Here is a 72,089-nt window from a genome sequence, read left to right as displayed (position 1 = left end):
TGTAAGCCTTGGTTTGTGAGGTACTCATGTCAGCGTGACACATGTTGTTGTCGCTACCATGTTGAGTTCAAACTTTTTTATGATGTGTTCCGTTCTCTTAGTGGGTTCCATAGGATGCCTTGTGTGGAGAGTAATTGCACATCATGTGGTTCACTTGCACATCTACAGATGGTAGATCTTGATGCAAGTGACCAAGAGATAGTGGCATGGCAACGTTATGAGTATGTGACACACCAGCTCCAGAGTGGTGGACAGTCCAGGAAGTTGCAGCTCGTGGACAAACATACACCACGTTGTCACTTCACAGCCACATTTAGGGAGCAGATCTACCCCTACATACGGCACAGTCATTGTGCCAAGTGGTAGAATCGTCAGTTCCGAGCATGCCTAGTAGAGTTTCCTATTGGTGTGGTCGTCTCTGTGATTGATTTTGCAGAGAACTACACTTTCACACCTTTTTAGGAGATACAATCTGAGTATTACTTCTCAGAGCAGGTAATGGTTATATTTTGTAATATTTGTCTTATGTTTGAGCTACATTACTTATTTGATTTTTTGTGTCCTAAACGTATGTATTGCTTACCTCACCAGGTTGCTATTATGGTCCACATTAGCTATCGACATGCAGAGGCTCATGTAGATGGGATAGCGAGTACCCCCGAGACCCGTGTCATTATTCGAGAGTATCGTTTCTATATCAGTGATGATCGTTCACATGATGCACATTTTGTGCAACACTGTTTTCGTCTCTATGACGATTTTTTAGGAGATTGTGGGATCAGACATGTCCAGCGATGGGTTTGGTCGGATGGTTGTGGTGCACAGTTCAAGTCATCACGTCAATTCTATTGGCTCTACAGGTAGTACTTATGGCTTTCTTACATTTGCAATTAAACTAAATTCACTAGAACATCTTAAAGAAAACAATAACTAAGACTATCTTTTATGGATTTATAGGTGGCATGTGCAGTCTAGTATCCCAGTGATTTGGTCATTCTTTGAGACTGGTCATGGGAAGGAAGAGCATGATGGTGCGGGCGCGTGTGTGAAACGTGCCTTGAGGCGTCATCAGCTGCGAGACAGGATGCTCAGCGGTTCAGAGATGCGGGCCACGTAGTCGAGTGGTGCTCCCAACATTTGTGTGGGAGTGCAGCATCATCGTACCCCAAACGTGATGCTCGGATTGTCAGGAGATTTTTTTGGCATGTGGATGGTGGCATGATTGACCGTAGAGCCTCCCATGATTGTGACACACTACCTGGCACCTTGGGCTTACATTCCATCAGGAGCATGTGCATGGCGGCCCCCACGATTTACACACGACGGTTTGCATGCTTCTGTGGAGCATGTATGGATGGCGATTGGTCACATTGTGCCTCGAGAGGATGGGCAGATGCATGGATACAGACATTCCTCTCCCCCGAGCATCCTTCACATCCAGTGGTGTCTGATGAGCACACAGGTCCTGCGTTCATGGTCAGTTATGATGACCTGACAGATTTGCTACAGGAGGGTGATGTATTTGCTGTTATTGCCAGTGAGGGAAATAGCGAGGAAGTAGACTACTATCTGATGAGTTGCACTAGGCCAAAGTGCATGCTTGACCAGGATACAGTGGATGATCATGGGTTTTCTTATGACGCCCATAGCATGATTGTGGCAAGCCGGTTCTACCAGCAGATTCGACTTCATCGGGGGAGTCTTGAGTTCCAGCAGTGGAAGTGGGAGTTAGAGGCATTTCAGTTCTCTCATCTAGTGGTTGCTACCAGGCTCACTCTTGTTCGAGTAGTACAGAGCCGAAAACACAGTTCTCACCCTCGTTTTCGGCTTCGAGTGGATGACCATGAGAGCATTCTAGAGCAGTTGAGAGCTAGAGAGGGTGCTGCTGCTGACTAGATCTCTATCTTGATAGTGACTAAACTCAGACTAGCTGGGTTAGCTCACTTACATTGTACTTAGATTTTTGGGCAGTGACTAACCTCAGACTAGCTGGGGTAGCTCATTTTCATTCTGATGTACTTATTTGAAGTTTATATCATTATGAGTTTTCTCATTATTGAGGATCATTACATTTTAGTTGATGTTCTTGATTTTATTATATTTTTTAACACTTTGGCTATCATATTGTTTGTTGAAAATCTCCATGCCATCGTACCCAAACATGCTCCGATAGGGACCAAACGCGGGTTTTTGAAGTCTCTTGGTGCTTAAGAGGCCATGGAAAATCCGGGCCTTCCCCATACCATCGTACCCAAACATGCTCTGATTGTGACCAAACTTTGCAAGCATGTGGGGGGGACCGACCCCCACATGCTTGCAAAGTTTGGTCCCCATCGGAGCATGTTTGGGTATGATGGTATGGGGAAGGCCCGGATTTTCCATGGCCTCTTAAGCACCAAGAGACTTCAAAAACCCGCACTGGGCGCTAATTACCAATCCAAACATGCTCTGATTGTGACAAAACTTTGCAAGCATGTGGAGGGGACCCACCCCCACATGCTTGCAAAGTTTGGTCCCCATCGGAGCATGTTTGGGTACGATGGTATGGGGAAGGCCCGGATTTTCCATGGCCTCTTAAGCACCAAGAGACTTCAAAAACCTGCACTGGACGTTAATTACCAATCCAAACATGCTCTGATTTTGTGACCAAACTTTGCAAGCATGTGGGGGGGACCCACCCCCACATGCTTGCAAAGTTTGGTCCCCATCGGAGCATGTTTGGGTACGATGGTACGGGGAAGGCCCGGATTTTCCATGGCCTCTTAAGCACCAAGAGACTTCAAAAACCCGCACTGGGTGCTAATTACCAATCCAAACATGCTCTGATTGTGACCAAACTTTGCAAGCATGTGGGGGGGACCCACCCCACATGCTTGCAAAGTTTGGTCCCCATCGGAGCATGTTTGGGTACGATGGTATGGGGAAGGCACGGATTTTCCATGGCCTCTTAAGCACCAAGAGACTTCAAAAACCCGCACTGGACGCTAATTACCAATCCAAACATGCTCTGATTGTGACCAAACTTTGCAAGCATGTGGGGGGAACCCATCCCCACATGTTTGCAAAGTTTGGTCCCCATCGGAGCATGTTTGGGTACGATGGTATGGGGAAGGCCCGGATTTTCCATGGCCTCTTAAGCACCAAGAGACTTCAAAAACCCGCACTGGGCGCTAATTACCAATCCAAACATGCTCTGATTATGACCAAACTTTGCAAGCATGTGGGGGTGGGTCCCCTCCCATGCTTGCAAAGTTTGGTCCCCATCAGAGCATGTTTGGGTACGATGGTATGGGGAAGGCCCGGATTTTCCATGGCCTCTTAAGCACCAAGAGACTTGAAAAACCCGCACTGGGCGCTAATTACCAATCCAAACATGCTCTAATTGTGATGAAACTTTGCAAGCATGTGGGGGGGACCCACCTCCACATGCTTGCAAAGTTTGGTCCCCATCGGAGCATGTTTGGGTACGATGGTATGGGGAAGGCCCAGATTTTCCATGGCCACCAAGAGACTTCAAAAACCCGCACTGGGCGCTAATTACCAATCCAAACATGCTCTGATTGTGACCAAACTTTGCAAGTATGTGGGGGGGCCCCACATGCTTGCAAAGTTTGGTCCATATCGGAGCATGTTTGGGTACGATGGTATGGGGAAGGCCCGGATTTTCCATGGCCTCTTAACCACCAAGAGACTTGAAAAATCCAGACTGGGCACTAATTACCAATCCAAACATGCTCTGATTGTGACCAAACTTTGCAAGCATGTGGGGGGGACCCACCCCCACATGCTTGCAAAGTTTGGTCCCCATGGGAGCATGTTTGGGTACGATGGTATGGGGAAGGCCCGGATTTTGCATGGCCTCTTAAGCACCAAGAGACTTGAAAAATCCAGACTGGGCGCTAATTACCAATCCAAACATGCTCTGATTGTGACCAAACTTTGCAAGCATGTGGGGGGGATCCACCCCCACATGCTTGCAAAGTTTGGTCCCCATCGGAGCATGTTTGGGTACGATGGTATGGGGAAGTCCATGGCCTCTTAAGCACCAAGAGACTTTAAAAACCCGCACTGGGCGCTAATTACCAATCCAAACATGCTCTGATTGTGACCAAACTTTGCAAGCATGTGGGGGGGACCCACCCCCACATGCTTGCAAAGTTTGGTCTCCATCGGAGCATGTTTGGGTACGATGGTATGGGGAAGGCCCGGATTTTCCATGGCCTCTTAAGCACCAAGAGACTTCAAAAACCCGCACTGGGCGCTAATTACCAATCCAAACATACTCTGATTGTGACCAAACTTCGCAAGCATGTGGAGGGGACCCACCCCCACATGCTTGCAAAGTTTGGTTCCCATCGGAGCATGTTTGGGTACAATGGTATGGGGAAGGCCCGGATTTTCCATGGCCTCTTAAGCACCAAGAGACTTCAAAAACCCGCACTGGACGCTAATTACCAATCCAAACATGCTCTGATTAAGACCAAACTTTGCAAGCATGTGGGGGGGACCCACCCCCACATGCTTGCAAAGTTTGGTCCCCATCGGAGCATGGTTGGGTACGATGGTATGGGGAAGGCCCGGATTTTCCATGGCCTCTTAAGCACCAAGAGACTTCAAAAACCTGCACTGGGCGCTAATTACCAATCCAAACATGCTCTGATTGTGACTAAACTTTGCAAGCATGTGGGGGGGACCCACCCCCACATGCTTGTAAAGTTTGGTACCCATCGGAGTATGTTTGGGTACGATGGTATGGGGAAGGCCCAGATTTTCCATGGCCTCTTAAGCACCAAGAGACTTCAAAAACCCGCACTGGACGCTAATTACCAATCCAAACATGCTCTGATTGTGACCAAACTTTGCAAGCATGTGGGGGGGACCCACCCCCACATGTTTGCAAAGTCTGGTCCCCATCGGAGCATGTTTGGGTACGATGGTATGGGGAAGGCCCGGATTTTCCATGCCCTCTTAAGCACCAAGAGACTTCAAAAACCCGCACTGGGCGCTAATTACCAATCCAAACATGCTCTGATTATGACCAAACTTTGCAAGCATGTGGGGGTGGTCCCCCCCATGGTTGCAAAGTTTGGTCCCCATCAGAGCATGTTTGGGTACGATGGTATGGGGAAGGCCCGGATTTTCCATGGCCTCTTAAGCACCAAGAGACTTGAAAAACCCGCACTGGGCGCTAATTACCAATCCAAACATGCTCTGATTGTGACCAAACTTTGGAAGCATGTGGGGGGGACCCACCTCCACATGCTTGCAAAGTTTGGTCCCCATCAGAGCATGTTTGGGTACGATGGTATGGGGAAGGCCCGGATTTTCCATGGCCTCTTAAGCACCAAGAGACTTCAAAAACCCGCACTCGGCACTAATTACCAATCCAAACATGCTTTGATTGTGACCAAACTTTGCAAGCATGTGGGGGGGACCCACCCCCACATGCTTGCAAAGTTTGGTCCATATCGGAGCATGTTTGGGTACGATGGTATGGGGAAGGCCCGGATTTTCCATGGCCTCTTAAGCACCAAGAGACTTGAAAAATCCGAACTGGGCACTAATTACCAATCCAAACATGCTCTGATTGTGACCAAACTTTGCAAGCATGTGGGGGGGACCCACCCCCACATGCTTGCAAAGTTTGGTCCCCATGGGAGCATGTTTGGGTACGATGGTATGGGGAAGGCCCGGATTTTGCATGGCCTCTTAAGCACCAAGAGACTTGAAAAATCCGGACTGGGCGCTAATTACCAATCCAAACATGCTCTGATTGTGACCAAACTTTGCAAGCATGTGGGGGGGACCCACCCCCACATGCTTGCAAAGTTTGGTCCCCATCGGAGCATGTTTGGGTACGATGGTATGGGGAAGGCCCGGATTTTCCATGGCCTCTTAAGCACCAAGAGACTTCAAAAACCCGCACTGGGCGCTAATTACCAATCCAAACATGCTCTGATTGTGACCAAACTTTGCAAGCATGTGGGGGGGACCCACCCCCACATGCTTGCAAAGTTTGGTCCCCATCGGAGCATGTTTGGGTACGATGGTATGGGGAAGGCCCGGATTTTCCATGGCCTCTTAAGCACCAAGAGACTTCAAAAACCCGCACTGGGCGCTAATTACCAATCCAAACATGCTCTGATTGTGACCAAACTTTGTAAGCATGTGGGGGTTGGTCCCCCCCCCCATGCTTGCAAAGTTTGGTCCCCATCAGAGCATGTTTGGGTACGATGGCATGGAGATTTTCAACAAACAATATGATAGCCAAAGTGTTAAAAAATATAATAAAATCAAGAACATCAACTAAAATGTAATGATACTCAATAATGAAAAAACTCATAATGATATAAACATCAAATAAGTACATCAGAATGAAAATGAGCTACCCCAGCTAGTCTGAGGTTAGTCACTGTCCAAAAATCTAAGTACAATGTAAGTGAGCTAACCCAGCTAGTCTGAGTTTAGTCACTATCAACGGCAACCCAATCAAAATCGTCATCTCTAACTGCCGGTCGACGTGCGCGTCGAGGAAGCTGTGCACGTCGAGGAGGCTGTGCCGGCTGCGGGGGTCGTCGAATGTCTGCGGGGAGGTCTGCCTCAAAGGCAGGATCGTGAGCTGGTGCCGGTGTACTCGGGATCTCACGAGTCCCAAAAGCTGCTATGGCCCTCTCTCTCTCTCTCTACGTCGTGCTAATGCAAGACGCCTCTGTCTGTAAACCCAAAATCTATAATCTGCAATGGTACGTTTCTGCCACTCTGCTCGTGTAAGCTCGTCTGCTGTAAGGACACGCTGCTCATGAGAAGCAGCACTGCTGCTAGCACCATCACCCGAGGTGCCACTAGGACCAGCACCACCCACGCGCTCATATGCTGTGATCTGGCTCTCATGTAGGACTCTCTGGTAAGCATCAAACTCATGTGAGCTCCACTCTATCTCAGGAGGCACCTCAGGCTCCTGGGCTCTATCGTCGAAGGCGTCGAGTCCCAAGTCAATAGCTGATGTAAAATCAATAGGCCTGCCAGTCCTAGCATCTACTCGAACGAGGCCTGGGTGAAGATCATCGATGCCCAAAACCCTGTACGTCGCTAGGTCGACACGTGCACGGCAGGAGGGGCATGCTGAGAACCGTACTAGCTCTTAGGTGATGCAAGACAAGTGGAAAATATGTCCACATCCTAGGGCATATCCACCTGTACTATCAATGTCCTCGATACATAAAGCGCAGCACGCATCACGTAGGAAGGGTGGTGCATATCCTGCGGGAGAGGTCGTCGAAAAACCTCTGTGAGACAGGTCGTGGATATAAAGGTAGGTAAGGCACTGTCACGTCCGAGGATCTACGAAACTCTCGAACATGCAGCATCAACTGCTCTGCCCTATGCTGGGCAATCTGCTCCATAATCTGATGATGCTGTGCCTCAGCTCTAGAGCTCTCTACCTCGGTCCGAGCCTACGCAAAAAAGTAAAGCATTAAAATAATTGATTAGTCTCTCATTAGGTATTACTTAAAGAAATTTATAACTTAGGACCTTAATTATAACTCTTTTACGTGCAAGAGAAACCTACCTGCTGGATGTCGGACTCTCTCAGATGCTGTGCCTCTGCAGTAGCTGCCTCTGCCATCTGTAATGCAGCTCTGAGGCGGTCAATCTCCGCTCTCGCCTCTACCAACTCCTGAGTGAGTCTCTCAGTGGTAGGTGTGGGAACCTACGTGACACAATCAACCATGCTGCTCATGTAAAAATATAGAAAAGTATATATAAACATGTAGATAAATGACCAAAAAAACTTAAGACATAATATATATGTAAATACCTCGACATCTGTCATCGGTATAGATCGTGAGAACAGGCGCACCACGTGCTGGATGCTCTCCGTGGTACTCCGTACGTCAATGCCGACCTGGGTGCCAAGAGCCTCTGCTGTCGACAATGGCACAAATGAAGGATCTGTGGTAGGTGCTACACGAAGGGCTGGTGGAGGCCGCCTACCCTGGTCCTGGAGATGGCCTCGGCCACAGCACCACCACCCGGACGATGGCTGGTGTAATCCACCTCCTCCCCTAAGACAAACTCCGCATATAACTGCTTTGCGAAGTATATGGGAATCTGGCGGTTGTTCGGCATCCTCCCATATGCGGCAACATATCGACTATAGATATGTGCCGCCATACGAGGATGCGAACACCGCGAAATAGCGCCCCCAGGCCTCATCCCACGACTATCGAGGAAAAGATCTAGGTAGGCTCCATCCCTAATAGGAGCAAGATCACAGACCTGACGATATGTCAGGCCATGTGACACAGGAGCAGTGCGATGGTGGGCTATCCACTCATCTACATAAACAATATCACGAAGGGACGAAAGCATCGCCTCTAAGTCTGCCACGATATGTAATGTAGACGGTGTGTCTCTAGCACTCCTACGGATAGCCGCTAACTCGCGGTCTATCTCCGCGATGAGGTCCGCAGCAATAGATGAGCGGCCCTCCTCGTGGCCCTCCTCGTGTGACTCCATGCTAAAACCTAAGCCAAACACAAAGGTCCAATGTGAAGGGTCTAATGTGAAGGGTCTAATGTGAAGGGTCTAATGCTTAGTGCTAAGTAGCACTAATGAAGCTATAAAACAATGCTAATGGGCTCACTAATGCTAATCCAAATCAAGAGAGCAAGGAGAGTGAAAACGACTTGTGACAATGAGGCAAAAAAAAAAGTTTTCCGGTTTTATAACCTCGATCGAGGTTCGGTAACATCATGCAATTTAGGGTTTGCAAGATTAACGCTCTGGATATTAGGGTTAGTGCAACATACGGCCAAGATACACACTTAATTTTAGGGTTGGGGAAGGATCGACGGCGGCTGAGATTTGATATTACTATCTCGTTCGAGGTACATGGACGGCCACGATTTAAAGTCATTACCACGACAAGGTATGTCGACGGTCAAGATTCATTATATACCTCGATCGAGATATTTAAACGGTCGAGATCGCATGTTCCAACGTACGTGAATGGACGGTATAGATTGCGTTTACGTATCTCGATCGAGATAATTGGACGGTGGATATTGCATCTACGTATCTCGATCGAGATAATTGGACGATGCAGATTGTATCTCTGTATCTCGATTGAGATATTTGGACGGTTGAGATTTGATCTCAGTATCTCGATCGAGATATGGGGACGGTGGAGATTGTATCCCATTACCTCGAACAATGAATGGTCGCGATTTGATGTTAATTTCTCGTTCGAGATACGTGGACGATGGAGATGTGCTAGTCAAATATGCCTAGGGGGATACAGCGTGGCCCTGATGTGGATCCGAGTGGCATAGATATCTCTATCGAGATAATGTGGTGGCGGTGACATGTATTGGTGACATGGATGACGCGTGGCATTAGTTGGCATCTCGATCGAGATATGTCGATTTAGGCTTGGGAGGCACGTGTCGTGTTTTAATTCGCGGCACCATCACGATCGAGGTACTCCGCCCGAGATGCATGGATGTCCCAATTTTAGAGAGAGTGAACGAAAGTGAGTATCCTCATCTTGCAACCACCCGCATTCATCTCACTAAATGGGGTGTTATGATGGTTGGCTTAAAAAATGCACATGCTACTTTCTAGAGAATGGTGCAAGAAGTTTTCTATGACTAATTTTGATAGACTTCATGAAAGCTTTTGTAGGTGATTTCAGCGTTTCCGGAGATGCACAGATACAAGGCTGAAGTAAATCCGGCCAAGTGTGCTTTCATAATAAAATCTAGAACATTGTCAGGACACATTGTGTATAGATCTAGCTAAGGTGGAGGCCATATCCAAAATGTCTACTCCCCATAACATTAAACAACTTGAAAGGTTCCTTGGCAAGGTAAAGTGGCATGCAAGATTTTTGAAGTATCTAGCACACGTAAGTTGCCCATTATATGCACTTACTAAGAAGGATGCAAAGTATGAATGGAGTCTGGAGTGTCAGAAGGCATTCCATTGGCTGAAGAGCATGGTGTCATTTGCACCAAATAGAATTTAATGTTCTATGTTTATGTAGATGCTTCTTGGGCAATGCACTGATGCGAGAAAAGAAAAACAGGTTATATGCAGTCCATCCATTATGCCAGCAAAGCCCTCACAAGGGCGAAAAAAAACTATAATAGAACAGAACGTGAAGCTCTTTCAATGATCTACGCTATGATCAAGTTTTGGCACACTCTCTTGGGAAGCAAATTTTTTTTCCATGTGGACCATCAAGCCCTCATTTACCTAGTGAACAAAACTTTTCTGGTGGGAAAAATGGCAAGGTGGATGCTCCTACAAGAATTTGAGTTCACCATTCAGCACACACCCGGAAAAGAAAATGCAGTAGGGCGGACTTTTTGTCCAGACTAGATTCCGGAGAACTTGCCTTGGAGGGTGAAGATCAACTTCCAGATATCAACTTATTCACAATAGCAGCCAAAGGAGAAGAAAATTGGTATTATGACATGATGCAGTTTCTAGAAGATGGGACTTTTTTGGAAGGGTACACTGTTGAGAGGAAAAAGATAATTCCCCTAAGAAGCAAAAATTTCACTATGATTACTGGGCAGCTCTACAAAAGAGGCATAGACCAGATCCTACACAGATGTGTCCCAGAACATGAGTAGCATGCAATGTTAAGAGAAGCACATTGTGGTATCATCGGAGGACACGGGCATAGAAATAACAGCCCGAAAAATTTTGCACAAGCAGGCCCGCCGGTGGCTAACTGTCATGAGGGATGCCAACAGTGAAGCAAAGAACTGTGACTTCTGTTAGCAGCAGTGAATGGGTCAACCCAGGGATTTTGATGGATTGCCCATCTCATCAATACTGCCACTATCTCCATTCATGAAGTGGGGATTGGATTTAGTTGGACCAATCAAGCCATCCACAAATCATAGCAAATGTGAGTACATCATGGTGGCTACTACTGACTATTTCACCAAGTGGCCGGAAGCTAAAGCTGTAAAGAGTAACTCCATAGAATAGGTGGTGAGGTTCCTCTTCAAGGACATCATTGTGCTAGGCATGGGTTGTCGGTGGAAATAGTCAGTGGGCCAAGGCACACATTTCATGAACAAAGTAATGAAAGGGTTGATGGAGAGATACCTGATCAATCACAAGAAGTCCTTACCTTACTAGCCATAGTGCAATGGCCAAGCAGAATCGACCAACAAGGTTCTAACCAAAATTCTAAAGAAAATTGTGAATGCTAACAAAAATAATTGGGACCAGAAGCTAAATGCTGCCCTATGGGCATTCCACAAGTCCTACAAAGTCTCAACTGGGCAAACACCATTCAAGATGGTTTATGGGTTGGAAGTAGTTATGCTTATGGAATTTGTGGTGCCCAATCCGAGAGTGGACATTCAAGAGAAGTTGCCAATGGAAGAATCATGAGAGCATAGAGAATACATGAACTCCTAGCCTTAGAGGAAGGAAGGCAAATTAGATTTCTAAAAGCGAAGATACTGTAGCAACAGAGAAGAAAGGCTTGGACTGATAGGCATCTCAAGCACATAATTTTTAAGAAAGGAGATCTCGTATTGGTTTACAATTCCAAGTTGGTATCTCACCTCGAAAAATTCAAAACCCACCAGTGGTGGATAGGACCATTGATAGTGAAAGACTCGGTCAGCTATAGAATCCCTTTATCTTAGAAAACTTGCATGGCACATCTTTTCCAAAGATAGTAAATGGCTTCAAGATGAGAAAATACAAGGGCCAACTGGTGGTAACTACACCAGAAGAAGCAGAAGTGGAAGGCCAGGAGCCGGTCCATAACATATGCTCTAGCATGATCTCACGGAGGTAGATGCAAAAAATTCAAAAAACCACAAAGCAGTGGAAGGGTGGCCAGCAGACCACAAAAGCTCAGATCTAAGCAACCAATTAAATCCAGGATAGTAAGAAAGCAAGTGACCAAGTGTGTGCCAGCCCGATCCACGTCAACATCTCAAAAGGCCATGATGTCAGCATAAGCAACTGCATGGAGGACATGTGTCACAACATCATTAAAACCCCACTCGCAATGGTAAGACAAGAACACAACAAGAATGCTTTAATACTATTATGCCGAGACGGCGGCCATGATATAAATCAAGGGTCACGTCACATCGAAAATCGAGAAGCTGAAAATGACAACACCCTAAAAAAGGATGCAAAAAGAAAAAAACATCGCAAAAAAGAACACAAGGAGACTAAACACGCACATTCACAATTTGCCCTCTTGCTTACAACTCTCTCACCTATTTGTAGCACTTTCTCAGAAGACATCGCCATGCCAAAAATTAACAAGTCTCAAAGGCCAGACAAAAGGCCTGAGAAAAGCCTCTGCATGCCCATGATCATCCTTAATATGAGGAAGAAAGAACATCAAAAGTGGGAAAAGAAGTGTGGGTTTGAAAAACTGTTGGAGCACTAATGGGAGAGAAGCTGCAGGACCCTGAGGATGGGGGGAAACTGATAAATCAATTTCTGGAGACCAACACAGTGTATGTAGAGGGGAAGGAGCCTATAAAAGTTTCAGACCTCATTGTGCATCATGCACTAGGATTGTCAATGGATACTGGGATGGAAACAAACTTGAAGCCGAGGGTGGAAGAAGAAATTCCAAAGATTGGAAACATGCATCAAGTGAAGGATGTGGCAGATGAAACCCGACGGGAACAGTTCATCTTTTTCTTGTAGAACATCATGTTCGTGGGGCAAGACGGAAGACATGTCCAAAAAAAACTACAAATTGCTTAGAGCAACATAAGCAAGAGAAAAAATAATATGGATCGCCATTTACAAGGAAAATGTGGCGAAAAGGGCTGCCATATGGGCTAAGGAGAAACAACCCACTGTAGTACATGCGCACCTAAGGGCGATCGCTCAGGCTGCCAGGTCAGTGGATTGTCGAACATTAGATGTCTATGTCAGACAACATCATAAGGGACCCGGAGGATCCTTGAAAGCTGCAAAGGTAACTTTCAGATCGTTTAAGGAGATGACATAGATGATGATGAGGAATGGTAGAAGATTGCCTAGAAAGCCGACAAGAAGAATCACAGAATAGATGAAGAGATGCTTCCTGACCCGAAAGAGGTCAAGAAACCAAAGGTAGAAGAAGAAAGAAAAATGGAGCTGGAGGAGAGACAAAAGTAGGAAGCCTGTGAAAGCTGAAAGGAAGAAGAAGCTTGAAGAAGAGGAAAAGAAAAAGGAGGAAGAAGAAAAGCGAAGGAAGGAGGAAGAAGAGAAGAAGAGGAAAGGAGAACAATATAAAAAGAGAGAAGAAGTTCAAAAGGGGAAGCTGACCACAAGAACAAAAGTAGTCATACCAGCGGAACTACGGCCTTGGGTGGCGACCCTGGCACAGAAGGTGCACGAAGGCCCAAGCCACATCTTCAAGCTACCCGGAGAGTTGGAGGCAGAACTCCCCAGCTAGCAGCTGCATACAAACAAAGGGTTGATGTATGTAGCCTAGAACATCCTCTCATAGGCTCTCTCTTCGATGGAGGAGTATGAGAAGAAGGCTCACATCACAATCAATAACATGTGTGCCTTGAATCATAAACAGCATGGAATGGTAGTGAATGCTAGAGCCAAAGCCAAAGATTTAGAGAGAAAATCATAGATGATGGCACATCAAAATGAGGAGATGCAAAAAAATATTGCCATGGCGGAGAGGGCCCTAGTACAAAAAGGAGCTGAGTGAGGAGAATATCAGAGCCCTCATCAATGAAAGGCACCTACTCCAAGCTTAGGTGGAAGGGCTCCATGCAGAATTAGTAGAAGCTAAAAAGCCAGCAAAGGCTGGGTTGACATCATCCAAGGACTGAAGGATGAAGTGCTGGATTGCACACAACAGTGTTGGGAGTTGCCCAGTCTGAAGCCCAAGCCCTGAAAAAACAAGAAGAGAAAGAAGTTATGTGCCTACCACTCGATGCCAAAGTAGTAGTGAGATAAAAACAACAAAGGCCAGAGTCAAAAAGGTCTTGGATCAGGCGCTACAAGCCCTGATAGAAATTCATGAACAAATGTCTTACAAATCGTAAACAGGTCATTGATGACCTAGAGGAAGACGATGATGCAGATAGGGAGCCGCAACAACAAAAACAACCAATAGGTCATGAGTCCCCCAAAACAAGTACTTCCGGAAAGGGAAAGCAAGTGAAAAATGAAGACCATAATCTGGCATAGAAGCACTAAATAAAGACTACTACTTGGAAAGCAGAACATTGGGAAAAGGAGGCGAAAAAGTTAGCTGAAAGAAATAAGGCATTGCACCAAGAGTTGTAAGACGCCACAACCTTCAAAGAATATGTAGATATATTAAGAGAAGATCTCCAACACAGAGACAATGCGGCCAAAGATCAGGCAGAGGATTACAAACAAAATCTTGAAAAGAACACTAAATTTAAAAAAGACACCATCTATAGATACCCTCTTTCATATTATCATTTTAAGTCATCATGTACACACCCTTGTTTGAGCGCCTCCTACATAGAACATTTGCTATCCTCCATGTAGCTCCACAAGGACAACAAGATGGACAAATTGGATTACCGTGATTGAGTTGGTTACCTACACATGCATTGTATTTAGAGAAACTAGAGTGGTTTTGTTCCCATTGCGTACAGATAGACCATCTTCCTCCCCACCTCAACATCGCATCTCATGAGATCAACTAGATAATCTAGTTAGATCTACTTGCACTACACAGACATCGAACATGGGTGTCCTTATTAGACATCGAGAAGAATATATAAGTTTTACAAAGATCACAACTTGAGACATCGTGAGGATGGATTCAATAAGATCATAGGATACATACATGTTGCATGTTGTGCATATCATGATTGGTCAGCTTAGAGTATCCTTCCATCGACTACAAAGAGAGATTGAAGGTATTCCACAAGAGGCGAGGATATGTGTATCCTACAAAGTCAATCTTTGTGTGAATCTTGTATGGATCATGATGGCAAAGTCACGGTCCTCTTCCTCATATCCTCATAGCACGCAATGCAAAGATACACTCCAGTGTAGAGAAGAGGCGAGGATGTGTATCCTACAAAGTACATCTTTGTGTGAATCCTGTATGGATCATGATGGCAAAGTCACGGTCCTCTTCCTCATAGCACGCAATGCAAAGATACACTCCAGTGTAGAGAAGTTCCTTCTTAAGCTTACTAGGCCTGAGGCCTTGTGTCCTATCCTTTTTGCTATAGAGCCTATTATGCCCTCTAATACTGATCCATAAATCTTGTTCATTGTGTGGCCAATCATGATAGTATTGTAATCACATGGATCCATGGGATATTTTGCATTGTGGATGGGACGATGGTGTTGGTAATCCAAGAGGGCTAGGGATCCTTCACATGGTGCTTGTGCTTTGGAGCTTAAGGTAGCATTTAGGAAAATATCTACCCAAGGCATTTCTCTGATACCCATGATGTAAGAAATTTCCTCATGTAGGCAAAATAACCAATGGCATCATCAAGTCTTAGTTCCACTGATGAGTAGTGTGGCTTGGAAAATTTGACCAGTTGAAGTGCAGTTGTCACAAGGGCTAAGAATGGGGTAAAACCTGTGTGAGAGTTGGACTATATATTAGCAAGCATGATATTCCCTTAATCTACTAATCTCATATCCAATTATATAACATCACCATCACAAAGTTGTATATATATATATATATATATATATATATATATATATCCTTACGAGAAATTTCCATCATCAACACATCTTCTGAACTTACTATCCTCTCAGAAAATTTTTCAAAAATAACATCAGTTAAGATATTGACCCATATAATGCATCACATAATCTGGCAATGCACTATGTCACAAGCGGGCACGTGTAATACATAAAACTAGTGGCCCGAATCATGACATACATTCAACATAAGGCATGAATCAACACATCTATCACATAGATCTTGTACATATACATTTTGAAACCACATGATAATCTTGCACATGACATAGCACTAGGGGTTGAAGTTGTGGGCCAGCCCCCCCTGAGGTATCTTTATTACCAATAGAGTAATAAAGATGTGGGTGCCTAGGAGCTCCACTCCTCTAATGACACTAGATTTATCCAAATCTGTGTAAAACAAAGCAATACAAGCTCTCGGTCACCAACCAGAGTAAGGTAGTCACCAACTTCCCAATAGATAAAACAAATCCTCGATCACCAAAAACCAAGGCCAAAGCAGTCACCAACTGCTATCCAAATAATGCCAACCCTCGATCACCAACCAAGGCCAAAGCAATCACCAACTACTATCCAAATAAAGCCAACCCTTGGTCACAAACTATTGTCCAAATAAAGCCAACCCTTGGTCACCAACTATTGTCCAAATAAAGCCAACCCTCGGCCAAAGCAGTCACCAACTGCTATCCAATGAAACCAAGCCCTTGGTCACTAACCCAACCTGGGTTTAATAGTCACCAATTGTTCCTTAGTTTCACGGCTGTCCTCATGATTGTGCAATTCAGCAGCTCCAAATAGGCCAAAACAGCACTTAGACCAATCGTTTTGCATCGGATTCCCATGAAGCGATGTTGAAGCTTGGCACAACCTGTTTGCTCAATCTCAAGGAAACCCATGAAGTATGGTTGAGATTTCTTGTAATTCAGTACAGCCAGCCACCAAAAGAGAAGCAGTAGAGGAACTCGACCAGCTTTAGGGATCAATTATGCAACTCGACTGGCCCCTGTAGCCTGTATACATCCCACCAACACTAGAGAAAAGAGGAGTTGTCGGCTAACCCTGTAGTTGATGTTTCAATAGTCGACCAACCACATATTCACCGTTACATGAGTCCGCCAATTGTTAGCAATAGTAGATGGAGTCAGCCAGCCACACAGGTCTCTTCCTTGTTGTTCAACAGTCCTATTTTCCCTAGAGAAGCAATAGACCAGCTCTCTTGGCTCCCCTTTCCTTGCTCCACACCCTAAGCACCCATAAAAGCAATCCGTTTCTGGCAAAAATAGCCCCCAGGGTCACTTTTAGCAACTCGTGGATTTGTGGTCCATGCTTGAGCACCCACACCTAAAAATTGGTCCCGGTTCATTAAAATACTCCAGCCAAATGTGAACTCTCTTATAAGTTATAAGTTTGTCCGCCCAAACTTTAATGAATGTGAACCTGCAACCATAGCCTTTAGTAAACAAAGAAATAATAATTAAATAAGGTTGAGTGTGTGCACTTACACCTGCAGAACACATAAAATTCATCGCCTTAGTCCCAAATAGGTGTGCGCATGTGCGTCCACAGGGTGTCCTGGCGTCGCCGATGCCCATGGAAATTCACATGCAAAATACCATGCAATGTCTAGGTAAACAATACAAGTCACACATGCAAGTGCACTTCACAGGCAAATGCTTGTGCACGATGATTTGGATTAAATCTCCCAACAACTTGCCATCTTGTACACAAAACTGTCGTGACTATGGGAACCACCCATGCTAGATCCAAATGCTATACTCGCACTAGAGCCATTATTCTTGCATGAGCCTAGCTAACTCAACCAACCCTTCCATGAGTTAACATACTCACTGAACAAAGTCACACTCTTTCATGAGTTTATGTAGGCACTAGGGTTACCAACCCTTATATGAATGCATAACTACAGTAGTCAGAGTCACCAACTCTTCTAATTGACTTAAAGTCACCAACTCTAATCACTCATTAAAGTCACCAACTCTTACATAAGTGAATCCATCATGCTCCAAGAAATCCTTCTGCATGGCACAGATCTCTGGAGGATTGTGACACACTACTCTCACATAAAAGTTTAGGTCTACAACTCAGCAAGAGTAGGATGACCAGTTTTCATAATCCTCATAAGAGCATACTAGGCAATTATCTTGACCCAGGCTTCCTTCATAGCGAGGTTGTGCCCTTGATTAGCACCATAGCTCGAAGCCTTTCACCCACTGTTAGTAGCCTTCCACGATCACCCCTTCTCTTACTTCAGATTTCTCTGCCAGCTCTCCTTATGCACAAGGCCATGTCAAGGTTGAGATCATATTCCAACTGTTATCAGAGGTTGCTGCTTCTTCAAGCATTAAGGTCATCTCTCCGTAGCCCTTGAGTAATGCCCCCAGCAAGGTGACTTGCTCTCCATACAAAATTTCTTGCAAGACTTAAGGTTCTGCATCTCCATCAAGCGAGCTTTGATGTTTGCATCTCTCACCACATCAGCTAAATAAGTCATGCATCCACCAACCCATTCTTCAACTGTTTATCTTCTTCCCATGATGCTCTTTCATTCAAGAAGCTTCCCCTTTCATGGCTTTCTGGTGTGATATTCACAAAGAACCTCTGCCCACCAGCATTACCTGCTACCCCTGTTATGTACCTACTGCTAGCAGCTAATCTTAGGGATTAATGGACCTAGGGGCATTGCGATTAGGGTTTAGGAGGGAGATATGGTGGCTAAGGCTCAGATCAGTCGGAATTGGCATACTAGCTATTTATGGCAAATTAGCTAATAATAGCAAGAGTTATTATTATTCACTTGTGCTAGGTGCATGGACTAGAGTGAATTCACTCATACCATGTGCATGGCTAATGCAAACAGTCTTTCCGAAGGTCCTTTTGGATAGTGTAACTATTTGGTCCTCCTAGCTCTATTTCACATGATGAAACCCATGCCTAGACACCATGGTCCATTGATTAAGAAAAAGACATGGGGACAGGGTCCATAAGGTTGATTAAGAAAAAACATCATTCTTGGTCAAAAAGCATCATTCTTGGTCAAAAAGCAAGAAAAATCAAAAAGTCAAGCGGGGTTGACCACGAGCCAAGAGCACCATTGGAAAGAGAGCCAAAACGAAAAGCTAGAAGGTAATTTCTCAAAAAGTAGCTCCAGGTCCAAAAAGCAAGGCCTTGAAGTTAGAAAAGCAAAGTTTAAGAACTTTGACAAAAGTGAGTAATATTTTATTATAAAGTGGAAAGCAAAGGGAAAAAGGTAAAACAAAAAGCTTGGTTAAGCTTTTGGCAAAAAGGAGAACCCTCTTTAAGTATAAAAAGGCTTGAACCTCTCTTGTAGCATCATGAAGGAGATCGTGGAGTGTATGTGTGGGCATCATTAATGTGATATGGATAGCTTCTCCTTCGCCATCAACACCTTCTCAAACTTGCTTTTTAGATGTATGGTCAGCCCTAGACTTGTAGGACATATGCATGGGCGATATGGACACATGTACGAAGCTGTACACAGAAAGAAATTTCAAAAATCCTAAAAATTTTAGAAACCCTAAAATTGCTCCAAAAACCCTAAAAATGCTTTTTGGATGTTCTTATTGTCCAAAAACCATTAAAATAGGTTTTATATCAGTTTTCTTGCCAAAAAGATCTTTTCCATAGTTTTCTTCATCGACAAGGTTGTTGTAGTTGTAGAGATTACTCATGGGAACTTGGACTACTTGAACTTGGACATGGAGCTTGGATATGAAACATAGAGCTTGGACATAGAGCTTGGATATGAAACATAGAACTTGGACATAGACGAGATGTGCCTCACCTTGTAAACATACATTGTATAGCTCATAGGGAAGCTCTTGCCGTAGTTGATGCAGCAAAATGCTTCAGTTGTCTCTCGTATATTGATAAAATGGCTAACAAGGTGTATTCTTGGATATCTGCATCTAGCATACGACATACAGAATTCCAAAATTTGTTACAGGAGATGAATTTGCAGGTTTTAGAAGTGCTACGTATTCATGATGTCAGATGGCTCACCAGAGGTAATGTTATGGTGCGGTTGACAAAGCTAATGCCTGCTGTTTTGAGCTTTTGGCAAGAATCTGCACCTGCATGGTACAATAAACTGAGAGTGTATAAGGTCTTGTTTTGCATTCACATGCTAGCTGATGTCTTGAATGACTTGAATATGCTAAGCAAACAGTTTCAGGCAGACATCATTGATATATCTTCAATAACTACTTGCATAGATGTAACTATTTCTTCGTTGAAAAGAAAGTTCTTGCGGGAGGAGTTTGGAAAAGGCACACTCTATCTAAAGAAGTTTATGGCTGATTCAGAAAGTGGGTTTCTACAGCATGTAAATGATGATGGAAAGGTCTATGCGCATAAACTCTTATACACATGTATTCCGGGTAAGGATAAAGATGGTCTTCCATTGGATGTATTGCCAGGTGATGTAATGAGTTGCACTATGCTTGCTAAGGCTTTTTTTTTCTTTCAAAAACAGGCTGATGAATTATGATAAAGGGAGGGGTAGAATTACAATGACTACAACCACGTGTCCATCATGCGTGGACACATGGCGCATGTCTGATGCGTGGACACAGTGCATGTTTCTGCACGTGTCCATGCATGAGGAAAAAACAAAAAAATCCTATTGGCTACCAGTCTTTTTCGGGTAAGTCGTCTTCATCCCTGCTGATGGCACCCAAGAACGGGAGATGGTGGGCTCTCCCAGCGGCTAGAAACCTTCATCCTCGATCATCCTTGCAACTATCTTTGCTGGTGGCGCCCCAGGATGGATTTTGGAGGCTCAGCACTAGTTACATCTAAGGTACATCGACCTTGTTGTCATTCAGCAGCAAGTCTCTGATCTGCTTCCTCAAAACGGCCTTGTAGGAGAGGAAGATGAGCAGAGGTCGTGAGCAGTGGCAACTTCATGTTCTGGTGTACCAGTCTTTTTCGGGTTCGTTGCCTTCATCCCTCTGCTGATGGTGCCCAAGAAAGGGAGATGGCGGCCTCTCCCAGCGGCGGATAGAAACCTGCTCTCATGGTCATGGGAGCTTCCCGTCTGTTCCGATTCCTTCATCTATGTTGGTGGCGACCAGGGCCGGGGGTGTTGATGGCCTCTCCTCACGGCTGGTATCCTTCTTCACTTGCCTTGTGGCTAACTTGGCTAATTCTTTCCTTGTGGGTGCAGGTACCTCTCGTGATTCGATCCTGCCTGAGAGGAGGCTCAAAGCAGATGGAAGACGGGGTTTACCTATTGGGGCATGGTCTGGCAGCACTGGCATGTCTGTCCTACAGGTCACTTGCCGAGGCTTATCCCTAATTGTCTCTGCCTTCTTGCAGGGATCTGGTTGGCATTTATATTGTACTTTGATAGCATCCTGAATCAGATGTCTATTGTAACCTGCTGTGGGGGATCGCATTGAAAATACTGATTAGAGGCATGATATCTGCATGTAGAACGTCTTTACAGACTACAGATTAAGTCAATTAGTGATCTGTCTTTGGTCATGACTAGACTGATTTTTTCTCTGATTGAGTCCAGTTTGAACTTGGTAAAGTCTGAGGCTTTCTTGTTGTATTTGATTTCTAGCTTTTTCTCAGAGCTGATTAAAGAAGGCAATCTTTTAGACCAGTATCTGCTGCATGTTGTGCTTAAACTAACTGAAAGCGGAGGTCCTTTGATTTCTGGATTGTTGAACGTTGCTGCTATTCTCAGCATCCATGCATGCCATAGATATTTGCTTCTAATGACGTTCCATAGCGTATCTGAACATCCTAAGGCTTCTCCCAGTAAAAGCTGTTTCCAGGTTAAAGCTTTGCCCCATTTAGATACTATGTTTTGAAGTAATTTGAAAGATTGAGAGATGTGCTAACACTGTAGGAAAATGTGTATATCATCTTCTGGGAGTCCACATCTTGCACATTGATTAGATGACACATTGAATTTAGCTGCCTTGACTTGGGTCCATAGGGCTCTATAAGCAATGAGCCATGCTAGGCATGACTTCTTGGGGTCAGTGTGGGGGTTCCAGAGGTTCTTGAGGTTATTGTACCATTTTTTCCGGTCCCACTGAGTGTTCCATCTACGGTTGAGGGGTAGGTGGATGGGTGGAGCTTTAGTCATCTTAGGGATGGGGAGAAGATGTTTGTTGCCTGTTCATTGGTAAGCACAGATGTTGAAGGCGGAGGGGTTGTTTAGCTTCCAGGTCTCCTGCTGATCCCATTTCGAGGTTCTGCTTTGCACGAGGTCCAGCTCAGGGGTCCTGCAGTCGAATTTAGCCACCAGTTTAGCTCTTGAAAGCCAGGTTCCGAGATGTTGATCTCTGAGATCTGCCCAGGTTACAATGCCTCTCTTGTGAAGGTTTAGCGCTATTTGGGCTTCCTCTGGTTGAAGGGGGGGGGAAAAGGGAGACTGGACCACCAGCAGGAGTCCCAGGCCAGAGCGCCTTTTGAAATGCGAAGGTTTGGGGCTGGGTTTAGGAACATTTTGATGTTATTCCAAGCTTTCCATATTGAGGACACTAGTTGACTGCCTTTGGGAGAGATGGGGAACTTGGAAATAACTATGGTTGAGAGGGGCAGGTTGTTCCATTTATTGAGGCCCGTGATGAAAAACCTGGGGGTATCCTTGATGAGAAGTTGAGCCCAGTCTTCAGAGGGGTTAGCACATGCTCTTATGATCCACTTAGCTGCCATTCTATTGGCAGTGATCCTGATATCCTGAATACCTAGTCCTCCCTTTGCTTTAGGGGTGGTGCAGATGTCCCACTTGACTTTGGGTATGTTCTTGTTCCAAGGGTCGCCGCCCCAGAGAAAGTTCCTACACAGCTTGGTAAAGTTGCTGAGGTCAGAATCTGGTGGCCTCCAGCCCAGCTGATAAAATAGATGGTATAGGGCAGAATGAAGTGGTTGAGAACCATGATCCTCCCTGCCAAAGTAAGCTGTTTTCTTTTCCATTTCAGAAGCTTGTTGTCTATTTTTTCCATGACCCACTGCCATCTTTGTCTTAAAGTGACCTTAAAGCCCATAGGTATTCCTAGGAGCCTGAAGATCTCACCGTCCTGGATGAGATTGCAGCCTGCTTCCTTAAGCCAGTCAGGCGGTGGTTCTATGAGTGTTTTGATGCCTGTTTTATAATGGTTGATTGAAGAACCTGAGGCCATGCAATAGATTTGTAAGCATTCCCAGAGAGCCTTTATACTTCCTTCTTCATTAGCTATCAAGCAATTAGTGTCATCAGCAAACATCTGTGTGCACATCTGGTCTCCATTAGGGAGCTTTATTCCAGCTATCTCTCCTTTTTTCATCTTGTCCTTGATGAGCCAGTTGAGGCCGTCTGAGGCTATGGCGTATAAGAGGGGGGCTAACGGGCAACCTTGTCTGATGCTCTTTTGAAGCGGGAAGGGGGCAGAGAGCTCTCCGTTGTAGATTATCTTGGCTTTGGCATTGCCGAAGAGGGTTTTGACCATGTGGGTGAAATGGGGTCCCAAACCCATATCCCTTAGAGATTGGAGGATGAAGTCCCAGTGGATTCTGTCATATGCAAGTCGATCTTTATGAAGAGAAAATCTTGATTGGTTTTCTCTGCATATTCAAAGCCTTCCCAAAGTGCTATGATGGCATCTAGGATGTATCTGCCCTTGATGAATCCTTTCTATTCCTTATTTATCCAGCTATTCATGTGCTCGGTCAGACGATGGGCAAGGGCTTTGGCGATGATCTTGTACACACTGTTAAGCATGGTAAGAGGTCTCCAGTTTCCTACGTCCTCCTTAGGGCCTTTTTTGTGAATAAGCTTGACAAGGCCTTGATTAGATTGGGTGGTCAATGCTCCGAATTTGATCGCTTCTTGCCATACTTGGAGGATGGGGTCTACTAATACCTCGCTGAAGGTTTGGTAGAATTCAGCAGCCAAGCCGTCTTCCCCTGGGCTTTTATTAGGTTTGAGAGAAAATATTACCTCTTTTATTTCCTCGTGGGAGATGTCCCGCTCCAGAACTTTTGCTAGATTTGGAGGAACAGTGACTTCCCTTGCATCTTTGATGGTCTGCATGGCCTTCAGCTTGCTTTGAGAGGGGGGTCCTGCTTCAAGGAAGATATCCCTGTAGTAGTCAGTTAGGAGCTGCTTGTTCTCCTCGTGGTTGCTAGCCTTAACTCCATTCTTGAAGCAGAGGAGGGGGAGGTGTTCTTGTCTTTGTTTCACTTTTAGCATCTTGAACATTTCTTTGCTCGGTCTATCTGCTTTGCCTGCCCACCAGACTCTGGTGAAGAGCTTGGCTTGCTGGAGGGCTATTTCCTCCTCCCTTTTGATTTGAGCTCTGAGATCTGGTTAAGATTTCCAGGGTTGGTAGAAGACTCCTGCATCCGAAGCTGCGATTGGAGATTTCTGAGCCTGCTGGTCCTGTGGGCTGTAACCTCCTTCCTTACTTGCTTTAGGAGGTTTTGAGTGGATTTGATGGCGAGGTTCCAAGCTTTAGCCGGGGGGAGGTTGTAAGAGAAGAAGGATTTCCAGATTTGGACTATTTCTTCCTTGACCAGAGGTAGTTTAAAAAGGGCTAGATCAGTGTGGAACCAGCCAGCCTTGTGCCTGGTGTCTTGATTATCCATGGTGGTGATAATGGGATAGTGGTCAGAGATGCAAGTTGTAGTGTCAACCAGACATTCACATCTGTTGTATTTTGCAACAATTTCGTTGCTAGCATAGGCTCTGTCCAGCCTGGCTTTCCTGGTGAGCTCCCCTATTGAATAATTCTGCCACGAGAATATTCCTTCCTGGCCTAAGTCTTGAAGATTGAGTTTGCGTTTGACTTTCTCCCAAGCTAGCTTTTCTCTTCCAAATAGGGCCTGACCCTTGGCTTTGAACCTGTCTTGGAGGGATTCTACCATGTTGAAGTCTCCCAAGATGAGGGTGGGGGCTTGCAGGTTGAGGAGAGAGTTCCAGGTATCAGTCCTTTGCCTTTGGGGTCCGTGGGCGTAGATCCCAACAAGAGTGAAGTTGTTTAGGTAAACTGCTATCCATTGGTTGTTGTATCTGATGTGGAATCCCTTCAGATCAGAGCTAAGGTCGTGGTGTATGCCCACAGCCAAACCTCCACTTCCCTGTGAGTGCAGGGTGTGAATCCAGAAGTGGTCGGGAGAAATAGTGTTAAGCCTTCTGTTCAACTCCTCTCCTGTAGTCTTAATCTCCACTAAAACAATGATGTCCAAGAGGCCTTTGGTTTTTAGCCACTAAAACAATGATGTCCAAGAGGCCTTTGGTTTTTAGCCACTGTCTGACAAGTTGAGCTTTTTTCAAGTCAGTTAGACCTTTTACATTGAAGCTGGTTATTTTCATTATCTTTTATTGGGGGGTTTGCTTGATCCTCCCTTGGTGGCTGACTGGGGGGTGGCACCGAGCTGAGCTCTCCCTCTCTTGAGCTCTTTACTAATCTCCATATCATTGGGTATAGCAGGCTGTAGAACTGCTCTGTTCTCCTTTGCTGGACTGGAAACAGTACCCATTTCTGCATCGTCAAGGTTATCCACCTCCTTCTCTAGTCTCAGCTTGTTTAATGGAGTACTTTCCACACAGTCCTGTTCTTCTTCAGTAGTCCCTGGTTTTGGAATGGTAGCCAGGATAGAGTACCTGTTAGGCTTTATTATAGGCGCAGAGGTTTTAGGTTTGAAAGCTGGTTTGCGTCTGTTGCCTAATGCATAATCAGGCTCTTTGAGACTAGATGGCGGAATAGATGAGGAGGGGGGGGGACTGGACCAAGGGCTGAGGGGGGGGAGCTTTGTTCGCTAGGTGGGGAAGAATGATTTGAGGGTTCTTGATAGGACAGTTTCTAATGAGGTGCCCCTGTTTTCCACAGTGAAAACAGGAGTTTGGTAGGTGCTTGTAGAGGATAGGTTGGGTGAGAGAGAACTCCCCACAACCAATGGAGATCTCTTCCGGGAGGGGGAGAGACAAGTCCAGCTCAACGAGGACTTGGGGGTGCCATGCAGGATTGTAGTCAGTAAAAGCTTTGGTGCCTAAAACTTGTCCTAAGGGAGCTAGGATAACTTTGATCCATGGAGTCAGGTGAATGGGTAAGTTAGGGAGCTCTACCCACACTGGGTACACTGAAGATTTTGGGCCATCCGGGTTGAAGTCTTTGGTCCACCTCATAAAGCAGAATGGGAGGTGCCTGAACATCCATTGCCCCGAGCTGATGACTTTCATAGCCATGCTGGCCTCTTTGAACATAAATATGTAGTACCCTTTGGCCAAGGCTTGCGTGAGCGTGACCTCAATCCCAAGAGGTGACCAGCTGTCTCGGATCCATGCTTTCATTGCTTCTTTGGACGGTTGCGGGCCAAAGAGCAGACCGACCAGACACCTTTCAGAGTATTCTTCTACTTTGTTCCTGACCTGCTCAATAGGAAGACTTACATGAACAGACAGGGGCTGAGGGTTACCTTTTTCAGCTGTGGTGTTCGTTTCGTTCTGTTGGGCACCATTAGTGTTTTGACTGTCTTCCTTTGGGGGGATGGGGGCTTCTTTGGGTTGATCACCGCTTTTTGTGGATAACAGCTGCTCTTTAGCTTCCTTGAGTTCTTGCATGAGACGGGAGTTTTCTTCCATTACTGAGTCTATTAAAGAGTCGTCTCCCCAAGGTTTGTCTGGGAGTTGGTTCCACGGGTTTGTTCTAGGACCTTGCAGAGATGAAGAGGGAGAAGCACCGGTAAAGTGACTGCTGAGCATTTGAATGGATTTTGCAGGTGATGGGAGCTGGGGACGAACAAGGGACGGGCTCCTCCTCTCAGTGCCCATGCACTTGGGAGGGCATCCGCCCGCAGAGAAGGAGAGACGACGATGCAGCTTGAGAGGCGGGAAGCAGGAGGCGGGAAGCAGGAGCTCCTTCTTCTGTTTTTTTTTTCTTGCTAAGGCTTTTGTACAAAAGGTTGTGGATTGCATTAATGATAGATTTCCAGATGTGTTTCTATTCAATGCTGTCAAGCTTTTCAATCCACAGCATTACCCACGTGATAAAAAACGACCACGAGACTCTACGAAAAGAGAGAAGAAAGTCTCCATGTGGCTTGATCAATTATTGGAGAGGTTTGGGGGATACCTTGTGGATGAACAAGGTTGCAAAAATGAGGTATTATCATTCACAGATACTTTGTATTATTCTAATACTGAATGGCAGAACACATACCCCAACATGATGAAGCTTTGGCAAGCTATTTTGGTGATTCCTGCCTCATCAGTATCATGCGAAAGAGGCTTTTCAAAGCAAAATATGATCAAAAGTGATCTACGTCAATGCTTGGAAGTGAGCACACTTGATGCCTTGATGAGAGTCTCCCTTCTTGGTCCTGATGTTAATGATGTGGATTGGCCATGCGTTCATGAAATTTGGAAAGATGTGAAAGCGAGAAGGGTCTGTGATGGCTTATGATTCATGCATTTCAATGTACTTGGTTTGGAGCAACGTTTGACTCATTTTTCAATGGAATAGCATGCTGCCAATTGTGGGTTTGTGATGGCTTATGAGTCATGTTGCTATTGTCAGCTTTCAGCTTGATTTGGTTTGGAGCAGCTTTCAGCTTGATTTGGTTTGGAGTTATGTTGAATAAGTTTTAATTATTGGCAAAATTCTGGGTTTCTCATCCATAGCGTATCTATCAGGAAGTAAATTTCAGCTTTCAGCTTGATTTGGTTCGGAGCAACTTTAAGCTTGATTTGGTCTGGAGTAAATTTTTTTCCCATCTTTTGCAGGTTTGACATAAAATTTTTAAGGTAAATTTAATGTTGTTATGGTCTGGTGCCAGGTGATTTGAATTGTTGCCTCATAGTGATGATTGCAGTTTGTTTGTAGCAAAGGCTAAGAAAGTTGTAGCTGTAGAAGGGAGAAAAGAACGTCTCTTATAGCCTAGCAAGTATGTGTTTTACTCATCCATGTTTGTGAGTTTATCTTGCTTGGAGCAGATATTGTAGGAGTGATAATATACTTCAGTGGAGTCCATGCTCAACTCTGCTCTCTTCGTACGGGACGATGGTTGGAACTTGGAGGTGCCATTCTTCTTGATGTAGCTGAGATGGTATGTGATGATTATTGGCATTTTTTGAGTATTTTGTATATCAAAGAGCTGGTCAAGTTCTATTTCTGTTGATAGTATGCTGCAGGGTTTGGAGTAGTAGCTGGTGGAAAAGAAGTGCTAGGCTCTAGCCGATGCAGCTTCATCCCTCATAGTGGATGTGGTAGAAAGCGAGGACATGGTGATCTCTATTATGTGCATCGCATAGATGCCAGAGTCCCCATTGAGGTCACGGTAAGTGCAGAGTTCTCTCTTGTGGATTTTGATATGCTCAATTATTTTTTAGCAGGAATCATTCATTCTTCAAAACCATACAGTGCCAATCCATGCGAAGGATAATATTGATGGATATGTATGCAACAAAAATACACACAATACAAGAGCTTAAAAACGTTTTCTCATCAAGAGAATGCTGTCCTCTTGCAAGCGCATGGAAGAGGACGAGTTAAGATGACTGAAAATGCCATCTTCAGTTGTTTATTTACAAGTTGATGTGTATGTGTGTGCAATCACACTGTTAATGAGTGATTTGATAGTTTGTAAACTAAGTGATTTACATTACTGGACAATGGCCTGTGGGCCGTAGGTGTTTGGGGCTAGAGATAGAGATCGATACATAAGGCTTGAAGCCTTGAAAATTACATCAGGGCATCATTTGATGCCTTGAAAATAAGGGGAAGACGTCATTGGATTTTTTATGAAGCCCAATACTAGGCATCAAATTTCAGGCCTGGAGGGTGCTGCATGCATGGTCTATGAATAAGCACATGAATGGAAAAAAAGTAGAAATGACTTAGCCCATAAACAAATGCTCTTCTCGGATTCCCTATTATTATGATGCCTTTTTCGATGTGTGCACCGAGCTTACTTTATTGGTGTGGATTTATTTAGAGAGTTAATCATAGTGGTTATTGTTTGGAATGTTTGAACAACATTTAAGGTTGTCAATTGGCGAGATAGCTAATATGTACGTTTTGTTAGGTTGTAGCTATATCTTCCAACAATATAGAGATGGTTTATTTTCTCCTTGTAAATAAAGTGGATCCAAAGTATCCGAGTGAGATTATTGTTTCTTATAGTTTTTGTATGATATAGCTTTCATATATTACTTGTTAAATATATGTTTTTATTTTATTGTCTATCTCTTTGTTTTTATATAGTATCTCTCTTTATAGTATATCTTTGGATATCATTATATTATGTTCAATATAAAGTAGTGTGTTTTAAATGGTGACAATGTCCCAGCCTTGCTCTATGCAAAAGTAAATGACATCCAAATATATGATTAATTAAAGGTAAAAAATGAAACAGATCTTGATGAATACAGTCTCTTAAAAGTTTCTCTCTCCTTAAAAGTGTGTCTTACTACCTTTATCTTAATGCTTCTATTATGAACAGATTCACGGATACACAGCTATGTTAGCTGAAAAATGTACATGGGTGGTATCCAAGCTGATAAGTGCAAGAATGATGTCCAACGAAAGTAGATTCCAATGGCATTACTTCATTGATCAAGGCTATTAGCACTCTGACAAACAAAGAACTACAAGAGACAACAATATTTTATATGCTGAAAAATATGGACTTGTACATTTGTGATTGTTGCTCTACATGTGGATAAACATTATTACGCCTTACATATGCATCTATCGTGGTGTCTAATAGTTACTTATCTCATCAAAGATAACATCTCTAGAGTAGAAATGATATAGATGTTATAACCCTCCCACTCGTGAGATGGACCCAACCACCTCAAGTCCATATTTTCAACATGTAAAATATTTTGATCTTGTAGTTCTTTGTTGTCAGGATGCTAATAGCCTTGATCAATGAAATAATGCTATTGGAATCTGCTTTCGGTGAACATGCTCTTGCACTTACTAGCTTGGACCACCATGTCCATTTTTAAGCTGACACAACAAGAGACATACCAGTGTATCCTTGAATTTGTTCATAATAGAAGCATCAAGATAGAGTAGTAAGACACACACTTTTAAAGGAGAGAGACAAACTTTTAAGAGACTATGTATTTCAAAACCTTTTCACTCACATGTCTTATATATGCAAACCTCCATATCTGCTCACTGTCATTAATATCATACCATTTATCAATAACACCCTTCGTAACATTTCGAATTGCTGTTGTGACTTCTTTTCCAATGCATGCAATGAATCTCCTATAGATGCATTAAGATTTGCTCCATTATTTGCCTTAATGTATCATATATTTGGATGTCATTTACTTTTGCATAGAGCAATGCATAGACATTGTCACCATCTAAAATACACGACTTTATATTTAACATAACATAATGATATCCAAAGATATAATACAAAGAGATATACTGTATAAAAACAAAGAAATAGACAATAAAACAAAAACATACATGGAACGAGTAATATATAAAAATTATATCATACAAAACTACAAGAAACAATGATCTCACCCGAATACTTTGGATCTGCTTTATTTGCAAGGAGAAATGAACTATCCCTATATTGTTGGAAGAAATGAACTATCCCTATATTGTTGGAAGATACAGCTACAACCTAACCAAACATACATAATAGTTATCTCGTCAATTGAAAACCTTAAATGTTGTTTAGACATTCCAAACAATAATCACTATGATTAACTCTCCAAAAAAATCCAAAGTAAGCTCTGTGCACACATGAGAGGACATCATAATAATGGACAATGCGAGGACAACATATATTTATGGGCTAAGTTTGTATTTTGATGTCTTGGTTGGAAGTGGTGTTTGTATTTTGATGTCTTGGTTGGAAGTGGTGTTTGACATACCATACCTACCTATATTTCTGGTTGTTTTTGCCATTCATGTGCTTTTTCATAGATCATGTATGAAGGACCCTATCCCACAAGATCCGTCATGGTCTGTGACTACATACCAACGAAGAAGCTTGAAAGAGACCCTAGCAATGACCATTCACAGAGCTAAACTTGGGCCTGAATTAGCGGACTAAGCTCTAGAGGTCACATCCCTAGAACTATTTGCTGGACTGAACTACATAAATAGAGAAAAAAAATAGAAAGCTGTGAAGGGGAAGGGTGTAGTTAAACTCAAGGATTTTTGCCATGGGAAAGTAAGAAGATAGAGAAGAAATAGAATAAGGTTGATCTGCTACTACCCTGAAGTAACCTGTCGTGTACTACTAATACACCTAAACTTTCATATCAGGGTGAGCAAAAAGAAGAGCTCCTCCTCCTTTGAATAGCTTAGGAAAAGAAGAAGAAGAAGAGCACATTTTAAGTTCTTTTCTTCTACTTTCGCTTTTTAAATATTAGAGTAGCTTTTTTTCGTAATAAAAAACTCTAATGCTTTTTTCTTTAAAAAATAGAACCTTTTTTTCACATTTTTTTGTTTTTTTTTCTAGCCACCTCTGCGTCAGTGTTCGAAAAAAACCCGAGTATAGTGTAATTTGCACTTGCAGATTTTTAAAATTACCTTCAAATTTGAAACTTAAGGGTACAAAAACCTGCATATTTTGAGGGGTTGTAGAACAGTGTAGCCAATCACCCCGAAACTTGTTGCCAATGTGCAGCAAGACCATCTTGGCTAGTTCGCTCAACCCAAGGTCTCTCGTCAAAGCACGAAGGTTCGAAACAAGAAAAACCTTCAAAATTTGAAAATTTTCTTTATAAATAATTTCACAACTTTTAGATGAAGGTTTTTTACTTTTTGGAAAATAGTTTTTTTCGAACACTGCTCTGCGTCCGTCTCTGGGCCAAGTTGTGTGCCCATGCTAGCTCAACTAGGCCAGCTGGATCTATCGCCCACCTGTCCTACCCGCCAACCTGCTACTCATACCAAAGGCACTGGCCATGGCGTCAGCAGCCACTAACCTGGCCACCTAGCCAACTAGGCCTAGCTAGGTTGCCACTCGTGCTTGGCTAGCTGGCTGCCTAGGCAAAGCGTACTTATATGGCCATCCCTCTACCAACGGCCATAGGCACCCTAGGGGTGCTCGGAAAAAAGCTACACATATGAGAATTTGTGTCTTCTTCGTCTTCGTCCCTCACACTCACACGTTTAGATGCATGGTTTTAACACCAAAAAAATTTACTTCATTTGCGAAGCAGATAGTAGATAAAGAGCTAAGGCAATTACCAGGTATATCTGACATCATACCTTGATACCTCCGGAGGATTAACCCTAATCACATGATTAGTAGCTACACCAAATAAAGAGAGTGCAGGCAAGCTCACCACCCAACCGTAGGTTCTATCCATCGAACCACCCTCAGCCCCAGCACCCCATACCACCAGAGCTTGTCCAAAAGGACCTTCGAAGAGACTATTTGCATCAGCCATGCACATGGCAAGAGCGCATGCACTCTAGTACATGAACCTAGCACAAGTGTATAATAATAACTCTTGCTATTATTAGTTGATCTGCCATAAATAGCGAGTATGTTAATTATAACTGATCTTAGCCTTAGCCACCACATCTCTGTGCCAAACCCTAACTGCAAGGCCCCTAGGTCCACTAATCCCTAGGATTAGCTGCTAGCACCATGTACATAAGAGGGGTAATAGGTAATGGGAGGGTGGAGTTCTCTGTGAATCTCTGACACACCAAAAAGCCATGAAAGGGACAACTTCTCGCATCAAAGAGCATCATGGGGAGAATTTAAACAGTTGAAACACGGGCTAGAAAAAGCACCTCTGTGAATGGGTTGGTAGATGCATGACTCATTGAGCCGATGTGGCGAGCTACAGACATCGAAGCTGGGTCGATAAAGATGCAGAACCTTATGTCTCGCAAGAAGTTTTGTATGGAGAATCTCTACTCCTCTCCCTCAATCATTATCTTATACAACCACTCTAAAAGCAAGTAAGCAAGCACACACAAGCCTTCATAGACTCACAAGGACACAAGCATATAATCACTCTAAAAAGTAAGTAAGCAAGCATAAAGTATAAGCACAAGAGGATAAGATTTTAGAGATGAAGGAAGATTAAACTCAAATAGCTACTTGTGTGAATATAATATTCACACTCTCAAAATGTCACTTATATTATAAGTGAACTTTGCTTGGCCACATAATACTAAATGGGTAAATAGACTCAACTTAGCATTTACAGGTTGACTACTTGTACTAAGCCATGACATGCATGAATCACCAAAACAGAAGAAAAAGCCACTAGTAGACACTCTAGTGTCATAACATCGCCCAATCCAAGTTTGAAAAAGGCATGTTGTTGTGCCCCCTTGTAAATAGAAAAAAACCGCTTGACAACCTACTAATGCCTAGTGCCTAGGCTGTGCATGAATTTTATCAATTGGGAGACCCCAAATTGAATTCTGGCCTCAAATTGTATAGATAAATCAAGGATCCCATTATCATTTGATAATAGTGTCATCAAAAGGCTCTCTTGGATCATGAAGACTAAGCGTGGCACTGCTTGTGTCAACTGGTGTAGCAATAGGCTTACAACCTTTTCAACAACTTATGTTGTATATACTTTAACTGCAACATGACAATACTATCATCACATTGTAAGAATTGGATACATAAATAGAAATGCAACGATCCTAAATCTTCCATCTTAAATGACACATGTAAGTCAGCCTCGAAAATTGAAATCTAGTCCTCAATCAAGGTAGCTTGTGATGAGTAGCATGTCATCAACTTTTAAAACAATGTGACCAAATTAGAATCCTAACTTCTTTTTACATAGAGGGTACTCTATGTTTGAGTTAGATTGTTGCTACAAAATCCAAGGGCAACAAAGTATGCATGATTCTTTTCATAGAATGCCCTAGGATCTTACTTAATACCATACAAGGCCATTTTAAGCCTAGACACTTTTTATTCATGTCCTTTATGTACAAACTATGAGGTTGAGATACATATACCTCCTCGTTCAAATGACCATTTGAGAAGGCAGTCTTGATATTCAACTAATGTACATGCCACCCATGATGTGCTGCCAACACAATAATACACCTAATGGTGGTCATATGAGATGTGGATGCAAAGGTCTCATCATAGTCAATGCCCTTCTATTGGGCATAACCCTTTTTGCCTTGTAGCAATCAATGCAACCATTTTCCTTTTGCTTGAGCTTGTAAACCCTCTTTGTAGTACTGATGGCTTTCTTACGAGGTAAATCTACCAAAATACCAAGTGTCATTCTTGAGTATGGAACCGTAATCATCCTGCATGGCACACATTTGATGATCATTTTCCCATGCTTTCTAAAAGAAAAATAGGTTCCTCTTTAATGCAAGAACTAGCAATGAAATCATGATCCACAAAGGAAGTAGATGCATGATGAGAGCATGCACGTATTCTGCTAGGCAGCGGAGTAGCCAATTTTCTATTATGTAATGTTTACACTATCCACTTTGGCATACTCTTGGACTCTTGTATGGCTTGCCTTTCCTCATCCACTGCATCGCTCATAATTGCCTCATCAATGGGCTGTAATATGGGCTGAATTATAGTACCCTGTTGAGCACCATTTTTCTCTACATATGGTTGTCCCCAATTGAAAAAGGTTAGGAGATTATCAAAGATATGAGAGTATCAAAGATATCAAATGAGCATACATCTTGCTATTTTTTACATGAAAGCATGTAATGAAATGTGGTTTCCACAACAACATCTCTACTCACCAAAATACATTTTGTGGCCGGATGGTAGAGTCTAACCCTTTGCTTTTTAAGCTATAACCCACAAAAATGCATTGGATTGCCTTATCAAGCTTACTACATTTCTCCTCAGTCACAAGAGTATAAGCTAGTTAACCAAAAACACGCAAATGAGCCACATATAGGGCTTCCTACCATTCTAAGATTCATAAGGCATAATTGACTATAAGGCTTTCTAGGGTAGCATCTATTCAAGAAATATGTCGCACACATGACTACCTCCATCCAAAAAGCATGAGGAAAATTTTTGTCCTTTAACCATGCACATGTGCCATCTCCATAAGAGACGTGTTCTTCCTTAAGGCCACACCATTATGTTGAGGTGTGTAGGGCACTATGCATGGATGAGATTAATACCTCTTTCAACCATAAACATGTGAAACTCATTTGGCATATACTCCCATTGGTACAAAGAATGACAACTTTGCATGTAAAGACATTTTTAGCCATAGAAATAAAGTGTTTGAAACATATAAACTCTGAATTTTCTTTCAATGGATACACCCAAGTGTGCCTGGATCTACAAACATCACTATGTATAAGTTGTAATTTATGGACAAATATCACATATCCATCCTTTTAAAGAATGATGCTCACTGCATCTTTCCCAAAATGCACCCCACATACATGCTTGACATGGGTCTCAAGCAGTGGAAAATCTGATACCATTTTTGCCTATGCAAGTGCAACAGATTGCCAAAACTCAAGCAACCAAAGTGGACATGCCATAGCTCCGCATCACTCATAGCACGTGGCAATAATTGTACATTCATCATGTGTGAATATCTTATATACATCTAAACCTTAGAACCCATGGCATAGTGAAATAGATGTAGCAAGGATATCCCCATCACATGAATTGTGCATTTATCAACCACAAATATGACAAGGCTTGCCTTAACAATGGAAAAATTTGACAACAAGTTCCTCTTGATGCCAAAACATAGAGTACATATATGAGAGAGTGATTGTCCCACCATTTGCTATGGTGAGCACAGTTCTACTAGTTCCTTTCTACAAACTCCTTTAATAGGGTACAAAGAGTTGTTAACACATGTGACAGTGCCTCCTTGGGGAGACGACCCAAGAGAATTAGACAACTCACACTAAGAATAAATGTGCTTGCATCGCTATCAAAGTACTAGATATGAGCATCAAAACTGATAAACACACATCCTGAGAGAAAGAATAATATAGTTGTAGTGCACCATGACTTCCCAATCATCCTGTGCATAATTTGCTATTGCATCCTTCTTTTCAAAAACTAGGTGTTGTTTGAATCAGCCACCACCACCACTGCATGCTTGCATATTTCTTATTCTCCTTCTCCAACATTTTTCTTCATTCATTGACGCACCGGCAAAGCTTCCTACAATAGTTACATTTTCCCTTTTTCTTAGGCTTGTTTCCCCGTTTCTCTGCATCCTTGCTAGAACATTGTGTTGAATTTGCCTTAGACTTTTGAACCCCCTAGCAGCAAAGTCTAGATCCTCCCAATACGGATGATTTACTTGTTTTGCCTAGATTTCTCTTCCTCTTGAAAGAGCACAGAAAGTCAGCTCATCCAATGATGTCAAGAAATTCGGATTACCCTTCACATGAGCCTCATGGTGGAAGCAAAACTCTAGTATGAATTTTGAAATGCATTGAGGATTGTGGGCACCAACAAATTGACAGGATTAGCCTCATCAAGACTTGCAAGTTGCTCTCTGATATCCTAAATTTTTGTAAGGAAATCATCCATTGAATCCCCCTTGCTTATGTGTTATAACTCAAGCTACCTACATAGACTTAGCAACTAGTCCTCCTTATTGCATACACGGTAGTGTTGCAAGTGCATCCCAAGCCTCTTTGGTAGTCTTGCATGAGCAAATTAGATGAATGATTCCTCTCTCTCTTCACTAAACATAGCTATCAATGCACACATTAGGATCTCGGACATCCCATCTTTCTTACTTTGTAGTAGGAACAATGCAAGGGACACTTGTAGAACCACTTTTACTTGTATCTGCATCTGAACCATAGCCCACTTTTACTTGTATTTGCATCTGAACCATAGCCCACACAACAACATTTGGTTGTTGTGTTGGTGAGTTAGGATAGTCTTCTAGCCCACTAATGAGACCACATTCCATGAATTCTTAGCAACCAATACATGCCGCATCATATAGGACCATAGAGGATAGTTGGATCCATCCAACTTGTCCTCTCACAACATTCCAAATACATCATATCTTTCCATCTTAGCCTACAAAAATTATCTGACCCACACTGACTAATTGCACTCTTTCATGTACTCTTTGTAAAAACAAGTACCCACAAAGTCTAACTAAATGCAAACAAAAGGGCTTCCCAAGTGATCACTGTACGGAAAAACCTGCAAAGTGTATGAAAAATGGAAGAGTATAGAGTAAACAAATGTATTGGCAAGAATGTTGGTGATTCTTTAAAGATGTTGTACTGAAAACCAATCATCTAGGAATGTACTGCAAGCTAATTTTTTTGAGTCAAGATCAGTTTGTTGAAAAACCATGTAATCTTCCAAGAATACCCTCCTTAACATGTGGCCATCTTGGAGGAATAAAAACAAGAGAGCCTCTCTCAGCTACAAAGTTGAATCATTGCTTGTGGTAATATATTCTTGTCTTCTTGCATACACTCTTTCCAAGTAGCCATAGTGTTTGCATCATTTGGGTCCAAAATACCAAGTCTTTTTTCCTTCCACACGGAAAACATTTATATAAAAATGTGTAAAATACCTAACAAATATGAAAACTTCTCTCTCTCTCTCTCTCTCTCTCTCTCTCTCTCTCTCTCACACACACACACACACACACACACACAGAGTCATTGAGGGTGCAAAAAATCATCGATGTACTTGAAGATTTCAAGCATGAAGTTGAGAAGGATTTGAATATTACAAAAGAATAAGTGTAGACTTTTATTTGATAGAGATCTAGTTGATGTATTAAAAATGCCCCTAAAAGTAAAAAATAAGTGCTATGAGACTTTACAAGACTTATTAAGAAGAGAAAATTATATAAAATTAACTTACCGTGTGATGAAGACTCATACCTAAAGACAAAGTGGCTTTAAGATTTCCATGTTATGGGAAGCCATTTTAGTTTTCCAAGGTGAATAACTCTTTGTCATTTTATAACTGTCCAACTCAAAATTCGTGTTACACAACAACTACCATTCCTCCAAGATCTTTGTTTTGCTTGAACCTTCCATGTTTTTCCATTTCTTTCATAAAATTTTAAAAAATCTAACTTCACTTCTTTTCCACCATAGTCTACTTCTCTCACCACTGTATAATCTAAACTATAATTTTCCTCATTATTAATTTTAATCTTGACAATGTCATGGGGTTCCAACCAAGGCGGCACATTTCCTACTAATCCATCTCCAAGTAATCTCCCCGAGGTGGGTAATGTTTGATATACAGGTGGCCGATGTTGATGTGATGGGGCCGGGTAGGCCCCTTTCTCTTTGATACGACCATTGGACAGTTGGATCTAGCCTCGGTTTAGTATGGGCCTCTAGGCCCTAAATGAATCGACCACCCTTGAGAGATGGGCATGGCTCTCTAGACTGGTGGATGAGTCTAGGTTTGATGGCTCTCGCTTTTCACTATTTCCACTCTAGGATCTAGAGGTGGTGTGGGCTCTATTTCATGTTGGTGTTCCGTACCTCTCACCCTGGGATGTGGCTCTTCCGACTGTGCGTTACCTAGGATAAAGTTACGGAGCCTTGAAGTAAGGCTTTTCTGTGAATGTGTAGGAGAGGTAGGGTCTTGTTCCTGGATAGGTGGTATGTCCATACATTGCGCCTCAAGTTCTCCTATTTTGAGGTCAAGAGTATCTCGTCTAATACTAGGATGATCTTCTTTCTCACTGGTGCTATCAAAGACCAGCACCATTTGGCTCCAAGATGTATTGACCAATGGGTCTAGCCTTATGAGAAAGGGAGCTTTAGGAGAGTTTATATCATCAACAAAGAGAGGGTTGTTTTGCACCAATTTTCCCAAATGGAGGTGCATGAATGTGTAGAATTACTGTGTAGGACCCCTCTGTGAATAGTCTTTTTTTTTTGAAATGGTATGGTCATACGCTTTAAGATGGTACGGGCGTACGCTTCTCAAGAAATATGACACGGGCATACGCTTCTTGGAAGACACGAACATGGATTTTGGAAGGAGCAGGCATGTGCTTTTGAATAAGGAAGGCATGGATGTGGCGAGCAGATGGTACAGGCAGCATGGTAGAAATGGCATGAATGTACGCTTGCAATAGCTGGGGAAAAACAATGGAAGGGGCGTGGCAAGTCAAAGGGAACGGGCATGGCAAGGTTGCCACGGGTGTATGCTTCATGGAAGGAATGACCATGCGATTCAAATGGTATGAGCATACACTCTAAGTGGTACGGGTGTTCACTTCCAGTTTTTAGAGGTTTTAATGTTGTAGGTCTCTGACTGCCACCTGTAAATATTCTCTGACAGTGCAACTATACCCCTTGTTTAATGTTATTTATGCTTACTTATTAATGCAATTATTTCCTTTTTAATGCCCACTAGCAAATTAATGGCTGGAGATCTCACAAGATTTGCATAGGAAGAATGGAATGGGCATGGCAAACTTGCCACGGCCGTTCATTGAGGATGCAATGGGCATTCACTTCTCAAAGGTTCATTCAGAATGGAATTTTTGCCTAATTTCTTCCTTTGATTTTTGTAGATTCAAGTGTCTTCCTAATATTTATTTTTATTTTTATTTTAATGGGGAGCTAGCGGCTAGTCTCTAGCTACCTATTAATACCTAGAATGCGTAAAGAAACCTAATAAATTAAGATTAATTTGATGATTAAACTATTGTGCAAACTTAACAAAATATGAACAAAAAATAAAAAATTGTATGAATGTCAAGAGGAAAAATTGAACACTTGTGTCTCCCGCACTTGGTGAAGACCTCAATGCTCCAATGCTCTAGTTGACCTCCATAGCTCCATTGAACACAATCAATCAAACAAACAACAAGCTCAAACAACATGCAACCAACCAGTGGATTTCACTCCAACCGAGCAAAATGAAGACTCTAGTACATGAAATATGTGGAGGACCCTAAGCTAAGTGCTATCCCTGGTAGCGGCATCAAAGATGTTAAGCTAAACATACAACCTTGCACATAAGAGAGAGAAAAAAGAAGAGAAAAAACCATGCAAGGGTCGAGTTGGAGATGTGCACTTAGCCAACCCTAATGAGGGTTAACTCCCCTTTATGTGAGGCTGCTAGGGGCTCACTCCACCACCACTTGTGTCACCCAAGTGGAGATTCACAAGCTAGGTGAAGAGAATAGAAGGAGGAAAATATGGAAAGCTCAACCTTCACTCCATGCCAATATGCATGTAGTAAGAGGGATATTGGTAGAGAGACAAGAGGGAGGAGAGGAGAGGAGAAGCTAGATCATCACCATCCCAACATGCACACACAAGAACAATCAAGCATGCAAGCATCTACAATACAAGCAAGCATACACAAGCGCGCGAGAGAGAGAGAGAGAGAGAGCTCAATTGAGACTAATGGGATTGTCCCTTTTCATATTCCATAAAATGTCTTATATACAAGAGATCTCCTTTTATAATGGCCGGCCACCCATTTACAATTGGGGGCCCAAAACTAGCTTCCTAGGTATATGTACATCTCATTCCTATGGCCGGCATCACACAAGCTGTAAGCTCGGTCATCCCATATCTCTTTTATCATTCAGCGCTTTACACGGTTATAAAAAGATAAGTTACAAGAAGCGTGGCCATGCTTGAAAAATAATGTTAATCGGAGTGGTTTTCTGCTACTCTGTAGTAGTACAAACTTGCTTGAATGTATAGTTATAGGAGTTTCTTGTTCCATATTAAACTTTGAAAAACGAACTTGTCAATGTGTGAGACTCTAATCCTTGGAAAGCCATATTCATGTTCTTCTTTGATTCCTTCGGAATGGTTTCTAAGACTCTTCTTTGTTCTTCAAGAACTCAAGAATAAGCTCGGGATACCTACTCGTTGAGTAACTATTAGGATCATACCTCTAGGTTCAAATCTTAGTGGCAACAAGTAAGTGTAAAATGGTTCCATATGGCCATTATTAGATTGGCACTATTATGATGCTCCTCTAGCATGTGTTGGGTGGGGGGGCTCTATTGTTGAGATATCGAGCTCATCTAGTGAGGCGGTGGACACACAGATGACCCGCCTGGGGGATAGGTCATCCCACACTTACACCACTGGCATGGTTGGTGAGATCCTGGGTGATATGCGGCCAGTGGGATGACAGGCTGTGTGACATCCATTCTAGAGAACTGGCATAGTTATAGTGCCAGCTCATTTAGTTGGGTTCACACTATAGAGAACCCTAGTATGTATTTGGTTGAGTACCTTTTCATATTGTGTATACTCCTATCTTTTTATATGGCGTGTTGAGTGTTGTGTGAAGAAGAAGAAGAAGATTTTCAGCCTCTCACCTTGTGTGTTCTCTTTTAGGGTTTTGTGAGTGTGTGTGCTTGCAAGAGCTCAAGCTCTCTTCTCCCCTGCATCTTTTCATGGTATCAGAGCCTAGTTCATGCTAAGGGATGAGCTGCAAGCAAGAGAAGCACAGGAAGCGGTACGAGGGTAAGAGCTTCATCTACTCTTTCCTATTTGTGTTGGGGACTACACCCTTGTCGGGAGCTCTACGGGAGGCACCGGCAAACGATCTCTAATTGAGGAGCTTTCTTCGCGGGAGTAAAGCTATAGGGCAACTATACTGTCCTATTGGACAATATTTTCCAGGCCAAAAATGCGTTTCGGGCGCGTTCGGACCTCCGTTTTTCAGAAAGCAGGCAATTTCGAGCACTGCGGTACCGCTTGCAGAAAATACAGTAGTTTGTGCAGGACAACAAACCAGAGTGCTGTTTCTGGTAAATTTATGTCTGGCAAGATGTCAAATGATGGCATAAACCAGATTGTTGCTAAGAATCTTGATAAGAACAACTTCCATGCTTGGAGGTTCAGGTTGACAAATTTCCTAATGGGAAAGGGTTACTGGGACTACATAGAAGGTGAGCATGATGAGGCACTGGAGATACCGGAGATCAATCCAACTGCTGTAGATGTGAAAGAGTTCACGGATTGGAACCAAGGAGCCAGAAAAGTTATGTATTGTCTCTCTATCAGTATATAGGACACCATGATTGGGCACATACAGGATGCCAAGTCCCCCAAGGAGGTATGGGACACCTTGGTAAAACTCTATAAAACGAATACCAAGGCACGAAAGATACAGTTGAAGAATGAACTTCATACTGTGGAGAAAAAGAGTATGTCTGTGAATGACTATGCATTAAAGATCAAGGGTATTGTGTAACAAAGCATGTATTTCCACGTGACAGAAATGTGAGCAGAAATGCACTAGATGTTGTGCATTCAGATGTATGAGGTCCTACGAAGACCATGTCTATGGGAGGTTGTAGGTATTATGTGACATTTATTGATGACCACACAAGGAAAGTGTGGGTATACTTCATGAAGGAGAAGAGTGAGGTGTTCCCTCATTTTCAGAATTTCAGAGTTATGGTTGAAAAGCAAACAAGGAAATATGTAAAGTGCCTAAGGTCAGATCGAGGGGGAGAGTACTTATAGGCACATAGTAGGAAGCTTGATCTACATGATGATCACCAGGCCAGATTTGAGCTATGCTATTGGGTTGGTAAGTCAGTTTATGCAGGTTCCTCGGAAGCTGCATTTGGATGCATTGAGACGCATACTGAGGTGTGTGAGGTCTACTTTGCATTGTGGACTATTTTATGAAACTGGGATAGAGATATGTGTTCATGGGTACATAGATGCTAATTGGGCTGGTATTATCTCAGATAGAAGATCTACTAGTGGCTTCATGTTTTCTTTGGGGAGTGCTGCTGTGACTTGGAGCAGCTAGAAGCAGCCTCTACGGTTGCTTTATCCAGTACAGAGGCCGAGTACAGAGGTGCTGCTATGGCAGCATATGAGGTAGCTTAGTTGAGAAAGCTACTTTGCAGATTTGGGTCTATCAGTGGGGATAGACAAGTTGTCATTTTCTGTAACAACATTAGCAGTATATAGTTGGCCAGGAACCCAGTTTTTTCATGCTCGCACGAAGCATATAGAGGTCCACTACCATTTTGTCAGAGAGAAGGTTTCGGTAGGAGACGTTGACCTTGTTTATGTCAGCACATAGAATCAGGTCGCTGACATCTTCACCAAAGCATTGGGTACAGAGAAGCTCCGCAGATTTAGGGCTTTGCTTGGTGTACATGAGATGGAGTTGAGCTCGAGGGGGAGTGTTGAGATATCGAGCTCATCTAGTGAGGCGGTGGACACTTGATGACCCGCCTGGGGGATAGGCCCCACACTTACACCACTGGCATGGTTGGTGAGATCATGGGTGATATGCGGCCAGTGGGATGACAGGCTGTGTGATAGCCATTCTAGAGACTGGCATAGTTATAGCGCCAGCTCATTTAGTTGGGTTCACACTATAGAGAACCCGAGTATGTATTTGGTTGAGTACCTTTTCATATTGTGTGTACTATCTTTGTATATGGCGTGTTGAGTGTTGTGTGAAGAAGAAGAAGATTTTCAGCCTCTCACCTTGTGTGTTCTCTTTTAGGGTTTTGTGAGTGTGTGTGTGCTTGCAAGAGCTCAAGCTCTCTTCTCCCCTGCATCTCTTCATCTATGTGTCATTGGGCACCCATATATATTGGTACTCCATGAGTCATAGGTACTTTTGATGAACTTGAATCAACCATTCTTGATCTTCCATCTTCTCATCCTAACTCCTTTAGTGATGTAATTTCGAATGCTGGGATTGTGGTTCTAGGTCTAGAAGCATAGCCATCTATGTATCATTCTAGTTCCTATTAGGATCCTATATTCCTCATCCAACATTGAAAGTTGGCCTTTGGTCGATGAGTGTGGTCTCTATTGAAGTAAAATGAAAAGTCATGCCTTGCAAAAAAATAATTAGGCCTAGTTGTGTTGGGTCCTTCTTCTTAAAGCCCTAAGGTTATGGACTCTTGGTCTATGGTGGTTGGGACAACTCCCCTCTACCTAAGCTCTTGTGTATTCTTTGTCTCCTTAGTAGTTTTTAGAGAATATGAGTTTCCATCTTCATTTATGTACTTTATGTGGTCAAGTGTCAAGATGATAACTTTTTCTCACTAGAGATGTGTCAAGGAATCTCAAAGATTCATCTACTCCTCAAGGTGCATTCACAATGATGTAGATATTTTGTCAAGCATCCTCATACTACCAACTTACCTCTCAATGAGTAGCCTATAGAGAAAAATATATCCAAAACTTGGGGAGTTTGATTTTCCACTATCTTGGTGTGAGTTCTTGTTGTTTCATGAACTTGATGGGGTTTAAGAATTTTTGTAATGGATTTCCAATGGAATAACGTTCTCAGGGTTCCTTGTGGTGGGGATATATTGGTTCCATGTGTGTCTATATATAGAGTTTTTCCCCTTTGTGTGTTGATATGATAACTCTTGATTGTCAAGAATCTTTGGCTTGCTATGACAAGATAGAAAGAATCCATCATTCTAAGATTAATTCATTCATGTGTATGTGTATTGTTGGAATATGAGCGGCCTCATGTATTCCAAAACATTGTAATGCATATGTCTCACTTATTCTAGGATTATACACTGTGTTGTCGATGCGCATTGGTCTCTCACCCATAAGATGATATACATGAGTACCTTGTGGCTCTACTTGAGGATTCTCCTATATACATTCAACTTCCCTCTGTCCCCATTCATGTGAGACTCCTGTCCCCTCCGCGCAACAGAATCCGGGGAGCTAGTAGCAAAAGTAGCAACCTTGTGCATGCAGGATAGAGTTTCCCACTCAGGGCCTCGCCCCACAAATGTCCGAACAAGAGACTAATCCCTCGATTCATCCCCCTCGATTCATCCAAAACCGAAATCAAAAAAAACTTTCCTCGCCCAGAAAGCATAGGCGATTCCTCCAGGAGAATTATTCTAACGTAGTCAAGGGCCTTCACTTCCCTTTCTCATTCTGACCAAACCCGCGGATCACATGGCCAGATCAAGGGAGGAACTTGCACTTGGATCATAGAGACCAACGTTTTTTTCCTCGTTAAAGAGGCAGAGCCGTTGATTCTTTTCCATAGAACAAGGATTATCCGTGATTTACTTCAACTATCGTAACTTGAACAGAATTAAATTTTAATTATAGGGATCCATCAGTCCAGCCTAACCCCATCTAGTCCCATGGGTTAGCCAACCGCCCCCAACCACTGTATTGATAGGATCCATTATGAAAATTTGGTTATGTTTTGTCCCGGGTACCAGGGGAAAGAGTTCCCAGGTCCCCTAGCCCCGGTACTCATGCAAAATACAATTTAATCACACCACTTATGCACCCGATATGAAATTGCTTTTTTCAGATTCAGTTGTCTTTAAAGCGTACTTGAAATGAAACCATAGTATTTTGAATCATAATCCTCCAAAATATCCAGATCCAATTTCCAACTTTTCCACTTTCTAACCATAAAATCTAATTTCAGTCATTCCTTCCTCAGTGTACCTATGACATCATTGGCAACCAAAACGCTCACCCTCTGCTCACTCAAGGGCCTTTTCAATAGTTCCTAGCCCATAGTACCTAGGAGTTTAATCACATAAAAACCATATGGACTATCAGTTTGGAGATCAGCCAAGATCAACCAACAATATCCATGTAAAAGATCCATGAACTCATCAGTTGAAGACCAGCAAGGCCAATTAACTAGATTCATGCCCGTGTTCAGAAAACAGCTCCAACTCATTTTTCTTCTCCAACGCATGCGTAGGTATCTTTGGCAACCTAGAGCCTGAGCACCGTACTTTCAGCACCCTCTAGGCTCCTTCGCTTGCAGGTCACCTAGCGCTTCACTCATAAGCTGCTTCGTTGGTCCCTCATTCATCGTACGGAAGCTCACCATTTTAATCAAATCGAGGCTGGTCAAGACCTCGACCAGCCTTGCCATGGGAGACGTCCTTCATTGACTCTCCATCAGTTGTTGTAACTTTTTCACTTAGGTCCACGACCTCATTCACAAGATGGTCAAAATGCTTCCCCAGCATTCTTGACATAAATCAGTCTTTAAAAAAAACAGGTTTCACATACAAATATAGTTCCAAACAAAATTCCCATCTTTCCTCATCATCCCACATCATTTCTCATCGTCCCATTCCATGTCCATTCTCATTATCCCACATTTTCTACATTAACTCACATCCAATCACATTTTTCCTATATCAACTCACATCCATTCACACCATTCCTACATCCACTCACATCCATTCTCATCCATTCACATCATTCCTACATCCATTCACATCATTCCTGCATTCATTCACATCCATTCTCATCATTCCTACATTCATTTACATTCAAATCCATTCTCATCATTCCTACATTTATTCACATCTATTCTCATCATTCCTACATTCATTAACATCAATTCTCATCATTCCTACATTCATTCACATCCACTCACATCCATTCTCATCATTCCTACATTCATTCACATCCATTCACATCATTCCTACATCCACTCTCATCCATTTGTTGAAAGAACGGTAGAGGAGGAGGAGACACACACACAGGAGCAAACCCTAATGTATATTGCAAACCCTAACCATAGAGGGAAGCCATGTCCACTCTCACACAAAGCAAACCCTAATGTATATTGCAAACCCTAACCATAGAGGGAAGCCATGTCCACTCTCACACAAAGCATAATGCACTAATCCATAATCCACACACCACACAATGAGTTGTGTCCACACTCTACTAACCCTAGCTAATGTCCACACACTATGACCAGCTGGACACGCGGTCATTTATGTCTCACACATGTTCCTACCTAATCTGCCAGCACATAGCATAGCTGGCTCACACTGACATCGAGCTTGAATCTCAACAGCCCCTCTCAAGCTCATGATGTACTGCCGATGAAGATGTAGATGAGCTTGGGATATCAAGACTCTCAACACTCCCCCTCAAGCTCATCCCATGTACTCCCAACAGAGTCCGGAAGTACTCAAACTTCTCCCTGCTAAGTGGCTTCGTAAAGATGTCTGCCACCTGCTCATCAGTCTTCACATACTGAAGATCAACTGTACCATCCAGCACCTTCTCTCTGACAAAGTGATAATGGACCTCTATGTGTTTGGTCCTCGCATGAAACACTGGATTCTTTGCCAACTGTATACTGCTCATGTTGTCACAATGAATGACAACTTTGCCACCAATAGGCTCACATAAATCTGTCAAGAGACTCTTTAACCATATAGCCTCACAAGTAGCAATGGCTGCTCCTCTGTACTCAGCCTCTGTACTGGACAAAGCAACTGTAGGTTGCTTTTTGCTACTCCAACTCACCACGGCACTTCCAAGTGTAAAAGCATATCCACTAGTAGACCTCCTGTCATATGAACTACCTACCCAATCAGTATCTGTGTAGCCATGTATGTCCAAGCTTTTACCACTCTCATAAAATAGACCATAATGTGCTGTGGTCTTCACATATCTCATGATGCGTCTCACTGCATCCAAATGTGGTTTCCTGGGGCTCTGCATAAACTGGCTGACTAGCCCCACCGCATAACTCAAATCCGGGCGTGTGATAGTCATGTATATGAGACTACCAACCATCTTCCTGTACATAGAAGGATCATCCAATTCCTCGCCATAATCAGCCCGCAACTTCACATTTTGCTCCAATGGTGTACTCATAGGCTTACACCCTGTCATGCCATACTTTGCCAACATATCCAATGCATATTGGCGCTGTACTAACCAAGTACCTGCATGATCTTTCACCACTTCAATTCCAAGAAAGTATCTCAACTCACCAAGATCTTTCATGTCAAATTGCCCACTCAAAGCTTTCTTGACATGCATCACATCTGCACCATGATCACCTGTGATAATCAAGTCATCCACATAGATGACTAGTAAAACAATCCCATGCTGTGTCTTCTTCACATAGAGTGAAGAATCTGCTGTAGAAATCTGAAAACCAAGTGAGATAAGATATCTGCTCATCTTATCACTCCAAGCACGAGGTGCTTGCTTCAGACCATACAATGCCTTTTTCAACCTGCATACGTGAGTGGGATATCTAGGGTGTACATACCCTTCTGGCTGTGCCATGTACACTTCCTCTTGTAGATCTCCATTCAGAAATGCATTCTTAACATCCATCTGATGCATTTCCCAGCCATTAGCTGCAGCCATAGCAATGACTGCTCTCACTGTGCCCATCTTAGCCACTGGACTAAACGTCTCATCATAATCCAATCCTTGGGTCTGTGCATAACCCTTTGCGACCAATCTTGCTTTATGTCTTTCAATAGAACCATCAGATTTGCACTTCACTTTGTAAACCCATTTACATCCAATAACATTCTTGTCCTTTGGTAATGCAACCAAGTCCCATGTATCATTATGGACCAATGCGTCCATCTCAGCATCCATTGCTTTCTCCCATACATGCTCTCCAATAGCCTCTGTATAGCATGTAGGTTCCACATGCTTCACCATAGATGTCATATATGCATAATGCATAGCAAAATCTCTATATGTCAATCTGTCAACAGGATATCTGACTCTCTGGGATCTCCGCAATGCATGCGGGTCACTCTGTACACCTGTAACTCTAGCATGTGGTGGCACATATCTATCCTGTCTAGCACCAGGTGTGCGTAAAACAGGTATGCCAAGCTCCTCATCCAAACTCTCAGAACTAGATGACTCATAACCTGTGATTCCAATTCCTTCGACTTTCTTCTTGCCTTTGTCCATAGCACTACTCCCAGTGCTTACGCTCTCATGCCTCAAACATCCTGACCATGGACGTACACTGCTACTCTCAGCTTCTGCTGGCCCAGACATAGTAGTAGAACTAGAACTTGCTTGTGATGGCAAGTTCACAGGCACATCAGCCTCAAGTGACTCAATAACACCCTCATCTTTTGCTTTGTACCAACTAGCAAGCTCATCAAACACCACATCACGTGAGATGACCACTTGTCTAGTTTGAGGGTTATAACATTTGTATGCCTTTCGATCCTGTGCATATCCCACAAATACACATTTCTCTGCCTTAGGATCCAACTTCCTTCTTCTTTCATCAGGCACATGTACATAAGCTATGCATCCAAAAACTTTAAGATGTCCAATGTCTGGCCTGTAACCTGTGAGCCGCATCTCTGGCGTGCTTCCATGAATGGCTGCTGTAGGTGTTTTGTTCAATATATACACTGCAATAGCACATGCTTCTGCCCAATAGTAATCTGGCATGCTCTTTTCATTACGCATTGCCCTTGCCACTTCACATATGACTCTATTCTTTCTCTCAGCCACACCATTCTGCTGAGGTGTATACCTGCAAGTCAACTGTCTTCTTATTCCATGCTTCCTTAAGAAATGCTCAAAAGCTTTTGAGGTGTATTCACCACCTCCATCTGTCCTCAGACATTTAATCCAACAGCCATACTGCTTTTCTGCAAAAGCTTTGAAATCCATGAATTTTTCCAACACTTCACTCTTCTCTTTGAGAAAGTATATCCATGTCATCCTGCTGAAATCATCAATGAATGTAACATAGTATAAACTGCCTTTGATAGATGGGTTTTGTGCAGGACCCCATACATCACTGTGTACTATCTCAAGTGGCCTGTTACTCATATTTCCTTCTCTAGGAAACCTCAACCTTGCCTGCTTCCCAAACTGACAGGCTTCACAAACATGCATATGTCCATCATATTTGAACCTAGGCAATCCATTGACAATGCCTCTTGTTTGCATGTTCTTTAATCTCTGTATATTGACATGGCCAATCCTCTTGTGCCACATATCAATGTCCTGTACCACATTCCTGCTCTTTGAGAACATGGCTGATTTTAGCTCAGGAATTCCAGCATCCAGCTTAAACAATCTGCCTTCTTTCTTTCCTTTAGCAATCACTCTACATCCATGTTTGAAGTCCTCAACGAAGCATCCATGCTCGTTGAAGCGAACCTGTAATCCCTGTTCCACCATTTGACCAACTGAGGCCAAGCTTTTAGTGATCGAAGGCACATACAGCACATCTGACATAGACTTTGTCTGACCATTATGCATGACCAATGGTACACTTCCAACATGTGTAATGACATGCTGGGTATCATCACCTGTTTCCACATAGCCTTTTACATCCATAGGCTTCATATGCTCAAACCATTCACCATGACATGTCATATGGTTTGATGCTCCTGAGTCCATATACCATGTATCATCATTCTCAGCATTTGTTGTCATAGAACCCACAACATGCTTCATGGCAAACAAATGATTTGCAGTTCCATCATTGCTACTTGATGCATAGTTACCACCATGTTGTGCATAGTTTCCACCATAATGACCACCACGTTGTGCTCTTCCCCCTCTCAAATCATTCTGTTTGCGGAAACAATCTCTCGCCATATGACCATATTTGCCACAATAATGGCATTCCACATCTTGCATAGAATTTTGTTGGCCTTGCCAACGTCCTCTACCACGGGGGTTACCACGACCTCTTTGAGGTGCATATCCGCGACCACCTCGAGCACCATATGAAGGCTGAAAATTCTGTTGTGGAGGTCTATCCTGCCATCCACGACCATTACCACCACGTCCACGTGATGCGAATCTCCCCCTGCCTCTAAAACCTCTCTGCGCGACGAGTAGAAAGCCTGATTTCTGCCATCATCATGGCTAGTAGATGCATCCAGAAATGAATCACTGAGCTTGATTTCCTCAACCAACAAGAGTGAAACCAACTCATCGAAGTCGAGTAGACCTGTACTCCTCACTGAGATAGATGTATCAAATGATTTGTATTCCTTGCCAAGACCACGCAAGGTAATATCCACCAAATCATCATCAGGCATGGGGGCATTTATTGTGGCCAATGCATCTGCAAACTTTTTGATTTCTTGCACATAATCATGTATGCTCCTTTTATTCCTTTTCACATTGTGTATTTGCTGTCGCAATTGAGACTTGCGAGCACTCGTATATCTGTATCAAACATTTTGACCAAAGTATCCCATGCATCTTTGGGATTCTCAGCATCCTGAATGTGTATGAGCATAGCATTAGAAATGCATATAGACAAATAATGCAGCACTTTGAATGCTCTCTCTGACCATTGCTTATGAGCAATAAGCTACTGCTGTGTAGGTTGCCGAGGTAGCTCAGGCTCAGGCTCAGCACCTGTAATGAGATTCCAAAATCCTTTCCCTTTCAAGAAACTCTTTATCCTGTACTTCCATGCCTGGAAGTTCTTCCTATCCAGCTTCTCACCAACAATCTGAACTGGATTATCCGACATGTTGCTCAATACATACACCTTCCGCACACTTCAAATCTGTAAATGAGCCTTCCTCAGCTCAACCACACTCCAATGAATGTTCCAGATACTCCAAGGTAGCCAACAAACTCCAAATTTGATGTAGAAAATCAACCTGAACTGGCTCACTCAGTACGGGATACCCTGAATTGACACGCCTTCCAAGGCTCCAAATTGCAATGTAATGGTGCAATCAAGCATGGGCAACTTGCATTGACACCTAATGAACCTCAATGTTGAGTATCAACACCATCTGACATGTGTACATATCGATTTTTGAAAACCCCTTTCTCTGTTTTTGGAAAAACCAGAAAAACCAGTAGAAATTTTGCTCTAATTCCTTCAATATTTGTCCAAATTGGGCAACCAGGCATTCATTAGCTTAGCATTAGTGTCCATCAACTCCATGTAAGAGGAATTTGTCCAATTGTAAAACACCAAAGATTAATTGCTCGATTAAAATGCTCTGTTTCTTTGCAACCAGTGGACAGCCTGTTTTAATCAGCTCATTCCCAGCTCAATTAGGCATCATTGACCAAACAAATCACATAGCCCTCTTCTCCAAGGTGTAAAGCATCCAATTGCTAAAGAATTTTTGGAAGATATCAAGCACCAAGTGAGAAATCAATCTCCTCGTGGGCAAAATGATCAAAAACTGCTCTGTTTTCACAGTTCTGGCTACGCCGCCTGCAATTAGGGGATTTGGGAGTTGTTGAAGTGTTAATTGAAGACGGGTTTGAGTCCCCAACACACCTAGGCATATGTGTGATCCATCAATGCTTTGATTTTTACCAAAAATGTGCTCCAAATGCTTCAAATTTCGACTTGCTTTTCTCTGTTTTGTGTGAGCTCAAAAACCAGAGATTTCCATACATTTAAATGCTTCCAAAATGCTCCAAACTTTGTTCAAGGCTTGCATATGGGTTGCCAATACATCCCTCTTTGTCAAATACATATGTCTTTTACCAGAATCACTTGTATCTCCACCATACATCAATGTTCCCAAGCTTTAATGGAAAGCTTCAAAAACCAGAATTTTGCTTTGCTTTGATTTGCTTTGCTTTGCTTTGTTTTTGCCTGTTTCACCTGCAATCCGCTCAAGGATGTTTAGAAGACCTTACCCGGTAGGCCAAGCTCTCAGATCTGATAGTATTTGGTGTGCTCCAAGCTTCACAGCTCCAATGGCCAGCTTCACAGCTTCTTTTCACAGCTTCTTCTTCTCCCTCTTCACTCACTCACTCATAAACCTTAATAAACAGCACAAGGCTCTGATACCATGTTGAAAGAACGGTAGAGGAGGAGGAGACACACACACAGGAGCAAACCCTAATGTATATTGCAAACCCTAACCATAGAGGGAAGCCATGTCCACTCTCACACAAAGCATAATGCACTAATCCATAATCCACACACCACACAATGAGTTGTGTCCACACTCTACTAACCCTAGCTAATGTCCACACACTATGACCAGCTGGACACGCGGTCATTTATGTCTCACACATGTTCCTACCTAATCTGCCAGCACATAGCATAGCTGGCTCACACTGACATCGAGCTTGAATCTCAACACCATTCTCATTCATTCACTTCATTCTTACAACCATTCACATCCATTCTCATCATTCCCACATCCATTCACATCATTCTTACATTCATTCACATCCATTCACATCCATTCTCATCATTCCTACATTCATTCACATCCATTCACATCATTCTTTCTCAAATTTCTTAAAATAAAATACGCCCAATATTCTTCTTTTTGAATAAAAGATTCATGGGATTTACAAAATCAATTATACCCATATTTTCCCTTTTAGTATAAACACTAATCCAATTATCTAAATGAATCATTTCTATAATTCTCATAAATTGAATGATTCTATAAAATTTGTGCATAACCTTCTTTATTTTTCTGGCTATTGAACAATGCTCAAAACTCCTCTTTTAGCATAAAAATATCTATGCCTAGAATATGATGGGAATTCCTCTTTTTGCTTTATTAATTTTATACATAAAAATAAGATTTATCATTTTTTTGGAAAATTTACCATAGCTTCGTTGCAATTTCTGAGAATGTTCAATTTTCTAAACTTGATTAAATATTCACAATTGAAATATGATAGGAACTCCTCTTTTAAGCTAAAATTTCATTATGCATACATAGCATAATTATGAATAAATCTCTTGATTATTCTAAAATAACCATTCCTCATTTCCAAAAATGTTAGCATAGCCCGCTTTCAATTTAGAATGAGTTAATATGATTTTTCTTACTCATAATCAAGCTAAAAAAAATTAACCATCAATTCTACTAGATTAAAAATCATGAAAATATCTAATCTCTTTCTCTAGCTTATCAAGCCTAGAGTTTTTATTAGGATAAAAAGATTATCATTGAGAATCATCCTTCTACCAAGGATCTAATCATAAAGATGATTAATCTTTCCAAAAGAAAGATTTATTAATAAAAAATACTATAATTAAGCATAAAAATTAGCATTAATATAATAAAAACATTATGAATCATTGGAGAACTTGATTTCAAGAGAAAACCATTCCATTGAAAACTTCTCAAGCATTAGAGGGGTTGAGAAGAAGAAAATCATTGAGAAGAATAGAAAAAACCATTAAATTAGGGTTTACCTTTGATTTTGGCTTGATTCTTTAGATAGAAGTGAAGCCCACAAGCGAGTCCTTGGCCACCAAGAGGGGGGAGGGTAATCTCTAAGAGAGGATGGAGAATAGAGAAGCTCTAAAGCTCCCAAGAGGAGAGGCAAATGGAGGGATAATAGAAATTACACTAAAAATGAAGATGATACTGGCATGTAATTACTCAAAGATGTAAATACAAAGGAATGAGGGTCTATTTGTAGGTGAGGGAGGCCACCAACCAAGTCCAACTGGGATATAGAGGCTTCTAGCTTCAGTTTGATCCATTTTGGACAAGTTTTGGACCAGTTCAGCTCACTTTATGATCCAGTTTGCTAGGAGGAGAGAGGAGAGATGAATATTTTAATTTTTTTGAATTAAAAATGTCATGTAATTATGATATAAAAATGCTCCTACTTGATGGGGCTCTCCCTCCTTATTGAGGTGTCAAAAATTCATCATGTTTACTAAAATATCCCAATTTTTAATTAATAAACCCAGTCCTTTTGGTCAACTCTTCATCTTACGTGAGCATTTACTCAATTTTGGGGGATTTTCTTTTATTCTTTGTATTTTTGTCATCCCAACACTTGGATTAATCCTATTAGCCCCTTGGAACCTTATTTGGACCTTAATCAAAAATTTCTGAAAATGTGGACCCTTAGGGTAAGGTCTCCAATACACATATTCAGTTAATTTCTAATGAACATTGGAAAATTCAATTTGAATTTATGTTTTAGGGGAATCCATCTCATATTTTTGGAGAAATTTTGTATCCAAAAATATCTCAATTTTGTATTACCAATCTCTAGAACATTGTCTCTCTCTAGGCCAAAATCAAGGGAAAACAGTATTTTCTTGCATTCAGAATTAGGAGATGATTATAGAGAGTGAGTGGAAGGTTCTTATACCTTTACATCTCAAAAACTGAGGGGGAGGAATCTTACATCTTACCCCACTTAAAAAATGTGATATGTCCTCATCTCGCAGCTAGAGGATAATCTCTTTCATCTCTTTCTTCTTCGATTACTTCCAGCGTTATTGCCCTAGAAGTAGATGATTCCCCTATTTTGAGGCGGAGGTCTTGCATTACTTTGCATTGAAAGCTGAGGGTTGGTTAGGGGGACTACCTCTGGGGTTTCCCTGATTTTGACAAGAAGGACCTTGATTACTCTGGGAAAGAAGGAGCTGGCATCTGGAATCTTAGTCCTTGAATTCCTTGTCCTGAAAACCTTGATCCAAATGGATTTGGGAAATCCATACTATGATGACCGTATCCTTGGCAGTTAAAGCATTTAACTTCTTTGTTCAAGGGTAGAACTTTTGAAGTTGAATTCCAGGGAATTGTGTTCCGAAAAAAAGACCTTTCTTCCATTTTGGAATTTCCCGTATCCTGAGTTTGACCTTGTTGTCTCTTAGGAGGTGGAAAGTTGGAATCACCTTCCGAAGCTAGGAATCTTTTGAAAGATGATGGTGTTGGCTTCTTCGATGAGACCTTGGCATCAAAGGCCTTGACGAAATCCTTTGCCATCTGTACTGCTTCAGCCGTAGAAACTGGCTTAGCATTCTTCACCAGGGTATCCAAGGGTTCGTTCATTCCCCGAATGAACTTGGCCCCCATCAGCTGTTCTTCATCCAGCAGTGGGGCGAGTATTTGAGGAGGAGAGTGAATGCCTAGTGATATTCCTACGTGGTTCGGCTTCCCTGGGTTAGCTCCAAGAATTCATTCATCTTAGTTTCTAGGAAGCTGAGAGGACAGAATCTCTTCCTGAGGTAAGCTTTGAGATCATTCCACGTTTGGGTGTTCCGATCCAAACAGTTTGTCTCACAGTGGTTCCTCCATGCTACCCTGGCTGTTTCTACGATCTTTAGCCTGGAAAGATCCACCTTACTCTTTTTGTTGTGCCCTGAGACATCAAAGTATTCCTCAATGGCTTCAATCCACTTCTCTACTATTTCTCCCAAGTGCTTCCCTTCACCTTTGAAAGGTCCTGGTGGCTGAGATCTATGAAGAGCTTTGCGAACATCTGGATCGAGCTCTTCCTCATCGAGTTGAGGGTAAACATTCCTACCACGACGACCTCGATCCATGATCCTATCAATACGAAAATTCTTTTTTAAGTCCCTTTTTTCCAACTTAACCAGCTCCCAAGACGCTCAGGTGAAAAGACCACTTTATTTATAATTCAAATCCAACTTTAGATCCAACTGATTCTAGGGTTCCTTAAAGTTTGGTCAACCCTCACAGAATCCTAGGATAAAGATCCCTTCTATAAGAGGAACATACAGAACTCATTATCAGAAAATAGTTCATTCAATAATGGTCCATCAGATCAGTAATTTCATCTGAACACTTCTTACGAAAATTTTAGTTATTTAGGTTCTCAATTTGTCATTCCTCAATTGGGTCTACTAGGGCAAAGGTCAAACTATGACGAACAATCTGTTAACACAATCCACTAATCTCATAGTGATCTGTTGAAAGTCATAATCGTCTTCCAAGTTACTAACATCATCACTGGGATTCTCTCCGTTCATCCTCATTGTGGCTTTATTCAACTTATCTTCTTTCAACCAGAATTCAAAAATCATCATCTTTCAATCAGAATCCAAATCCATTCATCAATTCTCAACCAGAATTCTAAAATCATATCAACCAGCATCCGAAATCATCATCTAGGATAGCATTTTTGCTTATAACTTCAAGGTCTTAGATTCACTTGTATATATTGTTAGTAAAGAGCTGCAGTTATATCCACGGTATATACAAGTAATCACGATCCTTGGAGCTATAAGGTAAATACCATCATATCTAGGCCTCAAGCAGTTCAGGGATTCCACATAATTGTGGTACTTCCATCTAAAAACCCAATTCATCGATTAAAACTCTTCATTAATGAAGCTTAAGGAATGAGAATACAATATGTAAATGCTCTTTCTTAGCTTTTTTTAATTATAAATTTTTGATAAAATTCATTTTTCCTTCTTAAGCTTTCAACAAAGCTCTGATACTAGCTCTGAGACCCTTGCCCCCTCCGCGCACCGGAATCCGAGGAGCTAGCAGCGAAAGTAGCAGCCTTGCACATAGGAAAGAGTTTCCCACTCAGGACCTTGCCCCACGAATGTCCAGACAAGAGACTAATTCCTCAGTTCATCCAAAACCGAACCCGAAAAAAACTTCCCTCGCCCAGAAAGCATAGGCGATTCCTCCAGGAGAATTATTCTAACGTAGTCAACGGCCTTAACTTCCCTTTTTCATTTCGACTAAACTCGCGGATCACATGGCCAGATCAAGGGAGAAACTTGCACTTGGATCATAGAGACCAACGCTTTTTTCCTTGTCAAAGTGGCACAGTCGTCGTTGATTCTTTTCCATAGAACAAGGATTATACGTGATTTACTTCAACTATCATAACTTGAATAGAATTGAATTTGAATTATAGGGATCCATCAGTCCAGCCTACCCCATCCAGTCCCATGGGTTAGCCAACTGCCCAACCACTATATTGATAGGATCCATTATGAAAATTTGGTTATGTTTTGTCCCCGGGTACCAAGGGAAAGAGTACCCAGCCCCCTAGTCGATACTCATGCAAAATACAATTTAGACACACAACACCATATTAGTGAATTTGGGAATTTTCCAATTCCCATTTTTGAATACTTAAAAAAGGGGACATGGATAACATGTTTGTAAGTTTCTCAAAACCCTATCATATGACCTATCGTTGGAAAGCGCTTGAAAAATGGAATCTAAAGAGCTATAAAGCGCTCATTTTGGATTAGTGGTGTTCAAGTTATGGTTAATCCAAACTTTTGACCACGTGTCCCAAACTTGTGAGAAATTCCCATATTCCCCAATATGGTGTTACACCACTTACGCACCCGATATGAAATTTCCTTTTTCAGATTCAGCTATCTTTAAAGCAGACTTGAAATTTCCTTTTTCAGATTCAGCTATCTTTAAAGCAAACTTGAAATTTCCTTTTTCAGCTATCTTTAAAGCAGACTTGAAATGAAACCATAGTATTTCAAATCATAATCCTCCAAAATATCTAGATCCAATTTTCAACTTTTCCATTCACATCCATTCTCATCATTCCTACATTCATTCACATCCATTGTCATCATTCCCACATCCATTCTCATCCATCTCATCATTCCTACATTCATTCACATCCATTCACATCATGCTTACATCATTCCTACATCAATCCACAACATTCCTACATCCACTCTCATCCATTCTCATTCATTCACTTCATTCTTACATCCATTCACATTCATTCTCATCATTCCTACATTCATTCACATCCATTCACATCATTCTTACAATCATTCATATCCATTCACATCCATTCTCATCATTCCTACATTCATTCACATCCATTCACATCCATTCTCATCATTCCTACATTCATTCACATCCATTCACATCATTCTTTCTCAAATTAAAATACGCTCAATATTCTTCTTTTTGAATAAAAGATTCATGGGATTTACAAAATCAATTATACCCATATTTTCTCTTTCAATATAAACACTAGTTCATTTATCTAAATGAATCATTTCTATAATTCTCATAAATTGAATGATTCTATAAAATCTATGCATAACATTCTTTATTTTTTGACTATTAAATAATTCTCAAAACTCCTCTTTTAGCATAAAAATATCTATGCTTAGAATATGATGGGAATTCCTCTTTTTGCTTTATTAATTTTATATATAAAAATAAGATTTATCATTTTTCTGGAAAATTTACCATAGCTTCGCTGCAATTTCTGAGAATGTTCAATTTTCTAAACTTGATTAAATATTCACAATTGAAATATGATAGGAACTCCTCTTTTAAGCTAAAATTTCATTATGCATACATAGCATAATTATGAATAAATCTCTTGATTATTCTAAAATAACCATTCCTCATTTCCAAAAATGTTAGCATAGCCCGCTTTCAATTTAGAATGAGTTAATATGATTTTTCTTACTCATAATCAAGCTAAAAAAATTAACCATCAATTCTACTAGATTAAAAATCATGAAAATATCTAATCTCTTTCTCTAGCTTATCAAGTCTAGAGTTTTTATTAGGATAAAGAGATTATCATTGAGAATCATCCTTCTACCAAGGATCTAATCATAAAGATGATTAATCTTTCCAAAAGAAAGATTTATTAACAAAAAATACTATAATTAAGCATAAAAATTAGCATTAATCTAATAAAAACATTATGAATCATTGGAGAACTTGATTTCAAGAGAAAACCATTCCATTGAAAACTTCTCAAGCATTAGAGGGGTTGAGAAGAAGAAAATCATTGAGAAGAATAGAAAAAACCATTAAATTAGGGTTTACCTTTGATTTTGGCTTGATTCTTTGGATAGAAGTGAAGCCCACAAGCGAGTCCTTGGCCACCAAGAGGGGGGAGGGTAATCTCCAAGAGAGGATAGAGAATAGAGAAGCTCCAAAGCTCCCAACAAGAGAAGAGGCAAATAGAGGGATAATACAAATTACACTAAAAATGAAGATAATACTCGCATGTAATTACTCAAAGATGAAAATACAAAGGAATGAGGGTCTATTTATAGGCTCGCCAATAGCCGTAAGCGGAACGGCCATTGGTAAGGCGGATCATCCTATGTCCCGTTTTCTCATATTGATTCTTATTCGAAGCGACCAACCAAAAGTCCAACTAGGATATAGAGGCTTCTAGCTTCAATTTGATCCATTTTGGACAAGTTTTGGACCAGTTTAGCTCACTTTATGACAAGTTTGCAGGAGGAGAGAGGAGAGATGAAATATCTTGATTTTTTTGAATTAAAAGTGTCAAGTAATTATGATAAAAAAGGCTCCTACTTGATGGGGCTCTCCCTCCTACTGAGGTGTCAAAAAGTCATCATTTTTACTAAAATATCTCAATTTTTAACTAATAAACCCAGTCCTTGGTCAACTCTTCATCTTATGTGAGCATTTAATCAATTGTGGGGGATTTTCTTTTATTATTTGTATTTCTTTCATCCCAACACTTTGATTAATCCTATTGGCCCCTTGGAATCTTATTTAATAAAAAATTTATGAAAATGTGGACCCTTGGCTAAGGTCTCCAATACACATATTCCTAATGCACATTGGAAAATTCATTTTGAATTTCTATTTCAGGGAAATCCATCTTAGATTTTAGGAGAAATTTTGTATCCAAAAATATATCAATTTTGTATTACCTCTCTCTAGAATATTTTCTCTCTCTGATGTAAACTCTATAAACTAAGGCATTGGCCTAATGAGAATTTGCTGGTTTTTGATTATCCATGCCTACATTAAGCTATCAGTTAATTGCTCACTAATCACATCTTAATTATCATCTAATCTCTTTTATAATGATGTTTATTCTAGCATTTGATCCACCATAGCTCATCACATTGCTGCAAATTTAACATGGTATCAGAGCCTAGCCTAGAATCTATCAATTTATGAGCCCATTATCTTGCTAATCACCTGGCTAATTAGGATTAGTAGATAGCTCTCTCCACCCCCAGCTAGTGGAGGGGCTTGATCTCCCTCTAGGCCTAACAATAGCCTCCAAGATCTTAGCCATACATAGCCATACTCCCAAGGCTTCAGCCCATCCAATCGGCGCGCCAAACCACCTTCTACAGCTCCCGATTTTTGCAATTCTGCAGGCGCCACTTTTCTGAAGCAAAACTGAGATTTCTTTTTCACCAGATGCAAACCATGCAATGGCTCTAATTCCTCTTGGCCCTAGGGGTTTTCAAGGGTGCTCTACAAGTTGGTGAAGATAATTTTTTATTTGATCAAGTCTACAGTGAGATCCAAGCTCTTCATCAAATCTACAGGTAACTTTGGTGAAATAGAGATTAAGCATTCAATGTTTAGTCAAATCTTGTGTTTCTTGGCTTAATCCTCTACTAGAATAATTGCTATTGATGGCCTTGAACGGATTTGAGCTCATTTGAACTCTAAGGCCTCAGATCTGGACTCCCCGCTCTGTTTTTCTGCACACAAAATAGAGGATTAATTTGCTAATCACTATATTTTGGTGTAATTGAGGATTAATCAGTACTAATCACTATATTTTGGTGTAATTGAGGGTTCAAATTAACCATTGGGTATGTGATACACATCTCTATAACTTCAAATTGCAATTCGGAGATGGTTTGATACTCCAACCATTCCATACAAATTTGTTACCCTTGGTTTATTGTAATTTCTGCTGATAAATCTGTTGTAATCATCACCTAAACACCATATTGAGTTGTAAAAGGGTAGACACTGTCCTTGAATCTTGAAATTGGATCAAGAGGTAAGACACCCTTCACATCATCATCATGAGTACGGCACAAGAGATAGCCAAATTTAATGGGGAGCAGTTTTACACATGGCAGACAAAAACCATGTATCTGCTCATGAGGAAAAATATGTGGGAGCTAGTTGAGGAAAGAGATGAATGCCCAGAGGTGAGAGGGGAAATTGAGTGGAAGAGCAGGAATGAGAAAGCATTAGGACTTATCGCACTCAGTTTAAATGATGAAATCATTCATCACATCACAGGGATATAATGGGCAAAAGATGCATGGGATGAACTCAATAAATTATTTGGCACTCAAGCAAAAAATTCAAAGATAAATCTGTTAATGCAATTCTACAAACTGGATATTAAGGAAAGTGAACCTTTAATCATACACTTGAACAAATATAAAAGCATGAAGCAACAACTGGCAGCTATTGGCAAAAAGGTAGAAGATGATGAGGCACTAGCAGTTCTTCTGAAGAGTGTGGACAAAGGTGAATATAAACATCCATTCTTTCACATACATCCACATCCATTCTTTCACATACACATCCACATCCATTCTTTCCTCAAAATTGACAAAAGAGTTTGTTCTTGGTCATAGTCTGATTCACGGTTCGAGTTTGATAAGATTTTTCCTGAACTATCTTTCTCGAAAAGGTTTGATAATTCAGTTACTATTTTATCAAATTTCTTTCTTTGAATATACACTTAATTGATTTCTAAATTAGTTATGAATTCCAATGAGGAATAAATTAATAATTTATCTGAATAATTTGATCTTGATAGATTTCTTGAATTTTCTTTTTACAAACCGTGTGAAATAAAACGAAAGAAATTTCTCTCTTAGAGTATTTAACTATTCATTTATCAATTACTCATAGAATTTAAACATAGATTAAGAGAATTCTATTTTTGATATAAAAATTCTTTATGCATCTTTCTATGCATAAAAATCAAATTTAACGAGAATAACACTTTTGTGTAATAAAAATTTTCCTTTATGCATCTTTCTATGCGTAAAAATCAATTTTAATGAGAATAACACTTTTGAAATTAAAAAAAAATCCTTTATGCATCTTTCTATGCATAAAAATCAATTTTAATACGAATAACTCTTTTGAAATAAAAATAATTCCTTTATGCATCTTTCTATGCATAAAAAACAATTTTAATGAGAATAACACTTTTGAAATTAAAAAAATTCCTTTATGCATCTTTCTATGCATAAAAATCAATTTTAATAAGAATAACACTTTTGTAATTAAAAAAACTCCTTTATGCATCTTTCTAAGCATAAAAATCCAATTCAATGAGAATAATACTTTTGTAATTAAAAAAACTCCTTTATGCATCTTTCTAAGCATAAAAATCCAGTTCAATGAGAATAACACTTTTGTAATTAAAAAAATTTATTTATGAGAAGGAGTGGCCTTTTCCTCAAAGAAGGCATAGCATTCAATCAACTGTAAAACATGAAAATCAAGAAAACCATAGATTTAAAATTAAACAAGTAAGAAAATTAGCTCACATGGAGGCCAAAAATAATTGAATTATTAAAAAATTCAATGTAGATGGCTCAAGAGACAGGAGCAGAGTAATAGTGCATAAACACCATTAAGCTTTTACAAAGGGGGAGGCTTCTATTTATAGGAAAAAGTGAGCCTCTAACCAAGCAAACTGATTCTAGAAATTTTCAGATCAGTTTGGTCAATTTTTGACCATTTTTGTTCAGCTTACTTTTTGGATCTAGTTTTGAAATAGGAGAGAGGAGAGATGAAATATATCATTTTATTGATTAAAATTTGAGAGTAATGATGAGAAAAAGGCGCCTACTTCATGAGGGGAGATCCCCACACTGAGGTGTCAAAATTTAAATTTAATTGTTTTCTTTGGTCCTTAGTCCACTCTTCATCTTATGTGAGCATTTTTGGGGAGTTTTTCTTTTATTCTTCAATTTATCTCCTCCCTAAATTTGGATTAATCTTATTGGTCCACAGGAACCTTAATCCATAACTCTCAAAAAATCTGGACCCTTAGACTGTGGTCTTTTGTGCACATTATAATTTATTTCTAATGCACCTGAAGGATTTCTTTTTAAACTTCTGTTTTGGGGGAATTTATTTTCATAAGAAGGGATATTTTTCCATCCAAAGATATCTAAAAATTGAATTATCTCTCTCTAGAATATTTTCTCTCTCTAGGTCAAAACAGGTAGAAACAAGATCTATTATTATTCTGAAAAGGGGATTGATTACAGGGGGAGAAACTGGACATCTTGAGGGGATGGGGAGGAATCTTACAAATACAAGCATGCAACATACAAGTATAGAGAAGGCACAAGTAGTAGAATGCTCTCTCTCAAGACAAAAGAAAGAGCTCTCATAGCACAAAGGGGGATTATATCCATTCATTATGAGAAAATGTCTTATATACATGTAGCCCTTATTCACACTTGGGTGCCTAAAACTTACTTAACTAAGGCCTTGGGTGGCCAATAACTCATAATGTACAACTTTTATAGTGCCTTTGCATGACACTTATTAATGTCCTCAAATGGAGGATCATATTTGTTAATCCAAAATGAAATTAACAATGACTCAAAAATATTGTGGGGTTATAGAAATTAAGATTTTGAATGCTACAAACAATCTTTGAAGTTTCACCACTTTTTAGTTGAAGTGATGTTTTGGGTACGTTTCTAAAGCCGTTAGTAGAAGAGATTTAAAATTTATTTATGGATGGTATTATTGTAGTGTATAATTATTCTCTTGAAAGAATTTTTAACCATCCACATGAGGCACAAAAAGAATGCAAGATAAGAATCATCGTCATGGTGATTATTGGACATTACCCACCAGTGTAATATAAAATTGATCTTTTCAAAGATGGAGGGCAATCATTTTGTCAAAGAGACAAAGCTCAAGCTACCTTAGATACAAGCAATCCAAGATTTCAAGGTCGTTCTGTATATGACGAAAACAGATTTCAAGCACGATATCCACTTGAAAAAAGAAACATCTTAGAGCCGGCCAATGGTTTAGGTCCTTGAAAACAGAGGACAAGGCCACCTTCAAAGCCTTGAAAGAGTCCTTCAAGGTTGGATATTCTCATCTCAAGGAACTAGATGGAGTCCTGTTGAGTAGATACATAATGTTAGACAAAAGGATGGTGAAACCATCCAACATTAAATCAATAGAGTCAGATATCTCCATTCTCGTTGTAGTGCCAGAGACAAGTTCTCTGAAAGGTTAGGGAGATTCCTGGAAGCTCTAAATGACGTACCCCTACATAAATCCTTGTATGCCTTAGCCCATACCTCCTTTGAGCAATGTTGCAGGAGTGCTATGGACTTAAAGGATAACTTTAAGGGAACACATTCCTGAGAACTCCATGAGGGTACATTAGAAGCCTCATTCTAGACCACCAGCACCAAATCTAATGGAAAGAGCAAGGAGTCCACTTCTAGACAAGAGGTTGAGTAGTTGGCCACTCCATTAATGCAGCAAATGACCCAACATTGGAGAACCAGCCAACCACCTTTAAATTGGAAGGGTTGTTGGATGCATTTTGGAAGTCCAACGAGGGTCAAGAACATTGAATTAACTTGCTGGAAATTCATGTAGATTCACTGTGGGCAGCCCTATACCCTTGAGAATTGGATGCATAATGTTTGGAAACTATACAAGGTTCTCATGCCATTATGGGGTAGATGTTATGGCTTGTTTTGAGGGCTTATTTAGATGCTAATAGCCATATGTATGCACTTTTCAGCTTCCCATACATGGTTTGAGCATGAGCTTCAAGTTCGACATGAGTCCATTATCCAATACTCCATCCATGTGGATTGTGGTTGTACATATCAGTGGTTTCGAGGACGAAACCTGTTGGGTGGGGATGGTTTGTAAAAAAGTGAACGGTCTTATATGAATAATGGGCCCAAGGTTAATGGACCATACCCATGGATAACACTTATGATAGTGGGAAAGGGGTGGTCATGTATATATACCAAATAGGCCATATTTGGGGCTAACTTTGATATTCCATGAAATATAAGTCATTACTCTCTTTTCTCTCTAAAACTAGGCTAATCTCCTTAAACTAGGCGAAGCTAGATGTCTCTTTCTTTCATGGGACTCTAAATTTCTAGCAAACTTGCAAAAAAGGTTGTCACTATTAGCTCTACCAAGGGGGCACATAGCTCGAAGTGTCAAAACGAGGTGAAACTTGGTAGGCCTATGGCCCTAGGTGCTAGTAGGACATGTGCAAAGACTCACTTGGTTCCGAGTAGCAAGAGGCATGCAATTTCACCAAGCAAGTTTCAAATGTGAATTGGTGGTGGGGATGCCAGATTTTGGCAAAAAGTGGATGTATTATTTTGTTGAAAAAGAGTTACTTCTGCTGGGCAGAATGACCTTAGGTTTGGCAAGTCTATTCTAAGGAGTTATGTTAGGAGCTAGAAGCAGGGCTTGAGCCTGGGTGGGATTTTCAACAAAAATGTAAAAAGGCTAAGTGTCACTACTACTGGGGCTACCAAGGGGAGAACTGTGCTCCTAGATGCTACAAAGCTATATCTGGATGCTACAAAGTTATATCTGCATGGATGATGTCATGAGAATATATTTTAAGTCCTCTAAAAAAATATTATTTATCCCCTCTTGAGTAATTTGGGGACGCCTAGGTTACTCTTGTGTCATGCCAGCTAGGTTAATATCGTGGGTGACACCACTATAAATATTAATACGTGCGGTATAGTGACGTATGTTTGAGGCCATCTATGATTATTTCAGTTAGGTTCGTATGGCAGGGTGATTCCTGGGGTACGTACGCCTGGTAGTCATTAATTGGTTATGATTTGTGCCTGTTTAATATTTGTGGGATTAATTTAATTATTCATTGGGCTTATATTTTCAGGTGATGAAGACTATGAAAAATGAAGAGTTTACTTTGGAAGAAATGTCTTGGTTCATCACATTTAATTTTTGGCAAGCATAGTAGCTTGCAACCTTAGCAAATGATTTTTCCATTTTAAACTTTAGGAAAGATACATTTATAATGTAGAATTTATTAAAGCCTATGGCTTTACCCTAGTCCCAATATTTGACACTCTATTTTTGTAAAAGAAGAGTGCCGTGCTCTCTAAAAGCACGTTTTGTATATTTTGGGGCTATGGCCTATTTTTGGTGGAGAGAAAGCTAATAAAGAAATACTCTTGTGTGGGGGAAGGCCACGCACAAGGGGGGGGAAGATTGCACCCAACATGGTCTATTGAGCTAAGTATTTTAATTTTGTTAAGTGTTTGAATTTCAATTAATTTGATTTAGTTGAAGCTTGCAAAGCATTGGTTTTTATGGTTGAATCAATTCTTGTGAATTCTCTACTCTTCCACAATCTATCCTAGAGTAAGATTCCGGTTGCAGTGGTATCAGAGCTTGGGATAGGAGATTTGTGGAGAAGGTAGGAAAGGGCTTCATCTTCTCAAAAATCAAGAAAGTGCAGGAATTTATTCATTGGACAGAAGGGTGCTTTGTAGGTCTTTACCCAAAGGTCAAAAATTCAAAACTAGATCTACTCACAAACCCACTCACCACCCTGCAAAACCACGCCTCTCTAGTTAAGCTAGTCAGATTGACTTCAGTTTGGGTAGGTATGTGCTACCGAGTGTTACAAAATTATGTTTATAGCCATGCCTACATCCCAGTTGAGTAGAAGTAGGGTTTGAGTCTAGGGGTGGGACTCTAGATTTTTAACAAAAATAGGAAAAAATTTGTCACTATCGGGGGGGGGGGGGGGGGGGGGGGGAGGCACATAGCTTGGGATGTTGGAATGAGATGAAACTTGGTATTCATGTGGCCCAAGGTGCCAGTAGTACATGTGCAAGAGCTCATCTGAAATGATCAAGTAGAAGGTTGAGTTTTCGCTAGTAGGTGAGTTTCAGAATAACTCTAAAATTGGCAAAAATGGCTGAATTTGCTGAATTTCACGTGCTCTTCAGATGGTCAGATTGACTTGAGGTTGGGTAGGCCTGTGCTCCCAGGTGTTATTGACTTATTTTTTGAGCCATGCCTACTGGAAGAGCTGAAGCAGGGTTTGAGTCTGTGGGTGGAACTCTGCAATTTTAGCAAAAATGGAAAAAAAATCTATCACTACTAGGGCTACTAAGGGGGACACATAGCTTGGGATGTCATAATAAGATGAAACTTGGTATGCATGTGTCCTACAAAGGAGCTAGTAGGACATGTGCAAGAGCTCATCTAATACCAATAATAAGCAAAAGGTTGAGTTTTCACCAGAGATGAGTTTTAGAATTGCTCTTGGAAAGCCTAAAATCACTATTGGTTAAAAAAATGGTAGAATTTGCTGAATTTCGCCTGATTCTTTAGCTAGTCAAATTGACTTGAGGTTGGTCAGGCCTATGCTCCTAGGTGTTAGAAACTTTTGTTTTGAGCCATGTCTACATCAAGTGTAGGTGGGTTGGCGATTATTTCTCCTATATGAATCTAAAATTATTGAAAATGGGGTGAATGTTTAAAAAAATATATCCAAAATTGGGCAAATATTTTCTAAACCCTTCAAAACGGGCAAACTTTGGGTAAATGTTTTAAAATACCAAGTGAATTTTTTTGCAAAAAAACCCCAAAAAAATTAGCCAATTGATGAAGATTAGCCTCTATTTTTTTCCATGGTCTACATTGGATGGGTAAAAGTAGGGTTTGAGTTTGGGTGGCACTCTACATTTTCAGCAAAAAAATGGGAAAAAATTTACTACCACTACCACTACCACAAGGTGGGTGTACATAGCTATAAGATGAAACTTGGTAATTAGAAAATGTGAATGAGCTCATCTAAAACCGGTAATAAAGAAAAGGCTAAGTTTTCACCAGGCGAGCTTTAGAATCGGTCTTGGGAAGCCTGAAATTGGCAAAAAAACGTCTGAATTTGCTGAATTTCTCTTGCTTTAGCTGACTTGAGGTTGGGCAGGCCTATGATCCCATGTGTTAGAAACTTATATTTTGAGCCGTGCTTGCATTGGATGAGCAGAAGCAGGGTTTGAGTCTGGGTTGGACTTTAAATTTTTAGCAGAAATGGGAAAAAAACTCACTACTAGGGCTGCCAACAAGGCAGCCACAGAGCTCAGGATCTCTGAACGGGATGAAACTTGGTATGCATGTGGCCTAACATGTTATTAGGACATGCACAAGGCATAATCTAAAACTGGCAAGTAGAAGGCTAAGTTTTCACCAGGCGAGTTTCAGAATTGCTCTTGGTGGGGGAAGCCTAAAATTGGCAGAAAAACGATGAAATTTGTTAAATTTCACCAATTTTAGCTGGTTAGATTGACTTGAGGTCAGGTAGGCATGCTCTCCTGGGTGTTATGGACTTATGTTTGGAGCCATGCCTGCATCAGCGGATGAGCAGAAGCAGGTTTTGAGTCTTGAAAATTCTGTCACTATTAGTGAGGGGCTACCAAGGGGATCACCTAGACTTGTCATGCCTTTAACTCAAGTTAATAGTTTTATATGCACAAGCGGGGGGAGGAAGCAAAAATACACTAAAAGTGTCTAGTTTTTGAAAATTTTGGCATTTTGCTACCCATTTGACCCTCCTAAACTTTCTTGTTGGGCATGAGAATTTGTATGCCCCTGATCCTCCCCCATCTTCATTGAAGATTTTTACCAAGCCATGCCCTGATCAGATGAGTGAAAGGCAGAGTTTGGTTTGGTTGGAACTTAAGACATGACCAATTATACCAATATGAAAAGTGGAGTTCGAGGGTCTTTTCAGCTCCTTAAATGCCTAGCTTATTGAAGGCAAAGGAGAACAAGGTTTGGTATGCTTGTAATGCGACCTACAAGGATGTCATAGGCCAGCCCATGGGTCAAACTGACTCCTCCCATAGACCCTTTTTACAAGAAAGTTTTAGAAAATATTTTGGAAGCCAAGTTATGTTGAAGACACAGTGTCCACAAGATAGCAATTATTTGCAGTAATTTGAATGGGTTTCATATCTTAGATGGACCCAAGAGCTCACATGCCTCGGCACTATCTCCATGCAGCACTGAATGTGTCCGGTGAAGGGATCGACGATGCGGAAGCTGGGCACGGAAAAAGGGGGGATCGCAGAGATCCACATGGCAAGTGGCCTGGGTTTACACTTTCTGTAAACTCGGGCATGGGGAGCTCACCGCCGGAAAGCACGCGGAGATAGTCATAAAGTGGGGATGGGCCCACCATCCGTACAGCTAGTTAGTCGCGGCGCACGCGTGCATAATTCTAAATGGAATATATATATTGATGGGCGCTAATTTGAAAGCCCGTGCCAAGGTGGTCGAATTTCCTTAGAGGTTGCGGGCATTACCAACCCCAAACCAAAATCGCATTTTTGCCTAGTAGGTAGGTGCCGCAAACGTAAACCCGAGCATATATAGGTATCCCCGCCTCGGTCAAGGGTTGGCAGTTACACAAGGATTCGCGTATCAAAACAGGGTCACATGGCGAAATACTTGACAATAGACAGCTTGGATACGATGTCATTGGTCGGGCTATGCATGTCAGATGCTTCCACAGTTTTAACTTTCTTCTTAATATATTTGTTCATTCCAGACAGATGTCATTCAATCTTTCTTTGAAAGTTGTCCCGATGCTCTCGTTCTTGATTCAAAAGAATATGGAGAGAATCAAGCTGTTCCTGAATAGTACGACGGTGCTGCGGATATTCACCCATTTCCTGACAATTAAAAGGAATAAGAAAAATTTAAAATAAGAGAAAAGATAGGGTTTCTTATCTCATATGGAACGTCGAGCTAGATGTGAGTCCTGCCAAGTTAGCTCAATACACAAATGCATAATTTTTCAAGAAATAATCCATGCACTCTTTAAAATTAGAAAACTAGCCGTAGGTTAAAGCAACATTTTAATGATATCTTCACTAACAAGCTATTTATATTATTCGGACTTCATGAGGATTTAGAAAACAACATTATTCAAAAGAATTTGACTAAAGTCTCAAAATTTCTCTTGAGGTAAATTCTAAAAATCTGTAGAAGAAATCTAAACTAACTATATATACATGGGATCCTTTTCCATAAAATATGATGGGAATAGTCAAAAAATATTTTCTTTTGTAAAACATTTTATTGATCTCATTTGTAAAGCTTTAAGCTTATTTGAAAGCTTTTAAAGCTTAGTCAAAAGCGTAAAAATATATATATATATATTTTAAAATCTATGAAGCTTTTATGCTGATTAATAAGCTTAATAAAGCTTTTATAAGATTTACAATTTCTTTTTCTTCCACGCGTATTCCGACAGTGCAGCGCGCAAGAGTAAAGAAAGGAGAATTTTTTTAAAAAAAAAATCAGTGCCTACTGAATTTCGCGCAGCAGGCCAAGATTTGAGGGAGAACCCTTTTTTTTTAAAATGTGGGTTGAAAGCAAAAGCTCACAAAGCTTTTAAGCCTCAATAAGTGCAAATAGTAAAAAGGGGTCTGAAAATTCCTTCCCCCCTGAATTCGCAGCGCTCGCGCCACCGGCCGGATGGAGACAGGAGAGCGCTGCCGCCCGGGTATGAAGGAGGGAGAGAGAGAGAAAGAGAGAAAAAGATCAATTGTAAATTTTATATATATATATATATATGGCTTTTACTCATTTCTCACAGACTGCGCTTTTACTAATTGAGAGAAATTAAGAAAAATCCATCACCTCCCACCCTTGATTATAGAATTCAGACAGCCTTATTGGTTTAGCAATCATGCTATGTCCCTCCATGCTCCTCTCCTTGCTCTTTCAATTCGTACGGACAGATTAAGAAGAGGATTAGTGAAGAGAAAGGTGGTTTTATGGTTTTGGGAAACCCACTAATGGTTTTCCACCTAGTTTTACCCTTTGGGCAATAGATTGATGGAGATTGATTATCCAAAGGTTAAAAACAAGCTTTATTTCATCCATACATAAACAAAAATCCCTAAACGTGTTATTCTTTAATTTGAATTCAAGAAAATTACTAAAGTCATCTCTGTTTTTGTCTCTTTCACCTCTTTTGACTGCCTTCAAGAAAATTAAATTACACCAAAGCTCTGATACCACTGTCACACGGGACCCTTTAATCTTCTTGAAGAGAATAATCAAAAAACTCATAAAATATATCAAATATTAAAACAAGTACTTGAATTAAATTGAAAATTAAAGCATATAACAAAACATAAGGCAAGAGAAAGCATCACCATCAACACAAGGCTGGGTGCAATCTCCCCCCCCAACGTGAGTGGCTTCTTCTCGCGTGGGTATTTGTGATATATTCCAAAAGTAGGCTTTGAGCCAAAAATAAAGTACACATCCATATTTGGACTTTGCCATTTAATTAGCCTTTGTCCTCAATTAGCCTTTGTCCTCAAGCCTTCTAAGGTTTGCACAATTTTCTAATACAATAATCTAACTTGTGCACATATGCACATTACAAAATAAATCAACTAGTGCTCGTACGCACACTGTACAATAAATTGACGCGTGCGCACACACACATCACACTGATGTCAAAATAATATCAAACGCCATAATACAGCCACAAAATATTGTAAATATAATAATGAGATCTGTCCACACGCCATGACTCAATCCACCATCCGTGCGACACCTAAATCGGTACCCTCGCACTGTGCAACACCTAAATCGGTACCCTTGCACACCTCATCACCTAAACTCATAAACATAAACCATGTCAGTAGTAACAATCAATTGACATCGCATCAATCAATCCTAACGTGTTCATGAGAAATAGGCATCATAAAAAATATATAAATCAAATATGTAAATGACCATGACTATCATTCGTCAAATAACATGGATCATAACATCCCATTAAAATGATGACCCATCTCATCAAAGTGATGACCACTTATGTGTGAAGGATTCCAATTTCATTCACTCTTGATTCATCAAAAACTATGCCTTTGCTTTTGTCCAAATTTCTCCCTTGCATTGATGAGACCCCATTCATAGGATCATGCATAGGCATACCTGGCATACTTGTTTCACCTTGATGCATCAATGAAGGAGGCAAGTTCTCCTTTCCAAGAATAGATCCGTGATTTCCATCAACATGGTGCATACTAGCTTGAGGAGTATGCAATGCATTTGCATGAGAAGGTCCCACAAAAGATCCATAAGCTTGTGGCCCCATTGGTGGAAA

At 41.3% G+C, this 72,089-nt stretch overlaps 1 protein-coding gene across 2 annotated transcripts; it reads left to right on the top strand.

Annotated features, from left to right (window-relative positions):
• The first annotated feature begins 26,900 nt into the window (after window positions 1–26,900).
• LOC147640524 (uncharacterized) lies at window positions 26,901–28,210 on the top strand. 2 transcript variants are annotated; one of them, XM_086823777.1, is made up of 3 exons: window positions 26,901–27,032; window positions 27,689–27,801; window positions 27,877–28,210. In XM_086823777.1, exons 1-3 carry the CDS (start codon window positions 27,023–27,025, stop codon window positions 28,135–28,137), a joined length of 384 nt encoding a protein of 127 aa, XP_086679903.1. In that variant the 5' UTR covers window positions 26,901–27,022; the 3' UTR covers window positions 28,138–28,210. The 2 variants fall into 2 exon arrangements, 1 of the variants encoding a protein (XP_086679903.1); XR_015269763.1 differs by lacking the exon at window positions 26,901–27,032 and having other exon boundaries at window positions 27,526–27,801; window positions 27,887–28,210.
• Window positions 28,211–72,089: the final 43,879 nt, after the last annotated feature.

This window comes from Cibotium barometz, chromosome 3, assembly GCF_041138505.1.
Source record: "Cibotium barometz isolate CiBa-2024 chromosome 3, ASM4113850v1, whole genome shotgun sequence".
Classification (NCBI taxonomy): Eukaryota; Viridiplantae; Streptophyta; class Polypodiopsida; order Cyatheales; family Cibotiaceae; genus Cibotium; species Cibotium barometz.
Note: the sequence above shows the minus strand (reverse complement) of the source record. Positions and strands in the feature narration are given on the sequence as shown.

Coding starts and splice junctions, on each gene's coding strand:
- LOC147640524 (XM_086823777.1), top strand. Junction 27,802..27,876: donor TTCTTGATGTAGCTGAGATG/GTATGTGATGAT, acceptor TTCTGTTGATAG/TATGCTGCAGGGTTTGGAGT.